Here is a 55,899-nt window from a genome sequence, read left to right on the forward strand (position 1 = left end):
CTAAACCATTCAGGTTTCAATTATCTGGGGAGGAAAGGGGGTATCACCTTTTTCTGTGAACTTCAGAATTATTTGAATGTTTAACCTTGAAGATAAATTACTGCCTGGCTTGTATAATCTATAAAGCAATCTATAAAGAAATAAAGACTCCACCCCCGCCAAAAAAAGGAGAAAGAAACACACTTGTGATTAACACCCTCTGTTGAATCACAAGAATTCAGGAGTTATTAGAAAAAGAGTCATTAAGGACCCATAATTTAAAAGTAAAATTTAAAATTCCAAGAAGAAATTTGTGCAGCACCCTTCCTTCCCTTCTCCAACCTTCCAGGAGTGAGGAACTGATAAGGCAAATAAAATAAAGAATTATTATGTATTAATCAATAATGAATAATGAATCAATGAATAAGGAGCTGAAGCTAGAAATCACAGCACTCCCAGCTTTGCCTTTGTATTGTTATCAATCAAGATCACTTTGGTTAATAATAAAAGGCTCAAAATATACAAATGGGGTGAGTCCTGGCACAGAGCCTTACAGGAATGAGAAGGCAGTGGCCCACTTCTCTCTCATTCCTTCAAAGCCTGTGCACAAGAAGAATGGAGAGGTAAGAAGGAAAGTAATTTCCCTCCTCTCTACCCAAGCAAGGGGTATCCCCAAGGTACACAGAGGAAAGTCTGGCGAGCAACAAGGCGTTATTAGACCATGCTAGGCTGGGTGTAGTGGCTCTTGCCTGTAATCCCAGGATTTTAGGAGCCAAGGCAGAAGGATCACTTGAGCCCAGGAGTTCAAGACCAGCCTGGGCAACATGGCGAAATGCCATCTCTACCAAAAAATGCAAAAAGTAGCCAGGTATAGTGGCGCACACCTGTGGGACCAGCTGTTCAGGAGGCTGAGGTGGGAGGATCACTGGAAGTCAAGGCCGCAGCAAGCCGTGACTGGGCCACTGCACTCTAGCCTAGGTGACGGAGCAAGACCCTGCCTCAAAATAACTAAATAAATAAGAACATTTTATTCTCAGTATTTCTTTTCATATACACACACACACACGATACACACACCCACATACACACACACACACACACACACACCAGTCAAAGAACTTCTGAAGCAGATTAATTCCAAAACCAAGGTTAGGAAGGAAATCCCCCAGGACACTACTCAGGTTTGATGTTGGTTTTCTGTTTGTTTCTCTTAGAGCTCTTACAATCTCTTTCCTGAACAATGGGTAAAACTATTTTGGGGGATCTGGCAAGGAGATCTTCCACTGGCTTTTAGTCAAAAGCTGAGCCGACAGAGATTCCAGCAGCAACAGACCCAACCACCAAGAACCATTGTGGGACAAGCACCTACGGATTTGCAAACCGGCACAGCCACGCCCCAAACCCACGCTGTGCACTCCTGGGACCACGTTGCGGGTGAGCAGAGCTGCAAGTCTGCAAGGCCCCAATTTATCCGTTAACTGCCCAGTTCTCCCTGGAGACTCACAGCTTCTGGGTGTGGGGACTGTTTCTGTTCTTGTGGGAACCTATTCCATTGTCTTGCCTCGGCACAAACACTCCGTGAGCTGGAAAACCCCCAGCTGTGTCTCAGACTGAACCTTAGAAGCATCTTCTTCTTCTCCCAACCCAACTCTCCCACGCATGACCCCTTCCCCACATGTACCTCCTCATCCCTCTCCCTCTCCAAGTACATCCCCATGTTGCGGCCTTTGTATCTTTGGTGAATTCTGCCATCTGGCCCAAGCCTTTGTAGGCATCCAGGAGGTTTTGGAGGGGAGGATATTTGATAAATGATAGTTGCTCTAAATGAGCTGGAACAAGAAACAGAGACTTCCCATGGAAAGCTGAGAAATGTTTATTCCCAGAAGACAGTGGTGACACAATGCCCAGCCACCTGTCAGCCAATGACGCAGGGTTGGTGGCTCTGAAATGTTGGGTCTCCCAGCCCAGACACATACGGCTGTCTTCTGGCGACTGCTCCTCTCAAACTAACCATGTGGGTCCATTAGAAGCTGCCATGCTCTCAAAGGAGCCCCCACCACATTCTGCCAGCCTCAGTTCCAGAGGTGTTGGTGACCTGGGGATGCTGGTCACAGAGGAAAACAAGGCAGAAGTGGAGATGTCACAGAGTCTGGCAGTTTTGAGACCCTTCCTGCAATCTGGTTGCTCAGCCTCAGCTTCCATTCTACAAACTACTCACTGCCTTGCCTGAATCTTGTTTCTCTCACTTACACCCAAAGAGTTCTGTTGATTCCAGAGTTTTTATTTTGGTAAAATATACATAACATAAAATTTAGGCTGGGCATGGTGGTTCACATCTGTAATCTCAGCACTTTGGGAGGCCAAAGTGGGTAGACTGCTTAAGCCCAGGAGTTCAAGACTAGCCTGGCTCACGCCTGTAATCCCAACACTTTGAGAAGCTGAGGCGGGCAGAAGCAAGCAGATCACTTGAGGTCAGGAGTTCGAGACCAGCCTGGCCAACAAGGTGAAACCCCATCTCTACAAAAAAAAAAAAAAAAAATACAAGAAATTAGCTGGATGTGGTGATGCACGGCTGTAATCCCAGCTACTTGAGAGGCTGAGGCAGGAGAATTGCTGGAACCCGGGAGGACGAGGTTACAGTGAGCCCAGATCACACTATTGCACTCCAGCCTGGGCTATAAGAGCGAAACTCTATCTCAAAACAAAAAAAAAAGCCGGGCGCGGTGGCTCACGCTTGTAATCCCAGCACTTTGGGAGGCTGAGGCGGGCGGATCACGAGGTCAGGAGATCGAGACCACGGTGAAAGCCCGTCTCTACTAAAAATACAAAAAATTAGCCAGGCGTGGTGGCGGGCGCCTGTAGTCCCAGCTACTCGGAGAGGCTGAGGCAGGAGAATGGCGTGAACCTGGGAGGCGGAGCTTGCAGTGAGCCAAGATCGCGCCACTGCACTCCAGCCTGGGCGACAGAGCGAGACTCCATCTCAAAAAAAAAAAAAAAAAAAAAAAAAAAAAAAAAAAAAAAACCAACCTGGGCAAAACACAGAAGCCCCATCTCTACCAAAAAAAAAAAATAGCTGGGATGTGGTGGCGCACACTTGTTGTCCCAGCTACTTCGGAGGCTGAGGCAGCAGGATCACCTAAGCCCAGAGAGGTTGAGGCTGCAGTGAGCCACACTCACTCCAGCCTGCCAGACACAGTAAGACCCTGTCTCAAAAGAAAATGTATCATTTTAACTATTTTCAAAATGTAGAATTCGGTAGCATTTAGCCCAATTACAAAGCTATGCCACCATCGCCACCCTCTAGTTGTAGAACACTTTCATCACCCCTAAAGGAAGCCCATTCCCTGAGCAGCCACTTCCTGGCCCCACTCTCCCAGCCCCCGGCAACCACTCACCTGCTTCCTGCCTCTGTGGCTTTGCCTGTTCTGGATGTTTCATTCCAATAGAGTCATATGGCATGTGGTCTTCTGTTCAAATCCAGTTTTAGGGCAGTCCTGGAGCAGCACTCACTGCTCAGTCGGAGGTGGCTTCCCCCTCTGACAAGGTCCTCTCAGGAGTCCTGGCTGCCCAGTCCCTCAGCCTCACCAAGGGCACTTTGCTAAGGCAGGTGGGTGGAGTGGATGACCAGGTTCCTATGAAGCCATATCAGAGTTTGAGTCCTCCCTTTTCCCTTTCACTCACTGCATACATGTAAGAATCTATTTGACACCCACTACATGCCAGGAGCTGTATGTGATTACATGAGATGAATAAGGCGCGGTCGCCACCTGCCAAGATCTCAGTAACCCAGGAGGTCGGGGGCAGGGGGCTCGGGTCTGTTTTCCCATCTCTTTGAGCCTCTGTCCTAATCTGTGCGAGGGGCTGATCCCTGGCCTTGCAAAACTGTTACGGCATTTCCATGGGGTAACGTGCAGGGCCAGGACTAGGGTGAAGCAAGAGAGATACCCGCCAGTGCAAAATTTAAGGAGGTGCTCACTCTCAGAGCCATGCAATGCAGGGTTGGCACCTGAGACCAGGTGTCACCTCGTTTTACACCTGAGTGCCTCACTGTCCTGGCCCTGGCTGGGCCCTAACAATGTGTGCACACACAGCAGTGTCCAGCACAGCAGGCTGCCAAAGACAGCTTCCCCCAGGCCTGGCATCTCACCATAGACTGTCCTCCTTCTCTTTGAACGTAATCATCTCAGCAAGCTTATGAGACATCTCAGTCTCTTAACTTTCCTCCTACAGATGAGCCTCAGAGAGGTTTAGGAGCTTCCCTAAAGCCACAGAGCATGTGAGGGGCCAGCCTGGAGCATGAGCCCAACTCCGCCTGACCTCCAAGCAGGAGCTTGTCCTCCTAAGAATGAAAGCACTCATCCTATGTGGTGCCCCAAAGTGGGAGACCTTTCTGAGGGCTTCACCTGCATTAACGCATTCCCACCCGCCCCATTCCCCACCATCCAATGAGACAACTGCTAATTTCATCCCCCTTTTATACCTGCAGCCCGGGGGGTAGGGGGTCGGCCAGCCGGCTCAGGTACAAGTTCACGAGCGGAGGAGCTGGATGGGGATCTGACGATGTGGCTACACGGTCCCCCAACATCTTCTGCATTTGGCCCACATACAATGCCATCCTAGTAGATATTTGTGGCTTGCCGCCATTGATTTAGCCTTGGTCCATAAGAGGTCATCATGGCCCACTCAAAAGTTCACTGCCTCAGACGCCCTCTCCCAGGACCCTGCCCAAGGCAGTGACTGTGGGCATTATAGCCTGTGTCTACTGAAGGGGGTGTGCCCACCAGGGAACTTACCTGCAGTGGCGTCGGTCCTGAATGAACATGCACATGCCACTGCCCACATACATGCATGCACAAGAACATGTGTGTATTGGAAAGCAACCCAAAATCCCTAGAAGACCTAGAGAGGCATGGAGAAGCACATTTCTGATTTTTGCAGACACCCAGTGGCCAGAGACCACTGTTATGCAGCTCTAGCCTGAAACTCTTGCTCCTCTCAGCCAGTGTCAGCCACAGCTCTCCAGAGAAACAGAACTAGCAGGAAGTTTAATATGTGTGTGCACGTGTGTGTAAAGAAAGAGAGAGAGATTTTTAGGAATTGCTCATATAACTGTGGAGGCTGGTAAGTCTGAAATGTGTAGGGCAAGCCGGCAGGCTGGAAACCCAGGCAGGAGCTGATGCTACGGTATTGAGGCAGAATTCCTCCCTCCCAGAAAAACCTCGGAGTTTGCTCACAAGGTCCTCCCCTGATTGCATAAGGCCCACCCACACTGTCAAGAGTAATCTGCTTCCCTTGAGGTCAGCTGATGGGAGAGGCTGACCACATCTACCAGCACCTTCTCAGCAGCACCCAGATGGGTGTCTGACTGGACCACTGGGCACGGGAGCCTAGCCACAGGACATGTGAACCTCACCGTCAGCCCATCAGGGTCTGAGCCAGGTATCAGAACACGCCCGAGTATAAGAACCCACTCGCGTGTCAGAACCCAGGACCCAGTGATACCAGACGATCGGAACCCGCTCGCGTTGACACACCAAGGAGTCACACCTGCTTCTCACTCCAAAGTGCTTCTTGTAGATGCGTTTTCACAGGCTTTCTTTGATGGAGACTCTCCAGCACACTGCAAAATGTAAACTGTGATCGTATGCATATGCGCCTGTATATCAGGGGATCCACATGCGACGTGTTGTTGAAAATCTTTTTGTTGGGTGGCCTCAGAAGGGCTGTCTTGCTAAACAATGGATTCTACAAAGTGACCAAGCAACAAAAAGAAACTTCGAGTTTTAAATTTCAGCTAATTCTCTCATCTACAACTAACCCTTCTTTAATAAAAATGACTGCAGTGAAAAAATCCCTAAATAACAGAAAAGCCGCCTGACTCAAATCAATGAGCAATATTACTCCAGCCACATCCAATGGAATGAAATGGCACGAGATTACTGCTACGAGATCCGACCCGTAGAATTCAAATGTGCACGACCTTGTCCTTATGAAATGAATGGTGGGAGCGGAGAGGCCAGCAAAGGAGAGTTACATTCAACTCAAAACCAGGAAGTCAACTTCTCCTAAGAAAGTCCCCTTAAAATGTTCAGGAGAGTTCGTATAATCGCAAATACATAGGGGAAAAAATCATAAATATACTTTTCATTACGGTTGAAGAAATGGAAGAGAAGTGTACTTTGTAAATGTGGGGGAAGCCCTCTGACTTATGAAATGGGGGGGTAGGGAAAGGGAAGGAAACATTTGGGATTAAATATTGTCATTTGAGTGGCACAGCTGATGAAAGCCAGGAAACTCTAAATGTGTGCACCGACAATCTGCCACTCCAATTTTACACTCCGGACCCCCGAACAAAAGCTACACTGTGAGGTGCCTGGGGACGGCGCTGGCGTGACTGCGGAGGGAAAGGGGCACAGGTTTCCTTTCAATTTAATGACTTTTCAGTGGTGAGTGTGAAAACCAAAATGTTGTTCTGCGAGTCAAGGTGAACGCTCGGCCCTGCCCCCTCCCCCAAGCACTCCAGTGAGACGATTTCGTGACTGGGGACAGTCATCTTGCCCTGTGTCACCTCGAAGCATTTAAATCCAAGGGTGCTCCCACCAGCAGGATCCCTCCTGCCCTCCATATGGACACACGGAGGCAGCCACGCCATCCCTGGGTCCTGAGCCCAGACAACCCTGGCACTGTCCCCACCACAGTGAATCAACCCTGGCCACGGCTGACGCTGGCTCTCTACAGAAAGCCAAATGGCAGCGTGCAGGGAATCAGCCCAAGAGGAGACTGTGTGTGTTCAGAGTCAAAGAGCCCCTTAGAATGGCAGGCACTGTTCACTGACGTGCATTCTGGGGGAAATGACAAGGAGACCATAAGTCACAGTACCCCCAGGGCTCCCTGTGTTTATTTACTGAGTTCAGCCAAAAGCCTTCGAAGTGATTTAGACGGCCCTCCAGATAAAACTCTGGGAGATTCAAAAGGGGCTTTTACAAACTTAACCTTGCCTGGGTGGTGGGCACAGGCGGGTGGGAGAAAGCACAGAGGAGGCGTCGGAAGGGGCCTGGGGCCTACGACCACCTCCCATGACCACCTCTGAAGTCTAGGGGTGGTTCTTTGAGCATAAGACTGGGGTGTCCGAGGAACAGAGGTACCCTAGGCCCCAGGCCCAGGAACCCAGAGCAAAGACAGCTCCGCAAGTCGCTGCCCAAACATGAAGCTGCAGAGAGCGTCGGAGGAAAAGAAAAAACACCCAAGCCTTGAGACCAGAGGGAGAAACCATGAGGCAATGGCTGGGTGCAGCGGCTCACACCCATAATCCTAGCACTTCGGGAGACTGAGGCCAGAGAATTGCTTGAGGCCAGCAGGTTGAGGCTACAGCGAGCTGTGACTGCACCACTGCATTCCAGCCTGGGTAACAGAGCAAGACTCCATCGCCACAAAAAAGATAAAAATGAAAAGAAAGGAGCAGAAGGCCGGGTATGGTGGCTCACGTTGATAATCCCAGCACTTTGGGAGGCTGAGGCAGGCAGATCGTTTGAGGTCAGCAGTTTGAGACCAGCCTGGCCAACATGGCGAAACCCCTTCTCTACTAAAAATACAAAAATTAGCTGGACATCGTGGCAGGCACCTGTAATCCCAGCTACTCGGGAGGCTGAGGCAGGAGAATTGCTTGAATCTGGGAGGCAGATTTTGCAGGGAGCCAAGATTACGCCATTGCATTCCAGCCTGGGCAACAGAGCAAGGAAGAGAAGAGACATAAAGAGTAGATTTGCTGAATCTGAGGATTCTTTCCCTTTCTGCACTTTCAGGCTGAGATCTCTGGGCTCTGAGAAAAGCCACTTGGAATCTTGCCAGTGGCCTCCACCCTTTTTCAGAGGAGAGCAAACACTGGCGCAGCCTGCGCTTGTCCCTCCTTGTCGGGGATTTCTTTGCCCTGGCTTAAAGAACACCCCAGCCTGCACTAATGGGCCTAGGGCGATGCCCACACTCGCAGGGACCCATCACACACCACCTGTCCTCCTCCTCCAGGCTGCCCCGCAGCCCTTCAGCCACGCAGGATGCTTTCCCGCCTCCACACCTCCACCTAGGCTGTTCCCTCTGTCAAATGCCCTTCCCACACGACTTCCCCCTAAGAAATCCTAATTGTCCCTTAACACCCAGCTCAAAAGTCATTTCCTCCAACGCACCTGGGACAGAAGAGACCACACTCTGCCCGTGTTCCCCAGAAACTCCAGAGGGAGCAGGACACTCTTACCCCTGTGAGTCTGAGAGGCGGGGTCGGGTGTTCATCTGTGTGCGCTTGGTCCCTGAACACAGCAGGTGCTCCATAAATGTCAGGCCCACTCCCCTAGACATCAAGAGGGCTACATTCTTTAACAAAGCCCCTCTCAGTGACAAGCGTCTTTCAAAGCTCCCACAGTCTCTGACCATAGCAACAGGACCAACATCCCAGTCGAAGTGGGGGTGTCCCAGGCAGCAGGCCAGGACCACGCTGCATGTTCACAGGCTCCGTTATAGCCATCGACCACGCCACGGCGCCCAACCATGCCTCAACCACGGCACGGTGCCCAAACACGCCTCGACCACGCCACGGCGCCTAGACTTTTATCTCCATTTCTCAGGTGAGGACCTGAGGCTCGGGTGGCCCCGTCAAGAGGCAGGGACTGTGCACAGCCCAGAGCTGCTGTCTCCGTCTCTCAGAAAAGCAGCCCTGAGTCTCAGCCCTGCCATCCTTTCCCACAGGACTTCCAGGCAGGGCTCAAAGAAGTCCTTTCCTCACTCTAAGACGGGTCCTCAAAGCTCAGATGCAGGACCTGAATAGAGGCCTGCGCTCATTGATTTGATTTGATTTTTCCTTCTAGATAACTGGCTCAAATACCTATTGTTTTCCCTTGATCTTAAGGCAGCATTTTCGGGACAAGCGGAGAGTCTCTACTCGCCTTCACCTCGGGCCATAAACCGGGGGACAGCACCACCTCCTGGCCGACAGGGATGTGGCGCCCGCTTGGTGTCCGGCTTGCAGGACCCAGCAGCTGCCTCGGACGTCCTGAGCTGCCAGCCTCTCCAGTCCCAGTTAGCAGAGGAAGTCAACAGGGCACAAGGTGCTCGTAAGGAAAGCAGAGTGAGCTGGCCTCGCTGGGCTCGGGCAGCAGTGCAAGAGTGCAGGTGCTGCACCGTCAAAAGACAGGCACCAGCCTGGCCCATGAGCCAGAGGATGCGGGCTTCCTGCAGCTGGGAGCAGGGAGCACCTTGGAGAGGAGCCCAGGGGGGCTCCAGGAGGAGGACGACCGAGCCAACAGAGCCCCGTCCATGAGCAAGATTGGGGGGCCACAGGGGAAGAAATTAGAGGTGCAGGGCAGACAAAATCAGAAGCCAGTCGCTCAGTGCCCTGGGTATGACCTGGCACCGGGACACACCTAGCCAATACATCATAAAGAGAAACAGGAGGAGTTGTCAGCAAGGAGGCATGTACGCCGGCCACGCATGACAGTGTGTGTGTGCTACGGAAAGACACGGATGAGGCAGGCAGGGGCCACTGCCCGGAGCTTCCACAGTGGGGGAGAGAGAGCAGGAAGGATATGCACAAGCACACAGATGATGGGGATGCATCATTTGTTAAATTAAATTTCCAAGCGAATCTCTCCCTGGCACTTCCAATAAATACTGTTGAAGGACAAGCTAGCGTCCCCCGGAGGTAGAAGTCACTTGAACCTTTCATTCATTCATTCACCTGCTCGCTCATTCATTCAGTAGATATGAACTGCACTTCTGTGCCAGGCCAGGTGTTGCAGTAAGCACTGTATCCGCATCATTGTGCCATTAGATTTTTTTTTTTTTTTAGGAGTCTTGCTCTGTCACCCAGGCTGGAGTGCAATGGTGCAATCTCAGCTCACTGCAACCTCCACCTCCTGGGTTCAAGCAATTTTCCTGTCTCAGCCTCACGAGCAGCTGGGATTGCAGGTGCACACCACTACAACCGGCTAATTTTAGTATTTTTAGTAGAGATGGGGTTTCACCATATCGGTCAAGCTGCTCTTGAACTCCTAACCTCAAGTGATCCATCCGCCTCAGCCTCCCAAAGTGCTGGGATTACAGGCGTGAGCCACCATGCCCAGCCTGTGTTCTTAGATCTTCAGCAGAACCCCCATGTGATAGGAATGAGATATGAAAATTCTGTCCCAGACTGGTTAACTAACTTACCCAAAGTTACACAGCTTCTCAGTAGCAGGGCTGGAATTTGAGCCACAGTGTTCAGCCCCAAAGCCAAGATATCAATTGTGCTAAGTTCCATGGTGGCCCTTCACGCAGAAGGTATTTACTGAGCTCCTGTCATGGGGCAGGCAGTTGAGACAGGCTCAGCGGCTACACCAGGGACCAGAACAGAGCTGCACCTGCTCACACTCAGCAGATGGGCAGAGGGAAGGCGCGGATGCACAAACCGGCAAGAGAAGAAGCACCAAGCAGAGCTGCCTCCACCCCGGCTCGCGTCTCATGGCTCTGAGCCTCAGTTTTCTCATCTAGAAAACAGGGATAAAAATAAGTTGGTGTGAAAATTTAAAAAGATCTGATACCCAGGACATAACACTCCTGGTGCCCCTAAATACTTCAATGTGTATTTCCTGAAAGCAAAGACATTCTATTTCTCAAGACAGCACAATCCTCAAAACCAGGAGGATTGCTTGGATACAGTGTTACTATCACATCTGCTGACCTGACTCGCATTTTACCAAGTGTACCAATAACGGCTTGTGTACCAAAGAAAATACTGAACTATGCGTTGTAGTCAGTTGTCACATCTTTTTTATCTCTTTAGTCTCCTTCATCTGGGACATTCCTCAGTCTTTCTGGCCTTTCTCTCAGGCCAGTTATTTGATAGAAAGTTCTTCAGTTGGAGTTTGTCTGATATTTCCCGATGGTTAGACTCAGGGTTTGCATTCCAGGCAGGAAATCCGCAGAAGTTTCATTGCATCCTTCTCAGTGCCGCATGTCGGGAGGCCATGAAGTCTATCTGTCCATGCACGGATGATGCTGATATTGATTAAGGTGTTGTCGGCCAGCTTTCTTCACTTTAAAGTTAAGACTTCACCCTTTGTAATTAGTATCCTGTGAAGAGGTTCTTTGAGACTATGTAAAAATCCTGTTACCTATGAAATTTTCACCCACTAGTTTTAGCATCTACTGATGACTCTTTCCAACATCAATCATTACCACGATGGCGGTCAAGTTGTGGTTTTCCAATCACGTTCTATCTTCATCAGCTGGCTCTGGAGCAGACCTTCTTCAAGGCAGATTTTCACCGAGGAGTGGGAAATCCATCTCCCGGCATTCTTCTTGTCCCTGCAATTCGTTCTCCCCGCAATACTCAGACAGGACTTCTAAACAAGGAAGCCAAAACGTGTTCACCTGCAAGAGAGTGAAGGTGGAACCCCCATTCCACTCCATACACAAGAAATTAACTCAAAGTGGATCAAGCCCTTAAATGTAAGAGCCCAAACTTTAAGCTCTTAAAACATGGGGATAAATACTCACGACATTGGGGATTTCCAAAGGATTCTCAGCTATGGCACCAAAACCACAAGCAACAAAAGAAAAAATGTATATATATAAACCTCATCAAACCTAAAAAGCTTCCGATGACACTACCAAAGAGAGAAAAGATAATCCATGGATGGAAATAAATAGTTACAGTACCTTGTACTAGACATTTTGTCATATATCTAGTATGAGATTTGTACCTAGAATATATCAATAATTTTTACAACTCAATAAGTAAAAGATAAATAACCCAGGTGCCTGATAAATACTTGTCCAATAAATGAACTAATGAAAACAATACACACACACACACACACACAATTTACTATGGTGCTTACATTCAGGACAATAGTCATTTTTAGAGAGAAAATTACTACTGTACTAGCATTGATTTCCCCCCAAAAACCATCTTCTAGATTAGTGTTTTCATGGCACAAAGTTTGGGAAATTCCAGACCAGGAGTTTGCTGCTCACCAAGACTCTCAATAGTTGCCAAAATTAGACCCAAGACTCAATATGGTATAAGCAAAATGAGCGTTTTCATGCACGCCTGGGTGGGGAGTGAACATTGGAACCATCTTTCCATAGGGTGATTTGTCAACCATAAGCCTTAAACCCGGGTACACCCCTTTAGCCAGGAAAGTTCTAGAAAATTACACCAAAGGAATAGTCACAGTTTGATATAAAGATTGGACAACGAAGATGTTTCTTGTAGCCGTGTTCATAATATCAGAAGATGGGATGTAACCTAAATGACTAACGTTAGGTAGTGATTAAATGCATCACGGCGCACCAAACCATGCCATGGAGTGCTATGCATCTGAAGATGAAATCATAAAGGAAATTTGACATGGAAATTGTCATAGCATATTGCGTAGTGGGGAAAAAAAGTGGGTTATAAAATATTACATAGATATAACAAATAAAGGACTTGTATCCAAGATATAGAAAGAATGCTTACAGTATAAAAATAAAATGATAGCTAATTTAAAATGGGGCAAAGGGCCAGGGGCAGTGGCTCGCACCTGTAATCCCAGCACTTCCGGAGGCCGAGATGAGCTGATCACCTGAAGTCAGGAGTTCGAGACCAGCCTACCCAACATGGTGAAACCCCATCTCTACTAAAAATACAAAAATTATCTGGGTGGCGGCACGTGCCTGTCCCCAGCTACTTGGTAGGCTGAGGCAGGAGAATCGCTTGAACCCAGGAGGCAGAGGTTGCAGTGAGTGAAGATGGCGCCATTGCACGCCAGCCTGGGAGACAGAGGGAGACTCCGTCTCTAAATAAATAAATAAATAAATAAATAAAATGGAGCAAAGCATTGAGGAGGTATTTCTCCAAAGAATATTCAGAAATGGATAGATACCAATAAGCACACGAGAGGATGTATCAGGAAAAAAGCAAGTCGCAATCGCAATGAGATACCACACGCCATGTCTGCTAGGGTGGCCAGAATCAAACAGACAGACAATAGTTGGTAACGATGAGGAGAAATTAGAATCCACACGCAATGCAGGTGGGAAGGCAGTAGTGGAGCTGCTATTGAAAACAGCTTGGCAGTGCCTCAAAATGTTAGCTATAGATTTACCATAGGATTCATCAACTCCACTCCTAGGTATATACCCAAGAGAAATGCAAACCTCTGTCCATAAAAACATGCACATGGGCTGGGCCTGGTGGCTCACACTTGTTATCTCAATGCTTCTGGAGGCCAAGGCGACAGGATCACTTGAGGCCAGGAGTTTGAGACCAGCCTGGGCAACACAGCAAGAACCTGTCGCTAAAAAAAAAGTTTTTTCTTTAAATTAGCCAGGCTTGGTGGTGCATGCCTGTAGTGCCAGCTACTCAGGAGGTTGAGGCGGGAGGATACTTTCAGCCAGGGAGGTCAAGGCTGCAGTCAGCTATAATTGCACCACTGCACTCCAGCCTGGGCAACAGAGCAAGGTGCCATCTCTTAAAAAGAAATAATGTGGCCAGGTGCAGTGGCTCACACGTGTAATCCCAGCACTTTGGGAGGCCAAGACAGATGAATCACTTGACTCTAGTAGTTCAAGACCAGCCTGGGTGACACAGTGAAATCCTGTCTCTACAAAAAAATACAAAAATTAGGCAGGCATGGTGGTATGCGCCTGTAGTGTCAGCTACTAGGGAAGCTGAGGTGAGAGGATGCCTTGAGCCTGAGACGCAGAGGTTACAGTAAGCTGAGATTACACCACTGCACTCCAGCCTGGGTGACAAAGTGAAACCATCTCAAAAAACAAGAAAAAGAAAAAAAGAAAAGAAAAAGACAAGCAAATCTCCAAAAAACAGCTGCCCATGGGGCTCTCTGATCACTTAGACTGGGGAAAGGGTTGACCTGGGTTTCTTCTCCCTGCAGCAGGAGAGGCTGCTCCTTACCCCCAGACCACCACCAGGGGACAAGACCCCCTCCAGGTCTCCAGGTGCCGAAAGGCTGGCATTTCCAGCATTCCCTGAACACCCAGGCAGTCTCTTTGTCCCTGTCTACAGGGTGACACTTTCCCTGCCCCCATAACTAGGGGAGCAATGGGAGGCAGGGTTTCAACTGGGTTGCAGCCTGTTGGGCACAGAGCTGTCCCCACTCGAGCTACCTCTCCACAGGCTCCTGTGGACCTGCTGTGCAGCCTGCCTGACAACCCCAGGCTGTACCAAATGCCACCCACTCCATGCCTGCAGCTCTGGCTTGTCAAGAGCAGCACATACAAAGCCATACAAAGCAGCGCATCTGAAACCTTAATGCACAGACATGTCACCTGGGTCTGGTTATGGTGCAGATTCTGCATCTGGAGTCGGGAATGAGGCTACATTTCTGTGTTTCTAAGCTCCAAGGGATGCCAAAGCCTGGTCCATGGAACACACGTTGAGTTACAAGATCATGAAAACCCTCCTACTGAATCAAGCAATGGGATATGAGGTTCTCTTCCTGGACCACCTGCCTCCCCATGATGTCCAGAGGCCCTGGGGAGGCTGCTCTGCTCTGCGGGCAGTGTCCGTGGATCGGATTTGTCTCCTTGCTGACAATTAGGCTGTCAGGATTTGGAGATATGGAAGGGGAGGGGCCTGTGGAGCACCAGCAGAGTAATTTCCCATCCCCAGAGCTTGCTCTCTAAAGAAAGACAACCATCTTTCTTTAGGGGTAGAATTTTGCAATTCTTGTGCATTCTAAGGTTGATATTCTGCTTTCTTTTCAGGAGGGCAGAGACAAATACAGGAAGTGAATTAAAAGTTAGTTTAGCAGAGTATGAAAGGAAATCAAAAGTAACAGCTAGGCTGGGCGCGATGGCTCATGCCTATAATCCCAGCACTTTGGGAGGCCGAGATGGGCAGATCACAAGGTCAGGAGTTCGACACCAGCCTAGACAACATGGTGAAACCCTCTATCTACTAAAAATACAAAAATTAGCCAGACGTGGTGGTGCGCACCTGTAATCCCAGCTACTTGGGAGGCTGAGGCAGGAGGATCACTTGAACATGGAAGATGGAGGTTGCAGTAAGCTGAGAACGCACCACTGCATTCCAGCCTGGGTGACAGAGTACGACTCTGTTTCAAAAAAAAAAAAAAAAAAAAAAGCCCTAGCATAGCGGCATAGTGGCTCACGCCCATAATCCCAGCACTTTGGGAGGCCAAGGCGGGTGGACTGCCTGAGCTCAGGAGTTCACTACCAGCCTGGGCAACATGGTGAAACTCTGTCTCTAATAAAATACAAAAAATTAGCCAGGCATAGCAGCGTGCGCCTGTAGTCCCAGCTACTTGGGAAACTGAGGCAGCAGAATTGCTTGAACCTGGGAGGCGGAGTTGCAGTGAGCCGAGATCACGCCACTGTACTCCAGCCTGGACAACAGAGCGAGACTTCGTCTCAAAAAAAAAAAAAAAAAAAAAAAGGTAACAGCTAATGCTGGGTGATGACCAGAAAACATAGTGCACGCCTCTCTTTCCTTACCTCTCCCACCCGTCCTCACTGGGGATCTTTGGTTGACTCGAGCCCCTGCCTACATCTAATGGAATCACAGGAGAAATGGGGGTTGGGGGTTGGAGGATGAGAAAGAAAAGTATCTGAGGACTTCCCCTAGATCTGGTTCTGAAACCTCAGGCCCCTTATGCCTCTTTATAATTATTATCCCCCTCTTGTACAGACTAAGAAACTGAGGCTCAGAAAAGGCTAAAAGATTTGTCCAAGGTCACATGGCAAGCAAGCTGGCAGAAAATGTTTGTTTTCATGACTCCTAAGTCAGGCTCTTTCTATAATATCAGAGTCTCCTAAATTGAATGTCTCTATTAGCAGGTAAAGCAAAGTACAAATGGCATATCACAGGATAGGAGCTGCATAAATTGACATATTCCAATTAATTTGAAAAAGCATGTTGGAGAAAGCAAGCTTGAGGGGAGGCAGTAAAACTGGTGGCAAGGCAAGTGGAATCTTCCAGACACAGGATCTTAAGGAACGGAATGAATGATTTGGGACTACATATTTATCTTCAGAAACCAGTAGAACTTTAAAAAGCTCCCATTCATTCAAAAGTATTTAACAAGCATCTGTTGAAGAGGCCAGGTGCAGTGGCTCATGCCTGTAATCCTAGCACTTTGGGAGGCTGAGGCGGGTGGATCACCTGAGGTCAGGAGTTCAAGACCAGCCTGGCCAACATGGTGAAACCCTGTCTCTATGAAAAATAAAAAAATTAGCCATGCATGATGGTGCATACCCATAATCTCAGCCCCTCAGGAGGCTGAGGCAGGAGAATCCCTTGAACCCAGGAGGCAGAGGTTGCAGTGAGCTAAGATTGTGCCACTGCACTCTAGCCTGGGTGACAGAGCGAGACTCCAACTCAAAAGAAAAAAAAAAAAAACATCTATTGAACACCAGGCCCGTGGTAAAGGAGAGAGAGGGTGATAGGGATCATTGCAGTTAACTCTCACAACAATCATTTGTCATTCTTTTCCATGCATGAGGAAAACAAGCCTCAGACAGGCTAAGTGTCCTGCCCAGCTGGGATGTGAACCTGGTCTGTCTGATCCCAGAGTCAGCAGTCCTAACACTGCACATCCATCACTCCCTTTTCACCTCAGAAACATCAAGCTGCAGTCTCTATGAGCACATAAAGAATGTATCTGAGATTGTTCTTGATGCTGGCCTAGACTCAGAAAAATCCTGCTCGTTCTGATCCAAGCAGGTGGGAGACCAGTGATATGCTACCTACAAGAAATAAACATCAAAGGCATAGACGAGTTTGAAATAAAGCCATGGTTCTGACAATGCTAGAATAATAAATACCAGACTCATCCTGCCATACTACAGAGCTAAGAAAATGAAACTGACGAAACGGTCATCAATTCAAGAGATCATGCCTGTGGGAGGAGAAACAAGGTGAGGCCTACAGAATAAAATAGGTGGTGACAGAGATAGAGAATGTCCTTCTCATGGACATCAGTAGACTCCGCACAGTGGAGGAAACGAACGAACTTCAGACAGAACAATAGAAATTATCCAAACTAAACACAAGGAGGAAGGGGCGGGGGGAGGGGAGGAGGGGAAGGAGAAGAGGAGTAAGAGGAGGAGGGGAGGGGGAGGAGTGGGGAAAGAGGAGGAGGGAAGGAGGAAAAGGTGGAAAAGAGGAGAGGAGAGGCGGAAGGGGAGGAGACAGAGCGGGGGAGGAGGGAGAGGGGTAGGAGGGCAACGATGATGACAATGATGATGTTTTAAAAACCCTTGGGACGATATAAATAATCTAACACACATGTGACTGGAATCTAAGAAGGAAAAACAGGGAACAATAACAGTGGAAGATATATTTGCAGTCAATGGCTGAGAATTTTACAAAATTAATCAAAGACATCAAGTCATAAATCCAAGAAGATTGGAGAACCCCAAGCAGGATTTTAAAGACACATAATATTTAAACTACTAAAAAATAAAGAGAAAGAGAACATATTTAAGGGCAGCCCAAGAAACTAAAGAGTGAAGTTAAGAATGACAGCAGATTTCTCATCAGAAACTATATAATCCAGAAGATAATGAAGTGTCATCTTTAAAGTGCTGAGATAAATAACTGTCAGCACAGATTTCTACCCCAGGGAAAAATATCTTTCATAAGTGAAAGTAATTTTTTAATTTTAGAAAAATAAAATCTGAGATGACTATCAGTAGACTTGTGCTACAATAAATTAAAGGAACTTTTTCAGGTAGAAGGAACATGAAACCAGACAGAAACTTGGTTCTATACACAGAAATAAAGAGCTCTGGAAATTGTTCAAATGAAGGTTTGCATGAAAGAACTTTTAAATCACTCTAAAATATTTAATGTCTAAAGCAAGCTTGTCCAACCCATGGCCCACAGGCCACACACAGCCCAGGGCAGCTTTGAATGTGGCCCAACACAAATTTGTAAACTTTTTTAAAACATGATCAGATATTTTTTATTTCTTTTTTCTTTTTTTTTTTTTAGCACATCAGCTATGGTTACTGTTAGTGTATTTTATATGTGGCCCAAGACAATTCTTCTTCCAATGTGGCCCAGAGAAGCCAAAGATTGGATGCCCCTGGTCTACGGCAAAAATAGAAGCAAAGGATTATGGATTCATAAGTGCATGTATGACAACAGTATACAAAAGATGGGAGGGAGAAACTGGAACTATGAAATTCTTACATCACACATGCATGATATCTTATTTGTAGGTAGATGGTGAAAAATTAAAGATGGATGTATACTGTAAACCCTAGGATAGCCAAAGAGATACTGTTAACTGTTTAATACAAATACAATCATTTGGAAAAACAGGTATAAAAATAACAATACTGGCCAGGTGCAGTGGCGCATGCCTGTATTCCCAGCACTTTGGGAGGCTGAGGTGGGCAGATCACTTGGGGTCAGGAGTTCGCGACCAGACTGACCAATATGGTGAAAACCCGTCTCTACTAAAAATACAAAAATTAGTCAGGCATGGTAGGCACCTGTAATCCCAGCTACCCCGGAGGCTGAGGCAGAAGAATCGCTTGAACCCAGGAGGCGGAGGTTGCAGTGAGTCGAGATCACACCATTGCACTCCAGCCTGGGTGACAGAGTGAGACACCATTTCAAATAATACTACTAATAATAAAATAATAAAATAATAAAAATAAAAATATAATAACAATGTATTGTGGCATTTGTAATACATGTAGAAGTGAAATGTATGAAAAAATAGCAGGAAGGTAAGGGTAGAAGAAATTTTTACTCTTCTGTTTGACCAACCAACCACACCTGTAAAATGAGAAGAAAGTCTATGTCATAGGATTATGAAAAGAACTAAATGACTTCACACATGTACATTACCAAGCCCAGCGCCTGATGTGTGATGAGTGCTTGGTAAATATTTGTTAAGTGGACAAGTGAAGTGTTTAGTGTCATACATTTATTCATTATAAGAAAGTCAGAGGAGGCCGGGCGCGGTGGCTCACGCTTGTAATCCCAGCACTTTGGGAGGCCGAGGCGGGCGGATCATGAGGTCAGGAGTTTGAGACCATGGTGAAACCCCATCTCTACTAAAAATACAAAAAATTAGCCGGGCGTGGTGGCGGGCACCTGTAGTCCCAGCTACTTGGAGAGGCTGAGGCAGGAGAATGGCATGAACCCAGGAGGTGGAGCTTGCAGTGAGCCGACATCGTGCCACTGCACTCCAGCCTGGGCGACAGAGCGAGACTCCGTCTCAAAAAAAAAAAAAAAAAAGAAAGTCAGGATTTCTCCCTAAAAAACTGAATGTAGATTTCCTATATGGGGTTCACCAAGAAGTTGGTTAACTGCCAACAAGCATTGTGTCTTCAAGCCCTGGTCTGGAAAACAGTCCATCATCAATTTTACCTCCCAAGACTCGGTTCCCTCCCAGGAGCTTGTAAGTGAGGCAGACAGAGTTTAGTTAGTAATGGCAGTCAGCAAAAATAAACTTGCCTAGAGAAAGGGACAAAGAGAACCACAAACAGCTTATGTCGGGAAAAGGAATGTTTTCATCTCCTCGACATCTGTAATGCACATTTATCCTGTGATGAGCAATTGCACTTCTGTGTCTGACCTTGGGAAGACCCTGGAAAGTCTGGCCGGTTTGAAGACAAATGTATAAACCACACGCAAATTTCACAGCGAACCAGCCAATAAATATTCTCCAAACTGCCCTTGACATGTAAATGTTACCATGAATCTTAATGGCTTTATGCCCAAATCCTAGGCCTAGGAGCAGCCAGTAAAGTCCATGGAAAGATGTTCAAACGGGGTGTTGGTCAATGGAATGGCCCATTTTCCACTTTGCATAGAAGAAACGTGATCCTGCTTGGATAGAAAGGGGGTTGTGTGAGCAAAGGAGGTGTGTGGGAAAGCCCAGGGCATGGCGGGGAGGAGCAGGTCAGTCTCTGAGGCTGGCATGTTGCACACTCCATGACCTTGATGCCATTTTGCTCCAGCAATTTCTGCACCAACCAGCTGTGCACAGGTGTAGCCAGCACCCTGCCTAGCTGCACTATGTACATCTTGCTTTCAGCCCAGCCTCTCTGCCACCGCCTCATGGGACCTGCAGAAGCCATCCAGCTACAGAAATGCCAAAGACACGTCACCCTGTGGGACAGCCCACACCAGCACAGGGAGAGAGCAGTAACCCCTGAGGAGCCTGCACACGTCCTCAGAAAGCCCCTGATGGAACTGGGTCCCAACTGCCCACCAGGACAAGTGGCAGCCCTGGCTGGAGTTGATTCTCCTCGTGCCACTTCCCCAAAGGGAGAATTTTGCTGGATGAAACCAACTTGTGGAACTTACCAAATTTAGTAATTTACCAAAAATATGCTTATTTTAGCTCGTTATAATGTGTACAGTAATTTATATTGGATGGGATGGTTTTGATAGATTTTGAAGATTTCTGCAAAGCTCTAAGTAACTGGGTTTTTTGGGGGGTGGGGCTTATTTTTGAGATAGGGTCTCACATTGTCCCCCAAGCCAGAGCGCAGTGGCGCGATCACGGCTCACTGCAGCCTTGACTTCCTGGGTTCGACAGATCTTCCTCGGCCTCCCGAGTAGCTGGGACTACAGGCGTGTGCCACCATGCCCGACTAATTTTTTTAATTTTTATAGAGACGGGGTCTCACTATGTTGCCCAGGTTGGTCTCAAAGTTTCAGGCTCAAGTGATCTGCCCTCCTTGGCCTTCCAAAGTGCTGGGATTGCAGGCATAAGCCACTGCACCTGGCCCCTAAGTAACTGATTCTCATTTTGTCTTCATAATAGCATTTCCTCAGCAAAAGGCAAAAGGTATACAGGAGACTTGGCACACACAGTAGCCTGGGCTGCTGATGCTGGGAGGGGCAGTGGGAGACAAAGTGAGGCGGTATGGGGAGGAGGGTGTGCTGTGCCCATCCCCCCTCCCCCCTCAATCGTCTTGCCCTAACAACCCTGCAAGGTTGAACGCCCTGCTCAGGGCACTGCCGGCTTTAGGCATCACCTCCAATTCCTGATGGCTCTGGGGCTTCTATAGCCTTCTCTATAAAGAGGGGCTGCACCATCTGCCCTCAGGGGGAATAACAAGGGCAAAGTAAGACACCATATGTTTAGCTCTTACTGCAGCAAGAGTTTGGTCAGCATGGGATGCTTTTATTGTTACTGTTGCCACAGATCTTGTCTGAGGAGCTCCTGCAATCCTGAGGAAACTGCTGGAAGGTGTAAGATTCCCCTCAGCTGGAGACCTGCTCATTTTTCAAGATCTTTCCTGAGCGCCACCTCTGCCCCGGCACTGGGCTGAGCACTGGGCACATGCAGAGCCCCATCACTGCCCCCAGAGGCTTCGGGCCTGGACCCTGAAGGAAGGCAGGCTGGGAGTATGGGACAGCACCGGGGAGCAGCCTCTCCAGGAACAGGAGCCCAAACGGGCAGAAATGGGGCAGGAAGGGATCTCTTGGCAGAGAGGGTCAGATGACCGAGAACTTTACACACCAAGAGAGAAAATCTATTCTTGCATTCAGTGAAAGCACTCCTTTCGTGAACTGGAAAGTTGTTTTTTTTTCTTTTCTTTTCGTTTCTTTTCTTTTGAGATGGGGTCTTACACTGCCCCCCAAGGCTGGAGTGCAGTGACATGATTTTGGCTCACTACAACCTCTGCCTCCCAGGTTCAAGCGATTCTTCTGCCTCAGCCTCCCAAGTAGCTGAGATTACAGGCGCCCGCCACCACACCCAGCTAATTTTTGTATTTTTAGTAGAAACGAGGTTTCATCAAGTTGGCCAGGCTGGTCTCGAACTCCTGACCTCAAGTGATCCACCTTCCTTGGCCTCCCAAAGTGTTGGGATTACAGACGTGAGCTACCACACTCAGCCAACTTTTTCTTTAAAACCCCAAATTTTAATTAGCACCCCTGACACAGATCATTACCCCTTTAAGTAGCTAGTTTCTGAACTCCTACATCCTGCAGAGATTCTCTTGCGCATGCAGGTGCCCTGCCCTCCCCATGGTCTGCCTCAATGAAGTTGCACTCAGTCCTACTCTGGCCCCAAACCCCTTTGAACAAACCCCATGGAATGGGGTGGCTGTCTGAGCCTCGGTCTCCTTACCTGTCAAATGTAAGAGTGAATTAATGTCATGCATGCAGGATGTCTGTGGAACACCCGGCAGGGAGAAAACAGTGAATAGTAACTATTATTACTGCTGGTGCTCAAAAAATATCAGTCATTTGCTTGAGTCCAGGAGTTTGAGGCTGCAGTGAGCTATGACTGAACCACTGCAGTTAAGCCTAAGTGACAGAAGGAAATCCCATCTCTTCAAAAGAAAAAAAAAAAAAGCCCTATTTTCTTCACCTTTTCCATCACCGAAAAGCAAAACATTCAGATCTAGTAATTAATACTTCAGCAAAGAAGGCTCGTGAGCCCATTTCTTTTAAGCACCTTCTTACATTTCTGAGCCTGTCAGTAATCACTTTCCTATGTACTGGGTGGTACTGAGTGACTATCTCCAGCTCTCCCCAGCTCCAAGGTACTCTGCTGCAGAAATGTGATGTGTATGAGTTAGCTAGTGCTGTGTAACAAATTATACTGAGACTCAGCAGTTTCAAACAACCACCGTTGAACATCTCTCACAGTTTTTGAGAGTTGGGAATCCAGGAGCACTCATCTGGGTGGTTCCACCCCAGTCTTGCAATTAAGTGGATGTCCAGGGCTGCAATCCAGGATTGCATGACGGGGCCTAAAGGATCCGCTGCCGAGCTCGCTTGTGTGGCTGCTGAGATTTCAGCTCCTTACCATGTGGCATGGTCATAAGGCTGATGGTGATGTGGCAGCTGGTTCACCCAGAGCAAAGGGTCCAAGAGAAAGGACAGAGGAGAGGGAGAGGGAAACAAACCAAGAGGGAAGCAACAGGACCTTTTATGACCTAATCTTGGAAGTACTGTGGCATCACTTCTGCAGATTCTATTGGTCACACAGACCTATGTGATACAATGTGGGAGGGGCTACACAAGCACGTGAATTCCAGGGGGTGAGACTGCTGGGGGCTATCCTGGAGGCTGGCTACCACGATATGTCTGAGATCAGTTCCCAAGGACACCATCCCATCTGGGAACACAGATGGGAGCACCTACGTCTTCCTCTGCTGCATCTTCAAGTGTGGCTGCCATCCATTAGAATCAAGAGCTGAGATGGCAGCTCCTGAAAAAGATGGGAAGGCTGTGACTTCACAGTCCATGGGGGAGGTTAGTGCGTATGTTTCTCACCAGCTGCAAGACAACTGGTGGGAAAATGCTCAAGGCATTAACACTTCCCTAAGGTTAGCACAGTCATTTCAGCACATTAGCAGGCTGGACTCACGCATTTCAGAAACTCAAGTGAGAACCAGCGCAGGGAGGTCAAGCTGGCAAGTTGTTTCAGATGGTCTTAAATTTTATTTAAAGAGGAAGAATGCAGGATTGCACAAACAGCGGCTTTCTGTGCCAGACCTGGCCGTAATCAGCTTCTCTCTCACCTGGGAGGACAAAAGTAAAAGAGATGTTTGGAAACCCCAAGAAAACGTATTTAGAGCAGTTGAAGGTGGGGTGGGTGGGAAGGAAAGTAACTATATCCATAGAAAAGAAATGATGACATGATAATATTTTCGTTTTTCATCTTTTCACTGTTTCCAGAGGTAGAAAATTGCAGCCTCTTGGCTTCCTTCCAAGCAAGCCCTTGCAACCAGGACCCTAAGGGACCCCAGGGACCTGGAAGGAAGTCACAGTGACTTGGGTAGCAAAGGGCAGTTCCAGGGCTCTGGCTCTCCCAGGCCCCTGAACATTTCACATCCACACTGTGAGAGGCAGCAGAGCCAAAATCCAAGCTTTGTACTCCCATTTCCTCACCTGGAAAATGGGGATGCCAATTGTACCTGCTTCAGAGTATGACATTACTATGGAGGATGCATTCAATACCTGCAGCTCACTCTGTACCTGGCACTGGCTGAGCATGTCACCAGCACTACCTCACTTAGCAGGTAAAAAAATGAACATCCAGAAAGTTGAAGTCGCTGGCCTTGCCCAGAGGGCTACGTTCACCAATTGCCATCAGGGCTGTTGGACCCTAGACTGCGTCTCAGCCTGGGCAGCTCAGTGTTACTCTTCATCCAACCAGCGAGCCAGGTTCACCCCTCAGTGTCTCAGAGGCCCCTCCAACTGAGCTCCTCCTCTCCTCCATTCCCCTGCCCCTGCCCCTCCCCCACACAGCCCCACCTGCCCCTCCTCCATCCTGTCCCCACCTATGTCCCATTCAGGATGAGCAAATCAGCTGCAGTACCCAGTATCTGGGAGCTGACACTCCAGTGCAAGGAGACACGTGGCACACAAGACGCACAAAAGAAAAAAACAGACAGGCAGCCCTGGCTTACGATGGCTGGGCCTAACCATGTTTTGACTTTACATAGATTGGTGGATGGGTCAATCGGTAGGTGAATAGATAGATAGATAATAGATGAATGAGTGGTTGGGTGCATGGATGAGTACGTGGATAGGTGGGTGGGTGGGTGGGTGGATGGATGGATGGATGGATGGACAGATAAATGGATGAACAGATGAGTGGGTGGGTGAATGAGAGTGTGGGTGAGTGACTGGATGAATGGATGAGTGGGTAGATGGGTGGGTGAGTAGGTGGGTAAATGGAGGGGTAAATGAAAGGATGGTGGATGAATTGTTGGGTGGATGGGTGGGTGGATGGATGAGTGATAGGTAGATGAACGGATGGTGGCTGGCTGGCTGGGTGAATGGTTGAGTGGACAGGTCAGTGGATGGATGAATGAGTGACTGAAGGATGAATGGGTGGATAGGTAGATGAATGATGAACAGATGGATAGGTGGGTGGATGGATGGATGGATGAGTGAATGAGGGTATTGATGAACAGATTAGCAAATGGAGGAACAGAATCATTGTTCTGGTTGTAAGAAGTCCAACTCCTTCCTTTAGGAGAAGTACTAGAAATATCCATGTTTGTTTTCTGCAGTCTTTGACAAACGTTCTACAGTCGAATGAGGTTTGGCTGTAAAATGCCTCTTCCTTTTCTGAGGAAAAACAGCACCTCTTTTTTCTTTCTTGCAAGTGATGCAAAACATTTCACATGGCCTCAAACAGATCTAGCACCTAAGGGTCAGGAGCTGGAAACTTCACCAAACACATACATCATTACAGTTCTCCTGAAAGTAATGGTGCCACTATTTATGACCATGAATACAGCATTAAACAAATACTGAGATGGGGAGAGCTCGTTACCCAAGGCCATTAAACAGCTCAGGAAGAGTGCAGTTATGTTAGAAGCCAATTAAGAGGCCTCACACTGGTTGTCAGCAACCCACGAGGTGCTGGGACGTCCCCTAGCACACAGTAGGCACCTCGTAAAATGCGTAAACCAAAACAAGAGAGTCAGATTAGTAGTCCAACGACAGGGCTGTCCCGAACGCTGCCCTTCACCATCCCCTGGGCCATGTGCAACATGGACCACAATGCTCAGAGTCCAGGACCATTCATGAACATACACAGCAAACAATGTACCTCAATGGTAAATACCAACGATTTAGTCATTTATTTATCAAACACTTCCTGAGCACTTGCCTGCCAGGCACTGTTAAAGTGCTTTTAATTATTAATTCATTAAATCATCACAGCAACCTTATGAGGTAGAAGCCATTATTATCCCCATTTTAAATATGAGGAAACTGAGGCACAGAGATCCAACACACAGTAAGCTGTGGAATCAGGACGTGAACCAAACTATTCAGCTCACAGTTCATGTCTGAAACAGACAGCAAAGAGCGGGAGCCTGATGAAGCTTCATTACACCACAGGTGTTTACACACACTCCCTTATCTAGGGGGAGGAGCCTATTGAAGGTTCATTACACCACAGGAATTTATATACACTTCATTATCTAAGGGGAGGAACCTGCTGAATGTTCATTACACCACAAGAGTTTACACACCTTTTTGTGGAGAACAGGGTCTCGGTATATTGCCCAGGCAGTTCTCAAACTCCTGGGCTCAAGCGATCCTCCCACCTCTGCCTCCCTAAGAGCTGGGATAATAGGTATGAGCCACTCTGCCCGGCTCTAAAAGCTTTTGAGTCCTATTCTGCAGCCCCCAGTGAAACAGTGTATCCAGTCCATGATCACCAAGGGATGCTAAAGCCATGGGCAAGGTCTGCTGGGCTCGGGCTGACTTGCCAGGGCCTCCTGGTCAGTTTTTGCATTTCAAGAGTGAGGCCAACAGCGTCACGAGCCTGCTGACACATGCATGCCGGGCACAGAGCCCGGCCCTGGAAGCCGCCTTACAGAAAATATGACAGGCCAGTCTATCAAACCTTTAGGTCAACTACAAGTTTACAGGAAACACGGAGCAGAGAAGAGGGAAAATGCATTGTGGTTAGATTTTTTTAAAATCTTTGCCCCTTTAAAAAATTTCAGATTCATAAACCTATTTTTATAGGCAGAACAGTTTCTGGGAGGAAGGAGAGAAGGTAGTATAAAGGGCAATAGGTGGGAGGCCTTGCTCAGACAGACAGCAGAGGTCAGCTGGGGGTGCAGGGCTGAGGCTGAGGCTCCTGAAGCTCACGTGGGCGAGGAGCTGTGCTTCACAATCACCTCCTAGGGGACTCTGCCTGGCGCTGCAAGCACCCCAGAACCCAGGATCTCCCACCGCCCAAAGCCCATGCTGTCGGCGATGTGAGGGGCTAACCTCAGCAGCCAGGGTAGACTGGCTGAAGACGCACGCAGACACCTGCTCTCCGCCACCTCCTGCTCCCCACCTGGGACCAGGGAGCTGGTGTCCTGTGATTTCTGGAATCTCACACCCTGCCAGTGTGCTGGGAAGGACACACTTGCCTGGCTGGTACTGAGACAACATCCCCCACATCTGGAATGCCAAGCTGGCCTCCTCCGGAATGCTGCCCCTTCCACTGCTCATGGGTTGGCCTGAAGGTTTGTTGTTTTAACATAAAAACGGGGCCTTGGCAGGGCGCAGTGGCTCACGCCTGTAATCCCAGCACTATGGGAGGCCAAGGCAGGCAGATCATGAGGTCATGAGATCGAGACCATCCTGGCTAACACAGTGAAACCCCGTCTCTACTAAAAATACAAAAAATTAGGCAGGCGTGGTGGCGGGTGTCTGTAGTCCCAGCTACTCGGGAAGCTGAGGCAGGAGAATGGTCTAAACCCAGGAGGTGGAGCTTGCAGTGAGCTGAGATCACGCCATTGCACTCCAGCCTGGGCGACAGAGGGAGACTCTGTCTCAAAAAAAAAGGGGGGGGGGCCTCAAACAGCACTATCTCTCTTGGAAATGACTAAAGTGAAAACAGGAAGCTTCCAAGTGCCCCGGTGGTCTCCCAGGGCTCCCAGACCCCCCAGTGCAATGCCCACCAGAGAAAACAGCAGGTATCCAAAATCAACAAGTACTTACGCAGCACCCGTTGGGTGTCAAGCACGGCAAGAGTCCCTGGGACAGCTACAAAAGCTCCATGACACTCATATCACTGAGCCTCAGCCCAGCCTGGACCAAACATCACTAAGTGATCCCAGAGGTGCTTCCTCAAGGGCCTGGGTGACCTCAGGGGTCTTTGCTACAGTGCCCAGGCAGCACAACCCATTTGCAATTCCTCTAACTGGGAGGCTTGGAAAGGGTCTCCCCAGAGTGGACAAGTGCAGAGGCAGCACCTGGAACTGGGAGGCCGCCAAAGGAAAGGTGGCCTGGATGGGTTGCAGGACAGCCAAGGCCAAGTCTCGCGTCTGCCACCAGCTTTTGTGCGGTTTTGGACAGGGCATGGCCCTCTCTGGGCCTCAGTGTCCCCATCTGTGAATGAGGTGATTGGACCAGTGTCCCCACGGCCCCTCCCAGGCCCCAAGTCTTGGCACATGGGTCACCAGATCTCTCAGAAGGTGGGGCCAGGCACTGCCAGGAGCAGCCCGAGAAGCCACCAAGGCCTGGACGGGGCTGGGCTGGGCAGACTGCAGTGCCCCCACCTGCCATGGTGCCTGGCTGGGCCAGTGGGACTCCAGCCACACGTGGTTCATGGCTCCTGAACCAGACGGTACAGACCAACTTTTCCACCATCGCAGAAAGTTCCACTGGGAACACATCGCAGAGCTGGGCTGTGTGGTCATTACCCAGTTAATGGCCTGGGGCAGAGTGAGGGGAAAAGAGGCAGAGGGGAGGAAAAAGGAAGGGAGCAGCGGAGGAGGAAGGAGGGCTGTGTGGCTGGGTAGAGGGGAGATGGGGAGGAAGGGACGGAGTTTCTCTGGGCTCCTGACTTGAGTCCACGGTGCAGACAACAGGAGCATCTTCTCCAAAACCCTTTAAACAGTTACCCCACATTTCACCTCCCCTGGCCTCACCAGGTCCAGGAAGTCACAGCTCCCTCTCCCACAAACCAAGGACTGACCTGGGCAACTGAAGCCCCCTCCAGCCCTGGCCTTCTGGGGCTTCTGTGCTAAAGTCTCTCAACAGTGCCCTCTTGTGGCTCCTAACACCAAGTTTCACGACAACGCCTGCAGGCGGAGGGCTGCCTGGGGCCCGTCTATGGAAGCTGTGGTCCCGTGTGGGCTGCAGCGACATTGTCCCTGGGTTATTCAGGACACGTGGTGCAGCCTCAGGTACCACACCCCAAGAGCACACCTGCACAGATGTAGACAACAGAGCCAAATACCCCCATGCACCTGGAACACAGCCACTGCCACCACCACCAAGGTCCAGACACCATCGTCCCCCAGCAGGTTTCCTGCTGCAGCCTCCAAGCTGGCTTCGCGTGTCCACTGTCGCCACTCTATTCCATCCAACACTCTTCAGCTGGAGTGGTTTCTCCAAAATGCAGCCTGTGGTCACCGGCTGCTGTGGCCCCTGCCTTGACCTGTCCTCTCCAGCCACTGACAGGGCCAGGGGGCCCAAGGCTTCACAGCCTTCTCGAATGTGCCCTGAACCTGGCTGTGGTGCAGGCTTTAGCCATACAAGGGGGATGCCCTGACAGCCTCCCAAAGCCTCCCATGCTCTCTGCCATCCGCTTCATCCTGCAGTGATCTTGGCTGCCCATGCCACGACCCAGCCACACTAACTGGCTTATGTGGCCGGAATGCCCCCGCCTGTCACTTCCAGACTGTTCACCCCTGCTGTGCCTGTGCCCTGGCATTCTGGCCTCACCTTTCATTGCCAGGTTTCCGGGAATTGTCTTCAGGTCTCTGCTCCGATGGCGCTTCCTCCCTGACTGGTGAGATGGGATCTGCTCACCTTGTCTTATCTTGAGCTCACCCCAAAAGCAGAGCCTGAGGCAAGGATAGAGTGCAGTGTTTTCTGGGGGAGGTGATGCAGGAAGCCCTGTGAGGGAGTGGGGAGGTGAGACGAGGAAGGAGAGCTGGGATGAAGGACATTAGCAAGAAGGTGGTCCCTGTGGGCAGTAGGGGCTCAGTCCTACAAGAAACACGGCCCAGAGTCATCCCCATCGAAGCAGAAGTGCTGACCCACACCTCCCACCCATCATCGGCCAAGGGCTGCTCCTGGGGCATCACCTCCTATACATCCAGCCTGTCCCTGCAGTGGCTTCCGCAGCGAGAACACCCCAGACAGACGTTGCTGGTCCTTGTGGCAATGTGGGAATGGTTAGCAGGTCACTGACAGAGCTCCTGGGCCCTCCTTGTGTTCATGTGTGCCTCAGTCATGATGGCAATGACCCTCGCCTCAATTACAATACCCTCGCAGCCCAGTGGCATCCTGGGGGCAGCACATGTCTTCTTATGCTGTCTCCCTGGTGCCAGGCTTCCAATAAATATCTGCTGATTGAATAAATGATATTTAATGTTGCCCTAGGGCCACTGAAGATGTGCCCCAGGAGAACACAGCTTCCATTCCCTCCATGGTGGCCACTGCAGAGATACGGATGTGCCCAAGATACACTGAGGCCCTGGCTCGCTCACTGTAGCCCTGTTTGTTCTGCATATCTGAGACTCCCACGTCTTTCTTCCTTGTCTCTAAGGTGGACCCCCAAGTTCAAGCATCCCAGAGTCTGGTTCCTGTTTGACACTTTTTTTTAGAGAGACAGGGTCTTGCTGTGTTGCCCAGGCTGGAGTGCAGCAGTGTGATCACAGCTCATTGTAGCCTTAAACTCCTAGGCTCAAGAGATCTTCCCGCCTCAGCCTCCCAAGTAGTTGGGACTACAGGCATGCACCACTATGCCTGGCTAATTTTTATACTTTTTGTAGAAACAGGGTCTCGCTATGTTGCCCAGTCTGGTCTCGAACTCCTGGCCTCAAGTAATCTTCCCCAGCCTCCTGAGTAGCTGGGATTACAGGTGCAAACTACTGTCCAAAACTGTTTGTCACCTTTAGGTCCTCCCTTTCGTCACCCGCGGAGTAATGTCTCCTTTCCTTCCTGCCCAGGCAGCAATAACAGATATCTGCTCGGGGGAGGAACTGAGTGGTTTCTATTTTCTTCTTTGTAGCTTTCTGTATCCTTAAAGTCTTTCACAGTGAATTGTGTTGCTTCTACAATTAAACTTCTCATTTTTAGATAATCATGGACTCACATACACATACAATAAAGAGAGGCCAGGAGCGGTGGCTCACACCTGTAATCCCAGCACTTTGGGAGGCCGAGGCAGGCAGATCACTTGAGGTCAGGAGTTTGAGACCACCCAGGCCAACATGGTGAAACCCCATCTCCACTAAAAATACACAAATTAGCCAGGCGTGGTGGTGTGAGCCTGTAATCCCAGCTACTCAGGAGGCTAAGGCGGGAGAAGCGCTTGAGCCCAAGGAACAGAGGTTGCAGTGAGGCAAGATCGCGCCACTGCACTCCAGCCTGGGCAACAGAGTGAGACCCGGTCTCAGAAAAAAAAAAAAAAAAGAGATAATACAGAGAAGCCCCATGTTATCCTTTATTCAGTTTGCCCCAATTGATAACCCATGGCAAAACAATAGTACAACACTGCAATCAGAACACTGCCACTGATGTGCTTCCAGCCACAAGAATGCCTCGCGCTGCCCCTCTATAACCACAGGCCCTTCCTTCCCACCAGACCCAGACCCTTCCTGAGCTCCTAGAAACCACTAATCTGCTCTCCATTTCTATAATTTTATCATTTCATGGTGTTATGCAGGACAACTGGATATCCACAAGCAAAAGAATGAAGCTGGACCCCTACCTCATACCATATACAGAAATTAAACTCAAAAGAGATTTTAAAAACATAAATGTAAGAGCTAGAAGGATAACACTCTTAGAAGAAAACACAGAGCCAGGTGCAGGGACTCACACCTGTAATCCCAGCACTTTGGGAGGCCAAGGCAGGCAGATCAATTGAGGTCAGGAGTTCGAGACCAGCCTGGCCAACATGGAGAAACCCTGTCTCTACTAAAAATACAAAAATTAGCCAGGCATGGTGGCAGGCACCTGTATTCCCAGCTACTTGGGAGGCTGAGGCAGGAGAATTGTCTGAGAATTGCAGTGAGCAGAGATCACACCACTGCACTCCAGCCTGGGCAACAGAGCAAGACTCAGTCTCAAAAAAAAAAAAAAAAGAAGAAAACACAAGTGCAAGTCCTTGTGATCTTGAATCCAGCAATGGTTTCTTAGATATGAGCAAACGACCTAAAGTCTATGCAACCTAGGAAAAAATAAACTGTATTTCACAAAAATTTAAAACCCACATCAACTTCAAAGAACATCATCAAGAAAATGGGTCTAGCGTCCAGAATATACATAGAATACTTACAATTCAATAATGAAAAGATGGATAGACAACGCAATTAAAATGCAGAGAAAGGGCCAGGCATGGTGGCTCATGCCTGTAATCCTACCACTGTGGGAGGCAGAGTCAGGAAGATCGTTACAGCGCGGGAGTTCAAGACCACTACAGGCAACAAAGCAAGACCCCATCTCTACAAAAATAAAAAAACCTATTAATAGCCGGTGGCATGTGCCTGTGGTCCCAACTACATGAGAGGCTGAGGCAGGAGGACTGCTTGAGCAGAGGAGGTCAAGGCTTTGGTGAGTTATGACTGCACCACTGCACTCCAGCCTGGGTGACAGAGTGAGACCCTGTCTCAAAAATATATATATGGGTGGGGGGGGCATATCTATATATACGTATATGTCTGTGTGTGTCTGTGTATATATATGTGTGTGTGTGTGTGTGTGTGTATATCTATATATAGACAAAGTATTTGAATAAACGCTTCTCCAAAGAAGTTATACAAATGTCCAATAAGCACATGGCAAGACGTTCAACATCATTCATCATTAGGAAAATGCAAATGGAAACCACAATGAGACATCACTCCATACCTGCTAGGATGGCTATCAGCAAAGTCACAGATGAAACAAGTGTCGTGAGGATGCAGGGAAATGGGAATCCTCATGCACTGCTGGTGGGCGTAGAAAATGGTGCAGCTGCTGTGGACAAGAGCTGGACAGTTCCTCAAAACATGAAACATGGAGTAACATATGAACCAGCAATTCCGCTCCCAGGTGTACATCCCAGAGAAATGCAAACCTCTATCCACATAAACACTTGTACACAAATGTTCATGACCGCATTATTCACAAAGGAGAATCACCAAAAAGTAGAAACAACCCAAAATTCAACCATCAAAAGAAATGACGTACTGACATATGCCTCAACACAGATGAAGACTAATGCTGAGTGAAAGAAGCCAGTCACAAAAGACCACTTATCGGACGACAGCATTGAGATGAAATGTCCCAGAACAGGCAAATCCAAAGACAGAAAGTAGATCAGAAGTCATCAGGGGTTGGGGGAGACGGGAAGGAGTGACCGCTTAATGCTATGGGACTTTTTGTGGTGAATGTTCTAGAATGAGCGGTGATGATTGCACAACTCTGCGAATATATGAAAAACCACTGAATCATATACTCTAAAAGAGTGAATTTTATGCCATGTAAAAGAGATCTCAGATTTTAAAATTCAATTCACATATACAATGTTATGCTACTTAAAATGAGACCCAGCCGGGCGCGGTGGCTCACGTCTGTAATCCCAGCACTTTGGGAGGCTGAGGCGGGTGGATCACGAGGTCAGGAGATCGAGACCACGGTGAAACCCCGTCTCTACTAAAAATACAAAAAAATTAGCCGGGCGTGGTGGCGGGCACCTGTAGTCCCAGCTACTCGGAGAGGCTGAGGCAGGAGAATGGCATGAACCCGGGAGGCGGAGCTTGCAGTGAGCCGAGATTGCGCCACTGCACTCCAACCTGGGTGACAGAGCAAGACTCCGTCTCAAAAAAAAAAAAAAAAAAAAAAAAAAAAAAGTGAGACCCACCTGACACAGGTGCTGAAACCATATTCTAGCCCTCATCCAGTGGGTCTGCTGTCCCAAAAGAGACACTCGGAAATAGGTGCCCTCCCCCAGGGACATGGAGATGGGGACAAGTCCCCCCTTAATGAAGGGAAATCAGAGGTTATCATTTAAAAGGTGGCCAGTTTAGAGTTTCACAAATAACATTTATTGACCACATTCATAACAGAATCTCACCCACATTCACATGAACTTCGCTACAACCAAGACTCACCTGATGAGAAATAATTTGGGTTGAATCTTGGGTTTGGATCCTGTTCTATGAGAAGACAGTGACTGTCACAGATGCCTCCTGATCAGAGGACTCTTGTTAAAGATCTTGATCGTGACACATTTTTGTGGTTGTTCCTGACAATAGCTGAAGATTCCAACTTCAAACCCCAAAAAACTGGCTGGAAAGCAAAGAGAGACAGTTACTAGGACCCGGGCCCAGGGTGAGACCAGCTGCCCTCAGCGTGCCCTTGGGGAACCTCCAGGAGCGGAAGGCAGAGGTGCTCCACAGTGCACAGGGCTGGAGGAATCCCAGGCAGGGAAGGGGTGCGGGGACGAGGGGTGGGGTGCAGTCCCGGCCACGTTGCTTTCCAGCCGCAGGACTGGGGCGAGGCATTCCACCTGAGTGTCCACTCCTTCTGAAAAGGGATGATAATGCTGGCTTTGCAGAACTGTGAAAGGAACAGGTGAAATGAAGGCAGGTCTCACCCTGCTCTTGGGGGCGCCCTGCCAAGAGATTCTAAGCCCACCCTCTCCCCTCACCCCCCCGCTGCTGTAGCATATCTCTCCAGGCCGGCAGAAGGCAGCTGAGGCTTCTCCTGAGATAAGCTAGGTGTGTGGCTTGGGGCACCTCATAGGGCAACCAAACATCCCAGCTGGAAAAGCTGTGCCCCTCCCGGGATGCTGATTGGTGCCTGCTCCGCTGCGCTGGGAGCTTGGCTCAGAAGCAGACACCTGCTATGGAAGCGTACGAATCACCAACACCACAGAGTGAGTGACTTCCCGGGTCTTTCTAGACAAGCTGTTGATAAGGACGGGAAGAGATGGGGCCCTCCAAGTGCCAGGATTCAGGGACTAGAAAACAGGAAGCTGCACCGACATGCAGGCGGGTCTCCACCTGGAATGCACTTCTGGGGAACTTCAAAACAAAAGCATGCCCAGGCCCTCCCCAGAACAGTTACCCCAAATCTCTAGACGAAGCCCAGGCATCTTTCTTTTGCTTCCCCTCTCCTTCCTTCCGTTCCTTCCATCTTACCAGGTAATTTGAGCCTGAGGCCAGGGCTTAGCAATTCCCTTTTTGGCCCCCTGCCCATCTACTTAACATTGATCCTTTAAAATTGTTTCTTAAATTTCTTTTAGAGATAGGATCTTGCTCTGTTGCCCAGGCTGGAGTGCACTGGCACAATCAGCTCACTGCAACTGCACTCTCCTGGGCTCAAGTAATCTTCCCACCCCATTCTCCCAAGTAGCTGGGACCACAGCACTACACTCAGCTAATTGTGTTATTTTGTGTGGAGATGGGTCTTGCTATGTTGCCCAAGCTGGTCTTGAACTCCTGGGCTCAAGTGACCCTCCCACCTTGGCCTCCCAAAGTGCTTGGATCCAGGTGTAGGCCACCACACCTTGCCCATCCTTTAAGGCTGCGATCCAGCTGTAGGCCACCACACCAGGCCTCGCCCATCCTCTAAGGCTGCGATCCAGCTGTGGGCCACTGAGCCCGGCCTCACCCATCCTTTAAGGCTGGGATCCAGCTGTGGGCCACCGAGCCCGGCCTCGCCCATCCTCTAAGGCTGGGATGCAGGTGTGGGCCACCGTGCCTGGCCTCGCCCATCCTCTAAGGCTGGGATGCAGGTGTGGGCCACCGCACCCGGCCTTGCCTATCCTTTAAGGCCAAGTGTTCTTCTTTGCTCCTCCCAGTGTCGGTACAAAGGAGTCAAACTAAATGTGATCATCAAGTTGCCAAACATAAAAAGAAAGATAAATCCACAAGAAAAACGACAAAGAAGGAAAGCTCTCGCTGTCGCCCAGGTACTGCTCATGCTCAGAGACCACACAGAGCTCACTGCACCTGCTCCCAGCCCCCTTCCCAATGCATGGCCTGGAGAGGCTGGCGGCCAGGCCCACAAGGGACCCATACCCGGATGCACATCACAGCCTTGATTGTGACTGCCCAGGGAGTGGGAGGCAACATCCAACTCTAGGAGAACGGATAACCTGAAAAACAGGGGAGAGTCTCACGCTCCCATCCGTGGCAGAGTGACCAAGACCGAGCTAAGCTCCTGCTGTGAACAACTAGAAAATGGGGCAGGACACCTGGCAGCTATCTGCAGACACTGCACATTTTCTAGAATCTTCCTCTTGCAATTGCGTGGAAGAGACAATGAGCAAACAAGTAAATGCATGTAAATTCGACTGTGTGTGTGCGTTTGTTCCCAGGTCTCCTCATCCATGCAGTGATGCAGGCCCCCAGGCAGGAAGGAGCTGCACTGGGCAATGATGAGGAGGAGGAGGGAAGAGAGGCTTTGCGGAGGAGCCACTACCTAGGCCGAGAGTAAAGGGGGAAGAAGAAGCAGCTGTTCCCCAAAGCCCAGCTGTGGCCCAGGGACTGGCCTTGGAGGCTTCCTGGGGGAGGTACCCCAGCAGAAAGCCATGGCTGTGGGAAGCAAGGGTGCCAGGGGCAAAACTTGAAGCCTGGGAGAGGGTAGGGACTAGAGACCAGGGGAATGGGCTTTCTAGTATGGAGTCTGGCAGCTAGGGCTCAAGCTGGGGACAGGTAAGAGGTCCCCATACCTGAGGGGGTGCTCAGAGCTCAGCGGCTGGAGGGTGAGTGGCTGTTAAGACGCACCGTCAACCCCAACATAACAATGGAAATTTATGGAAACTGGGACCTGTGTCCTGGGAGCAGGGCCATTTTAGAACTTGGGAACAGGGAAGGAGTGGAAGTGCCCCACAAGGCCCCTGCCGCCCCCACGAGGCCCCCGCCGCCCCCAGGCTGCCCTGGCATCTCTAGGTGAGGCGGGGCAGAGCCTGCGCTGTGCAGAGCACCACAGGACGCACTCACAGTGCCAGGCCTCGGCCGCCTGTCAAGTTAACCCCCACCCCCCACTCCCACATCCCTGATGGCCACCAAGCCTCCCTCAGGTGGACGTCACCATGCCAGGGCCACCCGCTGTCCCCCATCCCCCACCTGCTCACCAAATGGCCATGATGACCCTCAGGATGGCCTGGAGGAGGGTCAGGAGGCCAAGGGGCAGCAGACGCGCTGGGGGAGCCGGTAGCTGGTCCTGGTAGGGGGCCTGGAGCTGCTGGCACTTGGGCAGCAGGCACTCATCACCACAGATCCGCCAGCAGTTGTGCCAGGAGCATGCATCCAGCGGGGGTGCTAGGCAAAGAAAAGGTGGGTTGAGGACAGGGCGTGTTCCCCGGGACTCTGTGAGCCACAAGGAGGCTGCAACACCAGCCCCAGAGCCTCCGGGAAATAGGGACTTCCAGGACCCAGCCACAGCCCTGGGGTGGGGACACTGACCCGGAGCTCACAAGATAAAGGCCGTCTTGCGGGTTTATGATTTCCTGGGTAACAGCAACCTTGGAGCTGTTTTTCAAGAGGCTTTCTCTTTCAGAACCGCATATGGAACATGTACACTGTCTAGCTGGGACTTGCTTCCAAACCCTCTTTTTTGGAGCGGGAGTGGGTGGTGAAGATCAGAGGAACCACGCTGGATAATGACTGGAGCTGAGTGATGGGCACATGGGGCTGATTTAAGCCAATCTCCACTTTGGGGTGTATTTGAAATTTTCCATAATAAAAGTTTAAGGAAAGCCACAAGCACAGATGGAATTCCGACATTTCCATTTCCTCGATGCTCTTCAGCACTTTCCACACGGGGTCCGGTCAGCATGTGATCCTCTGGATACTAGAGTTGGTTTTTATTTTTTATTACACTGTTAATATGCTACTAATATAAAATATACACTAATTACATTAATGTAAATATCATAAATATACTTTCCTTATGAAAAATTATGCCACAAAAACATAGAGGAGAAAAGCACATAAGTCTGTCTTTACAAGAAAAAATGTAAGGTCAGAAATGTGAACTTTCTCGTTAAAATGGAAATCAGTCAGATTTGCGGCCAAAGAAAATGTCTCACGTTTTTAAATCACTCTGTACTTGCGGCCAAAGGGGAGAACGATCATAATTCTCCTGGCAGCAATGAGACCCGCTCTCTTAATTCTGTGCTGGGAAATCTTCTGGCGTGAATGGGTTTGAGGCTTGAAACATTACTTATATAAGTCACCTAAACTACAAAACATTGATTGGAGTAAAAATTAATGCTGTTTTTATTTTAAGTATCAGATACCAGATGATGCATGTCAACTAAGCTTTTAGCTTATCTTAAAAGATGCAAAGTTTTCAAAGCCAAAAATATTTAATAAAAATAAACCCAAAATGTGTGATTATACGGTTCGAAGAGCCATAAGAGGTGAGCAGTTGGTTGGTGATTATTTGTTTCCCAAGCATTCCCTGACCCCTGCCTCTGGGGATTCCACTCAAATTACTCACCTTTTCCAGGGACCCCAACTCCATTCACAGATTTACTCATTCATAGATTCCATCAAGGCAAACTCACTACAAAGAGTTGGTGCACCAAGAGAAGGACATGATGCCAGCCCAGAAAACACAGACACAGCAGCCCTCCGCACCAGAAAACACCTTCAAGATCAAGTCCAGCCCACTCCTTTTAGAGATAAACAAAGCAATGGTGGGGGTAGAGGTCCTGATCTCCCCATATACTATGTCATGAAAGCAGGAATACAGATATGTGCCAGGTCACAGACATATCAATCTATATACCAGGTCACAGACACGCAAATATATAAATATACTTAACTATGAATACATAAAGGGACTGCAAAAAGTTTGTAGAAAATGGAATTAAAAGATAAAAATAGGCCATGCACGGTGGCCCACGCCTGTCATCCCAGCACTTTGGGACGCTAAGGCAGGTGGATCACCTGAGGTCAGGAGTTCAAGACCAGCCTGGCCAACATGGTGAAACCCATCTCTAATAAAAATACAAAAATCAGCTGGGTATGGTGGTACACTCCTATAGTCCCAGCTACTTGGGAGGCTGAGGCAGGAAAATCTCTTGAACCCAGGAGGTGGACGTTGCAGTGAGCCGAGATCACGTCATTGCACTCCAGCCTGGGTGACAGAGTGAGACACCATCCTAAAACAAAATAAAAATAAAAATAAAAAATAAAAAATATCAACTTTGTTTCTCAACATAAGCTCTACAAGGTCAAGACACTTTTGTCAGTGATGACACCAGCCATTTAGTCCATCTTGAAAGAGCTGAGGGTCCTGGGAATTTAACCACATCAATGCACTCTTTTTTTACATTATTAACTGAAGAAAATGGGTGCCCTTTAAAGATTTTTTAAGATTAGAAAACAAAGAAGACAGAAAGAGCCAAATCAGGACTGTAATTTGGCTGTAAGGTGGATGCCTAATAATTTCCCATCAAAACTCTCACAAAGTTGCCCTTGTTTGACAAGAGGAATGAGCGAGAGCCTTGCTGTGGTAGAGAGGGACTCTGGTGGAGCTTTCCAGAGGGTTTTTCTGCTACAGCTTTGGCTAACTTCCACAAAACACTCCCATAATAAACAGATGCTGGCCAGGCACAGTGGTTCATGCCTGTAATCCCAGCACTTTGGGAGGCCAAGGTGGGAGGATCACGAGGTCAGGAGTTCCAGACCAGCCTGACCAACATGGTGAGACCCCATCTCTACTAAAAACACAAAAATTAGCCAGCCGTGGTGGCACACACCTGTAATCCCAGCTACTCAGGAGGCTGAGGAAGGAGAATCACTTGAACCCAGGAGGCGGAAGTTGTGGTGAGCCGAGATTGCGCCACTGCAAACCTCGGTGACAGGGTGAGACTACATCTCAATAAATAAATAAATAAATAAGCAGATGTTATGATTCTTTGGTCCTCCAGAAAGTCAACAAGCAAAATGCCTTGAGCATCCCAAAAAACTGTTGCCATGACCTCTGCTCTTGTCCCATCCACTCTTACCATGATGGGACCACGTTCGGCTCTTGATAGCCATTGCTTTGGTTGTGCTTTGTCTTCAGGATGGTACTGGCAAAGCCATGTTTCACTCCTGTTACAATTCTTCAAAGAAATGTTTTAGGATCTTGATCCCACTTCTTTAGAATTTCCACTGAAAGCCCTGTTCTCGTCTGCAGCTGATCTGGACACAATGGGTTTGGTGCCCTCTGTGTGGAAGGTTTGCTCAACTTTGATTTTGCAGTCAGAATTGTGTAAGCTGAGCCAGTTGAGATGTCTATGGAGTTAGCTAGTGTTTCTGCTGGTAATCATCAGTCCTCTTCAGTTAGGGCATGAACAAGATGAATGTTTTTTCTCACAAACTGATGTGGATGGGCTGGCGCTGCAGACTGCACCTTCAACATCGCCTCGTCCCTTCTTAAATGAGTCACCCATTAGGAAACTGCTGTTCTGTGGTGCATTGTCACCATAAACTTGTCATAAAGCATCAATGAGTTTACCATTGTTCCACCCAAACTTCACCATAAATGTGATGTTTGTTCTGGGTTCAATTTTAGCAGAATTCATACTGCTCTGGTAGGGACTCTTTTTAAACTGATGTCTTTTCCTTCTTAGCACCTCAAATTAGACCCTGTTCAGATATGTTATAATAAGTTAGTACCAGTTTAGTACAAAAAAAAAATTGAAATCCATACATTGTTTCATTGCTTTTTTTATTATATGCATTTTCTTTTTCTTCTTTTTTTGTTGTTGTTTTTTTTTTTTTTTTTTTTTTTTTGGAGATGGAGTCTCACTCTGTTGCCCAGACTGGAGTGCAATGGTGTGATCTCAGCTCACTGCAACCTCTGCCTCCCAGGTTCAAGCAATTCTCATGCCTCAGCCTCCTAAGTAGCTGGGACTACAGACATGTGCCACCACAACCAGCTAATTTTTTGTATTTTAGTAGAGACAAGGTTTCACTATGTTGCCCAGGCTGGTCTCAAACTCCTAAGCTCAGGCATTCCAGCCTCCTCAGCCACCCAAAGTGCTGAGATTACAGGCGTGGGCCACTGCACCCAGCACATTATATGCATTTTCCATTAACTTTTTCAAAGCCCCTCATACGAATACATATTGTATTGTGAATACATGAATGTGAGTATATACTATGTCTATCATGAACATATGAATGTATATACACTAGGTCACAAATATATGAATGTATGAGCATACTATGTAATGAATAGATACAAAATTATTATGTTTTGAATACACAACGTGCCATGAATATATGAATGTATGAGTATACAATAGGATATACATAGGAATATGTACTGTCATAAATATATATACACACACATACTATGTCATAAATTATAGAAGATTAGAGCTTAATAAAACCACTTTAGGTCTCATCCAAGCCCAGGCTGGGAGTTGGTTTCATCCAGAGAGCCAATGCTGGCAGATGGGTAGGGTCTGCCTGTAGAGCAGAGGTTTCTCTGGGCTCACTGGGGGAAGGTAGTGGGTGACCAGGGATGGCTGTTGAGTAGGGGAAGGGAAGCCACATGCATGTCACTGTTACACTGTGGGCAGGTGTCTGGGGATGAGAGGTCTGCCCCCACCACCATGATGCTCACGAACCCCACCTTTCTGGGGAGGGGGATGACATGAGACACACAAACACTGGAGTTACCTTGGATGCCTTTCAAACTCTGCTGCCTCCTGACTATCTAAAAGACAAGAATGGAGGCAAGCAGTCAGCCTGGCGACCCTCCAAGGGGGAGGGCCTGGTGACTGGGACTCCAAACCTCTAGGAGGGGCGCTGGCCAGCTCAAGATAAAAGCCAAGGGCTCCTCCTCATGAGGACTGCGGGCTCTTTTCTCTGAGGACAGCTTGCCACCCAATGATGGAAAACCAGCAACTGAAAGTCAGGGGGAAGGAAGGAAGTCCTCGTCCACCACCCAGGACACAGGGAAAGCAGGGGAGCGAGAGGCCCAGGGGGCTAGGAAGAGGCCTGCTGCTGCCGCCCGGAACTAGCGCTGTGGAGGGGGCCAGCAAGAGCAGAGAGGACAAGTCATCTAGTGGTGGTCCATCCCAGGCACCCTCCTTCCCACCTCCCTCCATGCAGCCAGGACCAGGGGAGAGAGTAAGAGGACAGGCCGGGCCAGGCAAGGGAGGTGGTGTGGGAAGGAGGAGGCAGGGAGGTGAGAGAGGTCGGGGAGAGTGCAGAGGGGGAGGAAGAGACAGAGGAAAGCAGCAGCAGCAGCAGTGGGTGCCAGAACAATCACCCCTCTGCAGAGAGCAGCGCGGCCCTGCCCTTCCAGTGCCAACTGGGAGACCTGAGCCGGCCCTCCCTGAGCCACATTTGCCATCTGTGCTCCCAAGCCCATGGCCACAGCTGCCAGGGTATCTTCTCTGGACACCAGCAGAGGCCTTTGTGGAAGCAAAGCCCAGGTACCCCTCTTCCCCTTCTTCCTCCCATCTCCCCTTCCCCGAGCCCCCACCTCACTCTTCAGTTCTCACTGCAGTGTGCACCTCCTCCTTACCTGCTGCTGAGACCTCAGGACCTGGGGCACCCAGTAGGGCATCACTGCCTGGTCCCTAGGCATCGGGAGGCAGCCCCCAGAGCGGTGGCATAGGCAGGGGCACATCTTGGTGGTTTGGGGGATATAAAACTGAACCATCTTTTGACTCTAACAGAGAGGATGGGAGGAGAAGATTCAGAAGGGGATGGAGCCATGCCTGTCCCCAACGACTCCCTGATGGAGCCATCCCCCGGAAGACTCCCTGGCTCGCTCTTAGTACCAGGGCAGGCCCTGGAGAGCTGTTCCCACCCACAAGCACACCCAACCACTCCAGATAAGGGACTGTGGTCTACCCTCTACAACATGCCCACTGTTGGGAGACACGGGACCTCCGTGGCTCACCTGGCCTTCCTACCCACCATCTGCACCTGTGCCCTGGCAGAGCACATAGGTTGGTATTGGGAGACCTGGCTCTGTCCTGGCCTGGTGGTCTCCAGCTGGGGCCCTTGGGCATGACACTTAGCATCCCTGTGCCTCAGTGCTCTCAGCTATGAAGAGGGCTCTGCTGGCATCTTAACAAAGTTTATCAGGTTCTAAAATACACAGCCTTTGATGTGGCAGGAATGTGTCCTGTGAGGATACTTTCACATCTGCAAAGTGTCCTGTGCACAAAAATATTTGTTGCACCATTGTCAGGAGTGACTGGACAGCCCGAATGCCTTTCAGTAAGAGACAATAAATGACAGACATCGGGCAACAGGGTATAGGCAGCCTTGGGAAGATTGGAACAGAGCTGTCTGGACTGACATGGAATAAACTCGGAGACAGGATGTAAACTGAGGAAAATGCAGCACTGTGAGTTCAGTACACTCCCATTTGCATTTTTCAAAAAAGAATGTGCATGCAATCGCATGTATGCGAATTACAGCAAATTACACTCTTGCCTGACTTACTCACCCTCCCTAAAGCCCACCCTTGGCACTGTGACCCTGCAGCTTCTCCAGCGGAAAGACAGGGTGGTCCCACCTCTCAGCTGCGGGTTCAACGAGGCACATGGTTCAGGCAACAGGATGAGGAGGAGGTTACAGCAGGAGGAGGAGTTACAGCTCTGCACATATGGTAGAGGCTATTAGACACGGGAGGAAGGCCAGGAGCAGTGGCTCACACCAGTAATCCTGGCATTTTGGGAGGCCAAAGCAGGTGGATCACTTGAGGTCAGGGGTTTGAGACCAGACTGGCCAACATGGTGAAACCCCATCTTTACTAAAAATACAAAAATTAGCTGGGAGTGGTGGTGGGCATCTGTAATCCCAGCTACTTGGGAGACTGAGGCAGGAGAATCCCTTGAACCTGGGAGACGGAGGTTGCAGTGAGCCGAAATCATGCCACTGCCCTCCAGCCTGAGCAGCAAAGTGAGACTCCATCTCAAAAAAAAAAAAAAAAGAAAGAACGAAAGAAAAGAAAAGAAAAAGAAAAATGAATGCCATCCCTCATAAGCAGGACAAGAATGTCTCCTCTCACTGCTCTATTCAACACTGTAGTGAAAGGTCTAGCCAGTGTATCAAGCAAGAAAAATAAAAGTCTCCAAATTGAAAAGGGAGAAAGAAAGTCATCTCTATTTGCAGATGACATAATCATGTATGTAGAATATCTGATGGAATCCACAAAAAGAGCTACTAGAATAAATAGGTTTAGCAATATTGTAGAATACAAGAACAATAGACAAAAAGTCAGTTGTACTTCTAAATACCAGCAACGAAAAGTCATAAATTGAAATTCAAAAACAATGTCATCAAAATTATGAAATACTTATGGGTAAATCTGACAAAAGATGTATAAAGCCTATATAATAACAGCTACAAAATATTTGTGGGAAATTTTAAAGAAAACCTAAATAAACATATAAATGTATCATGTTTATGGGTCAAAAGACTCAATATTTTTCAAAAGACAATTCTCTGCAAACTGATCTACAAAGCTCACACGGTCCCAATCAAAATCCCAGTAGGGTACTTTTGTAGAAATTGACAAACTGATTCTAAAATTCACATGGAAATTTTAAAAAAAAATGAGAACAGCCAACTCTGAAAAGAAAAATAAAGTTTGAAAATGAACACTACTTAATTTCCAGACATTATAAAGTCAAGATACAATAATCAAGACAGTATAGTATTAGCATAAAGATAGACAATTAGATCAGAAGAGAAGAGGGTTCAGAAATAAATTCATACACGTATGAACAATGGTCAGTCCACTTGTATGGCTATAAAGGAATAGCTGAGGCAGTGTAATTTATTAAGAAAAGAGGCGCCGGGCGCGGTGGCTCACGCTTGTAATCCCAGCACTTTGGGAGGCCGAGGCGGGCGGATCACGAGGTCAGGAGATCGAGACCACGGTGAAACCCCGTCTCTACTAAAAAATACAAAAAATTAGCCGGGCGCGGTGGCGGGCGCCTGTAGTCCCAGCTACTCGGAGGCTGAGGCAGGAGAATGGCGTGAACCCGGGAGGCGGAGCTTGCAGTGAGCCGAGATTGCGCCACTGCACTCCAGCCCGGGCGACAGAGCGAGACTCTGTCTCAAAAAAAAAAAAAAAAGAAAAGAAAAGAGGCTTGGCCAGGTGTGGTGGCGGCTCATGCCTTTAATCCCAGCATTTTGGGAGGCCAAGGCGGGTGGATCACTTGAGGCCAGATGTTTGAGACTAGCCTGGCCAACATGGTGAAACCCTGTCTCTACGAGAAATATAAAAGTTAGCCGGGCATGGTGGAGAGTGCCTGTAATCCCAACTACTCAGGTGTCTGAGGCAGAAAGCAGGGGAATCACTTGAACCTGGGAGGCAGAGATTGCCGTGAGCTGAGATTGATCACGCCACTGCACTCCAGCGTGGACGACAGAGTGAGACACCGTCTCAAAAAAAAAAAAAACAAAAAACAAAAAAGAAAAGAGGTTTATTTGGTTCACGATTCTTATGGCTTGAAAGTTCAAGATTGGGTATCTGCTTCCTCTCATGGTGGAAGGTGAAGGGGAGCCCACATATGTTGAGATCACATACAAGAGAGGAAGCAAGAAAGAGGGGAGGAGATGCCAGGCTCTTTTTAACAACTGGCTCTCTTGGGAACTAATAGAGAACTGAGTCACTACCACAAGGACAGCACCAATCCATTCAGGAGGGACCTGCCCCCCATGACCCAAATAACTCCAACACTGGGGATCCCCAGCTCCAACACTGGAGATCAAATTTTATCATGAGGTTTGAGGCGACAAACGTCTAAACTACAGCAACAACTGATCTTTGACAAAGGTATAAAGGTGAGTAAGTAGAGGAAATACAGCCCTTACAACAGATGGTGCTAGAATAATTAGACTGTCATTTGCAAACAAACCAAATTCAAGGCTGGGTACAGTGGCTCGTGCCTGTAATCCCAGCATTTTGGGAGGCTGAGGTGGGTGGATCACCTGAGATCAGGAGTTCAACCAGCCTGGCCAACATGGTGAAACCCTGCCTCTACTGAAAATACAAAAAATTAGACAGGCATGGTGGTGTGTGCCTGTAGTCCCAGCTACTTGGGAGGCTGAGGTGGGAGAACTGCTTGAACCTGGGAGGTAGAAACAACCCAAATGTCCTTCTGGGTGAATGAATAAATTGTGGTCTATTCATATAATGCGGCATTACTCAATAATGAAAAGAATGACCGAGATCGTGCCCCTGCACTCCAGCCTGGGTGAAAGAGCAAGAATCCATGACAAAAAAAAAAAAAAAAAAAAAAAATTCAATCCATTCCTCACAGCATATACAAAAATTAACTCAAAATGCATCACAGACATAAACATAAAATTATAAAATTTCTAAAAGAAAACATAGGAAAAAACCTTTTTTGACCTCTGGTTCAGCAAAGATCTCTTAGCTACGACACCTGAAGCGTGATCCACTGCTGTGCTGGGGACAGGCCCACCTAGGCAAGATCTAGAAAAGATGGAATTGATAAACTGAACTTCATCAAAAGGTAAAACTTCTCTCTCTGAAAGATACTGATAATAGAATAAAAAGACAAGCCAGGTCAGGCGTGGTGGCTCGCACCCTAATCCCAGCACACTGGGAGGCCAACACAGAAGGATCACTTGAGCCCAAGAGTTCAAGACCAGCCAGGGCAACACAGTGAGACCTCATCTCCATGAAAAATAAACAAAATTAGCCTCGTATGGTGGTGCACGCCCGTGGTCCCAGCTACCTGAGGGGGTGAGGGGGAAGGATTGCTTGAGCTAGGGAGTTCAAGTTTGTAGTGAGTCATGATTGTGCACTCCAGGCTGGGCAAGAGTGACGCCCCGTCTCAGAAAAAGAAAGGCAGGCCAAAGACATGGAAAGATATTTACAAATTGAATCTCGGATCAAGAACTTGTATTTAGAATTTGTATCTAGAATATACAAAGAACTATCAAAACTCAGTAATTTAAAAAGTCAGTTCTTTTAAAGGGGCAAAACAAACAGATGCTTCATCGAGTAAGACATGCAGATGGCAAAAGCACATGAAGAGATCCTTGACATCACCAATTATCACGGGTATACGAATGAAAACTACGATGAGACAGATGCCCATTAAGATGGCTCAAATTACAAACATCAGCTAAACCAAGTGTTGGTGACGATGTGGAGGAATTGGAACTTTAGACACTGCTGGTAGAAATGTAAAATGGTGGAAAACAGTCAACAGTTTTCTTTTTTAAAGTTAAATATACACCTACCATATGATTGAGGAATTCCACTCCTTGGTATTTACCCAAGAAGAATGAAGGCATATGTGCATACAGAGGCTTGTACACAAATGTTCATAGCAGCTTTGTGTGTAACACATAAGAAGTAGAAACAACCCAAATGTCCTTCTGGGTGAATGAATAAACTGTGGTCTATTCATATAATGCAGCATTACTCAATAATAAAAAGAATGACTATTGAGGCCCATGATCACATAGAAGAATCTCAAAATAATTATGCCAAGTGAAAGAAGCCAGACAAAAGTGAACACAGTCTATGACCCCATTTATATAAAATTATCAGAAATGCAACGTAATCTACAGTGACAGAAAGCTGGTCAGTGGTTGCCTGGGGATGTCAGGGTATGGAATGTTGGGTAAAGCTACAAGGAGCCCACAGACATGATTAAGTGTTGTGTATATGCTCATTATCTTGATGGTGGTGGTGGGTTCAGGGGGGAATACCTATGGCAAGACTTACCACATTGTACATTTTACACACGTGCAGTTTATCACATGCCAATCAAACCTCTAGAAGTCTAGTTTTTAGAAAAAACTGTTTAAAAATCACAGATCCTTTTATAGTTCATAAGCATGATAACTGGGTACTCATGCACATGTGTGAGGTGTGCCTCCCTCAGACCTTGCTACAATGTCAACACATTACCCATCTGACATGAAAATAAATAAATAATCTCAAACTATCTCCCTGAAATGTTAAAATATCCATTCATATAATACTTCTAATTCTGAGGGGTGACTGGTCAACTGACATTCACCCTGGACCCTAGGTGAAGACCTCCTGGTTCAAGTCACCTACCTGCTTTCCGGGTCTCAGGGACAGAGGGACCCAGTAAGGCAGTGCTGCTTCCACCCTGGACACAGGCAGGCGGCCTCCGAATCTGGTCTGGCACTCACAGCAGATGGCCCAGGGGCCAGGGTGCATCTGAGTAAGATCCAGAAATGACAGAACTGAGCTTGATGCTGCATTTGCAGGGAGACAGGAGGCTCTCGGGCACAGGAGATGCGCGCTCAGGAAGATGGTGTCTGGGGGCAGGGTCCCCAGCTCCTACTGCAGCTTGGAAAGAGGCAGGCTACCGTGGCTCGCCCTGAGGCGTCCAAGATCATTTGGAGGGGGATGCATCGGAGCTTGCAAATCAGGTGCGCTGGGATTCTCGGCCGCTTCCTGTGGTGCTACAATGAGCAAGTCTCATGGTCCCCTCTGAAAATGGGCATGTACAAGCAGCTCTAGAGCTTATGGGCACATGAGTGCTGCCTTTATGGCCATCTGTCACACTCTGGTCTGCAAGAGCTTCCACATCCATCCCAAGTGACCTTCGTAACACCCTCAGGCAGGAAGAAGAGGGGCTGCCATCACCTCCAGGGGCAGACGGAGAAGCTGATGCCCAAGGCAGGTACATTAGGTGGCCTCCTGAACTCAGGCGTTGTGAGGGCCTGGGAGGTGTTCCGGAGGCCAAGGGATAGCTCCTACAACCAGACTTTTGTGTTTGGAGCAGTCTCTCATGGGATGCAGCTTCTGGACCCACATCCTCTGCTCTCCTCACCCCACAGGGGTATGTTGGGGTCAGGGCCAAGTGGCTGAGGACTTGCTTTCCTTACTGAATTACCTGGGAGGCACACTTCTTTCTTGTAGGTTTGAAATGTGCTATTCCTAGAAAAGAAGAACAGAAAAGCTTAGGGTTTGTGTAAACTAGGGGGTAGGGATGCTAGGGCACAGGCCTGGGCCTGTCTTCTCAGAACTGACTCTCAACAATAAAGCCCACGGGTGGCGGGGACGCGGGGATCCTCTGAGCCCAAGAAGAGTGAGAGGGTGACATCAGAAGCAGGCGTGTGCTCGCTCGTGCACTAATGTCTAGGGACTCCTGGGGCTGGCTGTCATGGAATCCTGCATTCCCAAGCCAACCAGTTTCAAGCTGACTCCAGCTAAACTTGTGCTTGAACCATCAGAAAAGACAGGAGCATTCCAACCTGGTGAGAACTTTCCAAGACATGGAGCTGCCAATCACATCACCTATGATGGTTTCTCAGACACCCTCAACTTACTGAAATACTGAAGAAAAAACATCGTCAAACTGTCCATTAATGAACCATAAAAACCCGGGTGCTTTGTCTCTGGGATGACAAAGCATTTGGGGTTACACTGGCTCTGTTACTCTTCCCTGTTCCACCCCCCAACAAACTGCTTGAATGTTGGCCGGATGAAGCGTCTCCAGTGGGTGCAAAGCCCTGCTTCCCTGATGGTGGGGGGCAAAGCGCTTTGTAGTGTGGAAACCGTAAGAGCGATAGAAGTGTTTTTGGGTTTCATGGTCATAATAACCATTATTATTATTACTCCTTTTGAGAGTAATAGATTCAAGGATCAACTCTCCCAGATAATGCTTGAAAACAGAGGATGGGACATTGCCCTCCATAGCATCCAAGGCCCCTTCTGGTAATGACAGCACTGCCATATTCCTGGTGGGGAGGGGGGCCACACCCATCTCAGTCCTTGTAGTTCAGGTGGGCCAAACTCACCACTGCCCAGCCTGGAAGCCTGGGAAAAAAAGAATCTCCTTTTTGTTGAGGTTGATAATCTGATAACATGTAAACCTCAGGAGGTCCTGGCGATCATCTTGCCTCCACAAGGGAAGCCAGTAAAAAGGAAGGAAGCTGAGAGACGGAGAGAAACCTTCCAGGACCATGGTCAATGTGCAGCTGGATACATCCATGCCTGAAGGCCTACTTCTGACATTTTCAGTTATGTGGAAGCATCAGTCGCGTTTTTGTTCTTACGCCAATGTAAGTGAGGTTCCTGTGGGTGGTGGTCAAGAGTTCCGCCTATGCGTAGGTCATGGAGCAATGCCGGGCCGGGAACTCACAGGCGCGGTGTGGGGTAGCCGCGGGCAGGATTCAGGACGCACTTGCCTGCCATCCTGCGCGCTGAGTGTGAGTGCCAACCTGCAGAGCCCGACGCACCCCGCGCCCGGATCCCCGTCAGCAGCGCCTGAGGCTGCTCCAGTGGCCTCATGATGATAGTGACAACGCCGCGGGGACAGTGGGGACCTGCTCGCACTCGTATGGCTTCTTATGGCTGACGCGCCCTTTCACACACACGTCGTCCGCAGGCCCTGACGCCTTGGACCCCGCCTTTCCCTCCTGCCCCAGCCAGAACCTAACCCGAGCCAGCCCCAGCCCCAACCTCAAGCCCTCAGAGGAGCCCAACGGCGCCCGCGCGCCCGCCCGTCCCGCTGATTGGCCCAGGCCCAGCCAATCAAAATTGGCCTTCTAGGTATGTCAACTTAGCTGGCGGCTGATTGGTCCGTCAAGCGGACGCGGGGTCAGCGGGTCAGAGTGCGGCTGTGTGGGACTGCGGGGCTCCAGCCGATCCCGCTGGGGTAGGTCATGCAGACCCCGGCCACTGGAACCACTCATCATTTCCGACGAATGGGCCGGAGTGGCCGCCGGCCGCCCCAGCCAGGGTCTCGGTACCCGGCAAGGAGAGAAAGAGGTGGGAGCAGCCCGTGCGGGGCCCTCCGTCTTGCATAGGCGCTTCTGTTAAAATTACTGTTTTATCTCAGATAATGAGTTGGCGCTGGATCACTGCGTCCTCAGGTGGGGTTCGAATCGTGACTTTTAGAGAAATAGGTTTCGTTTTTTTTTTAAACAACCTGGGGTTGAAACGCCGCGGAATTGGAAACAGTCGTCACCCGGAGGCCTGAGCGTGCAAGTGCCGAAGCTCTGGCTGGCCCTTAGCCTGCCCACCCCACCCGCTCTTTTCGCTTGAACGCGTGTACTTTGGGCAGTTGCTGACGTGTAGACAGGACATATGCCTTCATATTTTAGTAAAACCCAGTGCTCTCTGCCTCTCTGATTATGTTCTTTAAGTTATCACCAGTTCTGATTTGTATCTCTTGGAAACGGTTGGGTCTTCCCTCACTTTTCAGTATTTTCATGCTGACTCAAATACTCTGGATTAATATTTGTATTTGCCCAAACCATCACGAGCACCTCTAACCCTGATGGGCAATACTTCAGTGTGCTGCATTCTGGCCACAGAGCAAACAGGGTGCTCCCAGGCACTGCCCTCTCGGATTTCTTGCCTTGTTATTTAATCATTGAGATCATGACCTATGAGCAGGACTGAGTTTCCAGCCAGCACATACACACATCCTCTCCTGGGCAGCATCCATGCTGATGAGGCGGTGCCTCTGCCGTACTAGCTGCCTAATATTTCAGATACCCCGCCCCATGTGTGTTTGTGTGTAAATCATGTCACTGCCCTCTTTGTAGCTAATGACAAAATTCCAAGAGTCACCATTAGCCTAGCACATTATGCCTGTCTCATTTCTGCCCACTTTGGAGCACTTCTCTGCTGTCTGCTTTCCTCCTGAGCACACTGAAGCATTGCCATAGCACAGCAAGGCATAGAAGACAGGCTCATGTTCCCCTGGACGCTCAGGCCTTCACCTCTGGCACACTAGGTCTTGTCATTCCATGTCAAGAATAGCTCTTCACTGCCCTCACCCACCCAAGAATGGCTAAAATTAAAAGGACTGACAATACCTAGTTTGTCCTGGATGTCGCAGCTGGAACCCTCATACGTGGCTCATGAAATTGATAAAACCACATTGGCAAACTGATAGTATTTACAAAACCTAAACATATGAATATCCAACGACCAACTAATTCCTTACCTCACCCAAGAGAAATGAGAGCTTATGTGTACCAGAAGACATGAACAAAACTACCCACAGCAGCTTTCTTCCTGATAGCCCCAAACTGGAAATGATCCAGATGTCCATCCATAGGAGAAAAGATTTTAAAAAGAAAGCATGGCATGTTCACAGAGAAGAAATTCTGTACAACAGTGGAAGAGGGCACACAACCACAACCCACAACAATGTGGATGAAGTGTACAATGAAGTCAGACCCCAGAATGTACAGACAATTCCACGTGTGTGATGTTCAAAACCAGGAGAGCAAATCCATCATGACACAGGCTGGGGATGTGAAGGAAACTCCAGCCACCCTGCCCCTGTGTTCTGAGTAACAAGGCCTAGATCCCAGTCCTTGCTGTGCCTCTTATCAGAGACAGGTATCAGACAAGTTGCCTAACTTTTCTGAGCTTCAGTTTTATGTCTAAAATAATGACAACCATAGAACAAATCCCAAGGAAGTTTCAGAAGATCAAATATGAAAGAGCATGAAAAGTGCTCAAAAACCAGGGACTGGCGCGGTAGCTCACATCCGTAATCCCAGCACTTTGGGAGGCCAAGATGGGAAGATCACTTGAGCCCAGGAGTTTGAGACCAGCCTTGGCAACATAGTGAGAACTCATGTCTGCAAAAAAATTAAAAATGAGGCATGGTGGCACATGCCTGTGGTCCCAGCTACTTGGGAGTTTGAGGTGGGAGGATCACTTAAGCCCAGGGGGTTGAGGATGTAATAAGCCGTGATTCCGTCCAGACTGGGTGACAGGGCCAGACCTTGTCTCAAGAAAAAAAAAAAGCCAGACACAGAGTCCAGCACACGTCAGTTTGTGACGTGAGTGTGCTTCAGGCTGGAAGTTTGGCCACTACCACTGCCTGTTCTGGGCTTTTGTTTCCAAAGCCCCCGAGTGGAGGGAAAGAGGAGCAGAATGAGATCTCTGTGAACCCAAGGTAATGGGGACCCAAGCCAAACCCACAGAACCTTGATCCCAGGGAGAGAGTTGCAGGTTCCTCCCAAATCACACCTCCCCAGGCAGCCTATACCCAGACAGAAGCAGGGTTCCTGGGCACAGTTGTGTGGTTTCTTCACTTATCAAGGGTCCCTTGCCAAGAACCCAAGTGAGGCTTGCATTTACCCCATGCTCAGCTAACCAAGTCATGCACCCCAGCCTGGGCCTTAGCCTGCTCCAAAGCAGCACCATATGTGAATTTACACAGGAGCACCCTGGGCTAGCGGTGGCCCTGCAGAGAGGCCTGACACCTGAGCAGCAGAAGCCACCACCAGACCAGAGGGGACTATCAACCTGGCTAGACAGGGCAGAGAAGCAGTGGGCCACTGAGGCAAACAGCCTCACTTTCACCTGCTAATGGCTCCTTCCAACTACGAGAGTTGCTTGACCCATGTGTGGGGACAGCCATCAGCAGTGACAGGGTGGGGTGAATGCTCCAGCCACTCCACTCTGCAGTCAGGACAACTTCAGGACGTGTTCTGCACTGGCTCCTGGCATCCCCCGCAGGACGGCTCCAGCCACCTATGTCCTGACCTTCTTGGTCATGCCTGTTGTTCCGCCTCTTGTCTTCCCATCCCACCTCCCAACCCACCACGTGTGTTTCCAGATCATCTCTCCGATTAACCACTTGCACATCCTCATCTCACGGTCTGTTCTTAGGGGAACCCAGACAAAGACAACCTCTGACCATGATGCTGCTGCAACTGTGCCACACACCAGTGACCAGAGCCAGGGCTGCTTCACCTAGAGCTGAGAGCAATGACCCTCCGAGACCTGGTGGGCAGAGGGAGATGTGTGCCAGTCACTGCTGCATGAGTCACTGGCTGGCTGCAGTAGTATGAGGCTCAGCAAGCACTAGCAAGATCTTTAGAAGAAAACACCCTGTGTGGATGCAGGGAAATTAGCAGGAAGGAGGGCAGGAGCGGCCCTGCTGAGGTTTCCAGAACACCAAGAGGGTGGCAGGTGGCACATTCCCTTCCAGATGCTTACTTTCCGACTTGAGATTTCTTAGAGATGTGAAGCTCCCTTGGAGAGGGAAAAGGATTTGTCATCCACTGAAAATGAAGCCTTGATCCCACAGGGAAGAGCTGTCATTGACCCTCTGTCAGGATTTGAAGAGGCCAGGGGTTGGGGACAGAGTGGGGACACCTCTCTGCCTACCGTAGAGCTGGTCGCCAAGACAGCATCACATCCTTGGCCAGGCGCGGTGGCTCACGCCTGTAATCCCAGCACTTGAGGAGGCTGAGGCAGGCGGATCACTTAAGGTCAGGAGTTCAAGACCAGCCTGGCCAACATAGTGAAACCCTGTCTGTACTACAAATACAAAAATTAGCTGGGCATGGTGGCAGGTGCCTGTAATCCCAGCTACTCAAGAGGGTGAGGCAGGAGAATCGCTTGAACCCATGAGGCAGAGGTTGCAGTGAGCTGAGACCACACCACTGTACTCTAGCCTGGGCGTTACAGCAAGACTCAGTCTCAAAAAAAAAAACAAAAATAGAAAAGCATAACATTCACATCCTTTAGGGAAAAAAAAGGTGATTTTTAAGCCCCTAAGGCCCTGTGGGTGGACGAGGAGCAGGGAAGACAGACACATCCTCCAGGAACGGCGCCGTCCTCAGTGCTGCCCCAGCCCCCGTGCAGAGCCACACAGTGTCAGTGTGTAAAGCAGGGCCTGGGAGAGGTCCACCAGACCTTGCACAGCGCGTCCCCCAGAGGCCTGACTGGGGAGGACGCCACTTCCACACATTTGCACATTTTTCCCTCTGTAGCTTTGCAGACATTTCCACAGCCGCACACAGCACCACCAAACCAGAAAAGAGCTCACAGTCTGTCATTTTCTTTCAGGTTGGCTTGTTATTCCAGGATAACCTTGCCTAATTCGACCCATGGCAGGGGTTCTACAAACTCAAGTTTTACAAACTCAAGAAAAGGGGTTCTACAAACTCATGTCTTGGGGATAAAGTAAAAATGTGGTTTTTAAAATGAAACCTAGGCCGGGTGTGGCGGTGCATGCCTGTAATCCCAGCTACTCAGGAGGCCGAGGCAGGAGAATCGCTTTAATCTGGGAGGCGCAGGTTGCAGTGAGCCAGGATCGCACTACGGCACTCCAGCCTGGGCGACAGAGCATGACTCCATCTCAGAAAAGTAAAATGAAACCTAAATAAGAACTGTAATTTTTTAAAATCTTAGGTCTTGGCTCCCATGGTGGTTCACACCTGTAATCCCAGCACTTTGGGAGGCCCAGGCAGGTGGATCACTTGAAGTCAGTCGTTTGAGACCAGCCTGGCCAACGGGGTGAAACCCCATCTCTACTAAAAATTAAAAAATTAGCCAGCATGGTGGCACGCACCTGTAATCCCAGCTACTTGGTGTCTGAGGCACGAGAATCACTTGAACCCAGGAGACAGATGATGCAGTGAGCCGAGATCACGCCACTGCACTCCAGCCTTGGCAATAGAGCGAGACTCTTGTCTCAAAAAAAAAAAAAAAAAAAAAATAGAAATGAAAATAATAAAAATCTCAGGCCTTTGACTGGAGACACTTTTGGGGTCTCTTTGAACAGTTCCTTCCCAGGCTGGATCCCAGAGTGATGACGTCAAGGTCACCCAGGTGCCTTTGACTTGTGTCTGTTTGCATTTTGTGTTCACCACCCCTTAATGACCTGTGTCGTGTGAAAGATGCCCATTACAGACGTTCTGGGCACCTCTGCTGGTGTAAACCCTTATCCATTCCTCTAGGGGTCGCTGGCTTCATCATCTCCCCTTATTCTCCCAGTCTCTCCAATCGTGACAGTTTACACAGCTTCCAAGGGCCATCTGGGTCTTCCCTTACTTCATCTTTGTGCCGTCTGCTGAGGCAGATACAGGCTCATCATCCTCCTCCTCCCTGCTGTTACCAGAGCAGCATGAAAAGGGGCATAGCCACGCAGAACAGCCACATTCTGAGTTTGCTTAATTTCCACATACCTCTGTAACCATCTCATCCTCCTACCCCCACCACATGGCACCGAGGACCTGCATCCTAGCACTGTCTCTGAAATTATTGGAGTCCCCAACTCCACCCAGAGTTCATCACTTCCCAGGACTCTCACGACTCCACTTGGGTTCAGACCAGAATGTATGCAGCAGTCTCCTCAGTGAGCATCTCCCACCTCCACCTTCCTCGCCTGAAGACCATTCTCAACATGGAGACTTCAGCCTCCTGTGGGGCCCAGAGACAGCCACAGTCCTTGCTATGACCCACAGAGCACTGTGATATCTGTGCGTAGCTAATAACAGCACACACATGCACCCACACAAATGTGTGCACGTGCATGCATGCTTCCACATCACACACCTGCACACTGATGCACCCTCGCCCTCATTTCCTACTGCATTCCTCCCCCTTGTTCCAGCATCGATGCCCAGTGCTGCTTTCTTACACTAGCATGGCCTTGCACCTGCTGCTCCCTCTGCCTGAATTGCTCTTCCCCAAGTGTCTCAGGGCTGCCTCACTGCATCTAGGTCTCTACTGTGTCGTCTTCTCAAGGAGGCCTTGACTGA

General features: G+C 49.0%; 1 protein-coding gene and 1 non-coding gene across 3 annotated transcripts; one reads left to right on the plus strand and one right to left on the minus strand.

The window, feature by feature from the left end:
• Positions 1–1,834: 1,834 nt before the first annotated feature.
• On the minus strand, positions 1,835–49,846 carry C11H16orf95 (chromosome 11 C16orf95 homolog). 2 transcript variants are annotated; one of them, XM_063613048.1, is made up of 12 exons: positions 49,564–49,846; positions 48,267–48,310; positions 47,459–47,584; positions 41,915–42,061; positions 41,062–41,098; positions 36,510–36,696; positions 33,538–33,715; positions 29,156–29,329; positions 11,182–11,376; positions 10,174–10,490; positions 3,375–5,599; positions 1,835–2,083 (listed from the first exon to the last, which is right to left on the minus strand). In XM_063613048.1, exons 1-7 carry the CDS (start codon positions 49,664–49,666, stop codon positions 33,697–33,699), a joined length of 663 nt encoding a protein of 220 aa, XP_063469118.1. In that variant the 5' UTR covers positions 49,667–49,846; the 3' UTR covers positions 1,835–2,083; positions 3,375–5,599; positions 10,174–10,490; positions 11,182–11,376; positions 29,156–29,329; positions 33,538–33,696. The 2 variants fall into 2 exon arrangements, with proteins under 2 accessions (XP_063469118.1, XP_063469119.1); XM_063613049.1 differs by lacking the exons at positions 1,835–2,083; positions 3,375–5,599; positions 10,174–10,490; ... (3 more) ...; positions 41,062–41,098; positions 41,915–42,061 and having other exon boundaries at positions 33,257–33,715.
• LOC129457938 (small nucleolar RNA U13) lies at positions 47,212–47,315 on the plus strand. The gene has a single exon (XR_008649471.1). It is a non-coding gene; the product is annotated as a small nucleolar RNA U13 (small nucleolar RNA).
• Positions 49,847–55,899: the final 6,053 nt, after the last annotated feature.

The sequence above is a fragment of the Symphalangus syndactylus genome, chromosome 11, assembly GCF_028878055.3.
Source record: "Symphalangus syndactylus isolate Jambi chromosome 11, NHGRI_mSymSyn1-v2.1_pri, whole genome shotgun sequence".
Classification (NCBI taxonomy): domain Eukaryota; kingdom Metazoa; phylum Chordata; class Mammalia; order Primates; family Hylobatidae; genus Symphalangus; species Symphalangus syndactylus.

Coding starts and splice junctions, on each gene's coding strand:
- C11H16orf95 (XM_063613048.1), bottom strand. CDS start 49,666: ATGAGGCCACTGGAGCAGCCTCAGGCGCTGCTGACGGGGATCCGGGCG. Junction 42,062..47,458: donor CCCTGAGACCCGGAAAGCAG/GTAGGTGACTTG, acceptor CCTCTCTGTTAG/AGTCAAAAGATGGTTCAGTT. Junction 36,697..41,061: donor GAGTTTGAAAGGCATCCAAG/GTAACTCCAGTG, acceptor TTCTTTGCCTAG/CACCCCCGCTGGATGCATGC.